Source organism: Dermacentor variabilis, chromosome 11 (assembly GCF_050947875.1).
Source record: "Dermacentor variabilis isolate Ectoservices chromosome 11, ASM5094787v1, whole genome shotgun sequence".
In the NCBI taxonomy this organism is placed as follows: domain Eukaryota; kingdom Metazoa; phylum Arthropoda; class Arachnida; order Ixodida; family Ixodidae; genus Dermacentor; species Dermacentor variabilis.
Window position 1 is genome coordinate 34,853,116 of NC_134578.1, and position 72,089 is coordinate 34,925,204.

The 72,089-nt window shown below is 44.9% G+C and overlaps 1 protein-coding gene across 1 annotated transcript; it reads left to right on the forward strand.

Annotated features, from left to right (window-relative positions):
* Window positions 1-15,520: 15,520 nt before the first annotated feature.
* LOC142563745 (uncharacterized) lies at window positions 15,521-48,643 on the forward strand. Its single transcript, XM_075674345.1, has 5 exons — window positions 15,521-15,736; window positions 17,022-17,178; window positions 36,445-36,561; window positions 42,983-43,119; window positions 46,783-48,643. The coding sequence occupies exons 1-5, from the start codon at window positions 15,521-15,523 to the stop codon at window positions 48,319-48,321; spliced, it is 2,166 nt and encodes a 721-aa protein (XP_075530460.1). The 3' UTR covers window positions 48,322-48,643.
* Window positions 48,644-72,089: the final 23,446 nt, after the last annotated feature.

Below are 72,089 nucleotides of genomic sequence, written 5' to 3' on the forward strand. Positions count from 1 at the left end.
AAAATCTTGCTCTATGAAATCAAAATTTCTCAACGGGTGCGCAGACATCCACGAGACAATGTCCCATAGAGCAGGGTCCCAAAGAGAAGATATTAGTAATGTAAAGATGGAATTCTATATAGTGAAGCGGTGCTTATCAAATTATTTTTTTCGTGATGAGGAAAAGCGGCGACAAAATAGGAAGGCGTCCTCTACAGTCTCATCATCATCAGATATTGAGCAGAGAGGGAAGGCGCCTCTTTTTTATTAAATATTACATTGTGCCTCCTAGCAACTCAAAAGATAAGAGAGAGAACAAAGAGAAATGCAGGAAGGTTGAGTAGCTGGTCATGTCTGGTTTGCTATAGCTAAATCGGATCTCTGGTTGGTCGGTGCAGCTGTCAACGTATGTTGCCCAAACCTTAGGCAGACCAAAGTTTTGCGCACAACATTTCGGTAAAAAAAATAAGTGCGAATTTGCTATCCTGCATTTTTAAAGAGAAAAAAAAGGGGGGATACGCGGCTAAACGAGACAGAGAATACAGCGCCACCGAAGTGAGCTCAACGCATGTGCGAAAGCAAAACATCCGACTCTATGCCGTCTTGTGAAAATGGATGTACGGTCACGGACAGCCTAAGTTGAAACAAAATAACTGCAGACGACAGATACCGGTGGCGCGTCCCAGCCACGAGAACGGAAAGCTTCGATGAGATAAAACATGTTAAACGAAGATAAAAAAGAAAGACACCCTTGAACGCATGTTTTATCTCGTTATCTCGTCACAGTTTCCCGTTCTCGCGGCAGGGCTGCGCCACCAGTATCCCTCGTATGCTGTGATTTTGTCTCAGCTTAGGCTGCCCATGACTGTACAGCGAAGCTAGGGCGGACATGAGCCAAATACCACTACCCCAACTGACGTTAAACGCCGTTACACAAGCATCATTACAACAAGCGACGTACGTAGCACGAGCACGCAAGCGTGTAATAGTGCAGCATGCATAATCATTTTGCAAGGCCATCCGCCAAGCGCAAGTGCCTTATCGTACAAAGTTGATGTTCAAAAGCAAATTCCGCCATAAAATTCATAAAGTGCGACTTATGCACAAGTTACGGACGTCATAGCTTCGAATTGTTATTTGAATATACGAGAAAACATAAATCGGTTACGTGAAAACTGTGAGAAAAAGCCCTTTTGCAGCTGCCGTTTTTTTTGGGGGGGGGGCGAGGAATGACCAGGACATGCCATGATCTGCTGTCATTTGCAGAGGGCAGCTGTTCGGAGGAAGCGCACCGTCTTCAGTGTTGAGCCAATTTTGTGTTGTCTGCATTGTGTACACCGAGTGATTGTAGTTTGAGGAACGTTCCTCTGCTCGAGGAATGCCAGTTACGAAATTGAGCAATATGTTGCGAGAGACGGCGTAGTCCGTTCCAATCTCATCTCGTGATTCATGCCACCACGATATATTGGAGAGTAATCAAGTGTGAATCAAATAAGCGTGAAAAGTAAATTTTTACGTGCTAAGCTGCGAGAGAGGACAACTTTCGTGTTACACAGGCGACATGAAAATGAACCAAGTATCACGAATGAAACAGTATAAAAGGAGGAATAACTAATAGAACAAACCGCTTTACCAGCGGTAATGTTTGGCATCAATAATGGCAATTTGTTGAGCGCAGATTTCAAACGACCCAGTGTGACCAATCCCCTTTGTGAGTAAGAGCGATGCTTTGAGGCAACAACTACATCAATCATACATTTATGGATGGCAGTGAGCGGAACAGTGCACCTGAACGCGAGAGTCGAAGTTCCAAGTGAAACGGTAATGACAATTGTCAATTTTAGGCCAAGTAATGATAACGAAAATTTCGAAGAATTTTTTTCCCCAATACAATCGAATGTTGGCATCACAAGAATAGGCCATCTATTGGTCTCCGTCCAAGTTAATTCTTCGTAATACCTGAGCAAGGAGTCGGTGTTGAGGTTTGGTTTAGTTTGGTTTGATTTCCATTTAAGCATGGGCACGTACACATAACTTCTGCTATGTAAGTGTGACGTTCTTGCAGATATGCTTCTCTTATTTCGGGGAACCTATGCGGAGAGAGATTAAATCGTTCCATTTGTGTAGCGAAAGTTATGGGAAAAGGCGCTTGCAGTAACATTGGCGAGAAATTTGACCGGAGGATGAGCAGACGTTCAAGAACATTTGTTCCATATGTGTTCCACATATTTAAGTGGAATATTAATCCACATATATAAGTGATCGTATTATTCGTGTTGATCATATCGTGTTTCAGGTAAGTAAGTGAGCGTATTTCTGCAAATACGCTCTGCTCAATAAGTAGAATTTATGTGGAAGGAGGATAAGTGTCTACGATTCGTAGTGGGTGACCACTACCATGGTGGCCAGACTGGCCGCTGCCTACCAAGGAGCGCTGCCGCAGAGGTTGTGTTCAAGGTTCCTCTCGTTGCATCGTAAGGCGGAGCAAGAATGCGACAAAACGGACCTCGAAAGAAATAAAAGTTCATCCTGAGAAAACAACCATATTACAGTGCCTAAGAGAGGGCCTCCCGGAGAATGCGACAAACGGAAAAGAATGCAGTCCTATGTAAAAAGGCCCGGATGTGGGAGCCGCCCCGGATGCGGGAGCCGCCGGGGACCTTCTCCGTAGGCGTCGCCGCCGCTGGGAGGCGGCTATCAGAAGTTCAGAGCTGGCAGACCAGCTTTGGGCCGTCCGGCAAGCCGAAGATGCCGCTCGAGTCCAAGAACTTCGAGCCGTCATCTGAGGCCACCACATCAAGAACTGCCGGACTATTCTTTACTAAAGTTTCTTCTTTTTCTTCTTCCATTTTTTCGTTTTCTTTCTTAAAGAAGGAAACCGGCGAGAGAATAAGTAAAAAAAAGCGCAGCTGATGACGCTGACGATGGCATTACGTCATTCGGGGCGAGGAATGTGGTGAAGCTTGGCCTTGCATGAGAGTCCTTAGTAGGGTTTCATTCTGAAGTGAATGGCTTAATGCGAAGAGGTCGTAGTAAGTGAGACGGTCGGGTTCAGTATTTTATTCAGGATGCAAGTAGATCTTCTGCAGAGAAACCGAATCTTGATGATAATGGCAGTTTCTACACACAGACGAACACAGAATACAGATCCAGACAGTGATGAATACTCACGATGTTCGGTATGACTATGAAGATAGTAGTGCTACCTGGGCACAACACATGTCTAGGAAAACAAGCCTATCGCGCTAAGTTAATCGCGAGTCTTTGTAGGCACGTAACTTTCTTGCTTTATTTCGAGTAATGCACCATCGTTCTTCAAATATAGCAAATTGTTTTCTTGGGGCACTAATTGTCATCGCGTAGTTGAAGCAGGCGCGATTCGGCTGGCCGCCGATGCTGGCAAGTACTACACCAGCAGAGTATCTCTACGCGTTGCGAACCTAATGTATGCAATTTCATGCCTTTGACATAATTCAGGGGCATAAAATAACACAGGCAGAAGGTGAGATATTTTCGCCCGAAGGATCTTGTGGCCACGTTTTTCAGTGTTGACCGTTGTGAGGGCACAAAAATCAGAAGATGGAACATCTCCGCTTGAATGAAGCTGTGACACTGAAGTTGGCGCTGCGCCACTAATGGCGATGAACGCGGTGAAGATCACGTTAGAGATATTAACGCAGCTTTGTTTTGATGCGATTGACTTAGTCTGAAGAGCGGTGTCCGTGGTCTTTGGTGATGGTGCTGCTCATGATGATTATGATGTCTTCAATGGTACAAACCCACTGGAGGGGATAGGCCACGAACCGGGTGGTAAAGTGAGTTGGAAAAGAAAACAAATATAAATGAATAATCGAGGATGAAAAAGAAACCGAAATAAATGAAATTAAGCAGCGGGCAATGGGTTAGCCAGACTTGCGTAAATAGGAATGGTAAAATCACCTTGATATTAAATATACGTGAAATAGACGGTAGATGTAAAAATGGGTAAGATAAATTTTGAATAATTACATGAATAATATTGTAACTGTCAACTTGTGCTATGGCTATTTGAATTTCTAAACCGATTATTTATTGAAAGTGAAATAAGACGATCATGGAAAATGGGAAATATTAAAAAAAGCAATCTCTTTGTGTCACAGAGGAAATTATAAATGGCTCAGAAAACGTTCTTGGGGCTCCATCCTAATACCGTTGCTGCAAGCGAAAGTAAAACTACTGTACAAAGGCAGTCCTCCATTTCGAAGCGGAATGTCCACACATCGTTATCGTACAGTAGAAAATGACCGACACCATAGTAAAAAAAAAGATTGATGGATTCCGGCTCATTGCACAAGTTGGATAAAGGGGAGGCCGCCAGACCCCATCTGTGCAAGTAAAAATTTAGTGGTGGAATGCGGCATGGTGGCAGCCTTTGTAATAGATATTTCGAATTGTCGGTTGGGACACCATTCTCGCTTCCAAGAATAATTTATATGCATAAGGTTTGTACATTTTTCCAATGAGGGCCTTTTTTCTGCCTCTAGTCAAACAAAACTGCCTATATCTAACCACAGTGATATGGGCAGTTGCCAGCAGCACAGATATCGCCGAACCATTTCACTGATCTGGAAGTAAAGCGGAATCCGTGGACCTTCCATCTCCTCTTTCGTGAATTTAATTTTCGATTTCGCCAAACAGACAATTCAATGTGCGGCGCACAGGTTCATTGCTGCATTCACAGGGCTGCAATGTTGATGAATGTGCGCTTTCTCTTTTCGTGTCATGAAATCGCGCTCTGCTCTCAGTGGTCGAAGAAAATATTGCGACCTTCTTTTTTCTTCCCCTTCTTGCTGTTTGAGCACGTCATCACCTATTTTGTACGCGGCAAATACCCGCCTTCCCCCCCCCCCCCCTCTTGTGGGTATGTGGCATGTTTGCGTCAAGGGCAAAAGAGCATTGTCCGAAAGTGCACAATAATGAATCAACAAACCATGTACCTTCTGGATACTGCTGTGCTTACAGCATGTGTAAAATCTTCATCTGCATGCACACCTGACCACTTCCTTAGTATCCATTATATAAATGCACCTCTGCCTGTCAAAAGTGGGGCTACACCGAAGCCGGCAACCTATCACTTGCGGATCTATGGTTAGGATCGTATATCCTTATCAGAAATCATCGGATATAACCAACCATGGATGTGTATATAACTGTATGACACGTTTTATGCCACAAGTTCAAATTTTGAACACATAAAAAAAACGCTACTCAATCACCGCTAGGAGGAGGACACAGCCGCTCAAAGACGACGACGCAAAGGCGAGCCACGGCACTATTGATCGTCAACGCAGGGCAGCCTTCAAGGGGGCCGATGCGCAAGTCGAAGACGCCGTGCTCCGGAGAAAGCTAGGTACGGATTACATGTTCCATCCGGCTGCTATTTAGTCAACCACTCAGTCAGCTGTTTAGAGCTTCGTCAGCAAGCATCGGCACGCCTGCTTCCCAGGGTCCCTAGCTAACGTGAAGGTATCTAATAGCCACGTTTACGAAAAAAAATGCAACAAAGGCGGGTCGAGTCGCCTTTTCTGGCCAAAATATGGTGGTTGGGCTTTGCAAACGCTAACGTGTGTGGCTGAACGAGCGTCGAGGTGAGTGCGGTCAACCCGCCTGCAAGAGGCCGGTTGAATCGGACGACACGCTTGGCAACATGCCTGCAAACGTCGTCGGTTCGACGTGCGTTAACTCGGCTTCTGACTCGACCCGCTCACGCCAAGCTCATGTAAGCGAAAATACCGTTTAGCACTCCGGGGCTGCCGCAGCCCCTTCCTCTTGAAGTTGTCAAAATTGGGTAAAGGTAGCAGTTTTGCCAGATAGGGGATGCATTCAAGCGATAGCAAAGTAATCGAAAACTGCACGAAATAACGTCCGTAACTTTACCAGCCGTATAAAGCGAACTAAACATTAGCTTACGTAATAAATTGACAAGTATGGTGTCACGCGCGCACAGAAAGATATTAACAGGCCTCAGTCGATGGCGGGATAAGAGAGCGGCTGAAAGTAGCGAACGCTTCTTGCTGCCTTTCACTTCGACGCCTCTCCAAAACTTGAGATAACGGGACCTCCAATGTTATTCAGCTCGAAAGTGTACGTTCACCTACGCTTTGCCTTTTAAAGGGCACTCGACTAGTGAAGAAGATTACGAGCTGATTTCATTCCTGGAAAGGTCAGTTAAGATGCAATGACTGAGGAAGCCTATGTCCGCCTTCACAATGAAAAGTCTCAATAAACTGGGACATCCTTGACGTCTGCACACAAGCAACGCGCTGTGCAGTTCACAGGTTTGACGACATCGGTTCGCTGTGTGCGGAAATAAGGAGTTACCAGAGCGTGGTGATGCTTACCTCGAGGTTGCGGATTCAATTCTGACCGCGGCGGCCGCATGACACTTGGTGCGTAATCCGAAAACGGTCGTGTTCCGGGAACGTTGTACGCGTTGAAGAACCCTAGATGATGAAAATTGACTGAGCGTGATCGAACAATCGAGATGATACTCTACAAAAAAAATTCACCGACGTTTACGATACTCACTAATGCGAAATTTGAGCGGAGCTATATACGCGTTTTAGGTTCGCGATATATTGAGGCATCGCACCGATCACCGCACCGACTGGCAGATGCGGCCACGCACGGCGCTATGTATATTCTCGCCACACAGTTGCCGGTTCACGGAAACTGCAGCTTTGCACCTGTAATCTTTACCGAGAAACACTCGCGGCGAACTCTGTGCGCGAATGTGATCTTTCTGGTTCTTTTTTTTCTTTCCCCAACACGGCCGCAAGTGCCACTGCAGCGGACGCACGATAGCCGCTAAAGAAAACGACTGGTGACAAAGAGCAGCCAACTAACAATGAGCCAAGTACTCACGACTGTCCCGTGTGCCGAATGGCGTGTTTCCAAACGACTCGACAGCTAATTTGGTACTGTCCGGCGCACACAGCGGTACGAACGACACATATAGACGCCGCTACAATAGAGGACTAGAGCAGCTGGATGCGACCAATGGCTCATAGCCAGCGATCAGCACCAGCAAGATTACCTCACTGCATTTGTCGTGGGCAGCTGCTTTGTGCACAGACTATAACTTTGTGACCCCGACCAAGAGAGAGCGGCCCAGTCGATTCCCTTTCCTTAAAACTCTTCCACAAAATCGGCTAATGAACGATCCCTATATTAATAAACATCCATTGATATATTGCGATAAAAATTATTCGAAAGCCCAAGGCGCCGTCGCCAATGCCCTCGGCCTCAGCGTTGTCGTGCTGTACTGCTATCGAAGGCGCATGCGCCCCTCGTGCGCGCATGGTTAGGAGTCTTTACGAATCCAAAGTGTGTTCGGCTGCAGAAATGGCGAAACGAAGTAGGCGCACCGTCAATTACTCGCTCAATCGGCTCTGAGGTGGATCCACGACAGCCTCCTGCCTTCCGCGGTGGGCGTGAGCGTTGCCCACACGCGTGGTACCTGCACATTAGCGTTCCTGCTGGCATGCTGTGCGCATGCGCTGGTCATCAACTAAACGTTATCTAATACTACACATTTTATGGGATGTATTTCCAGAGCTTCGAGGGAAGCAGGAAATATTGAGAGAAACGAAGAGAACGGTATACGGAGGACGCTGTAGTTGTCCGGGAGTGAAATCAGCTGCAGAAGCAACATCCTACCTTTCGTTCTGTCTTTTATTCTTTCAATATATTTGATTGGAAATGCGTCATATATTCCAACACTAGCCCAGCTATCAGCCATCAGTAATGCTCTTTCACACTTCTGATTAACGCCGACGGTTGCCCGTCCGTTTCATCTGGGGCAGCATCGAGGTGTGATTCGGATCTAGACAGCGTTTTGAGACGCCCGGCAGGTTCCAGGGTGCTGTCTCTTCTGCGCAGCAGCAGTTGCCTTGAGTGCTGTGGTGCGCTAGGCCCCACCTGCTTAATGGTTAAAAGATCGTACGAGAATTCGGCGCGCAACGTTAAACCTTGCTTTGTAAATGTGTCATCCTTCGGGCGAAGTTACCATTTTTGTTATGTGCTACTACACCGAGAGTGTTCTTTAAGGCTATACAGAATGTTTAAAAATACTCTCCGTGATATAATACATTTCTAGCGCTTGAGCTGGATTACTCAAGGAGGCGGACATTACTAGCACGAGCTATGGAAATACGCAAATAATTATTTATCTTTAATTAAATACATTATGGGGCATATCTTAATTTATGAAAAGGTGGCTTCCCAAGGCGCATCCGCTTGCAACTGATTCTCAGGATGGCACCAATTTAAGATATTCAATTCCGAAACAAGCGACGCGAAATACCTTGGCGGTCCAGTTAGTTTCGTGCTTCATATAAAACGGCGTTTTGTCAAAAAAGTAAGTGGAACAACAGTGCATATTTAGCGTAAGTTTGACGGCGCATATCTCGATACCGCTGGTATCCTCAGGATTCATTCGAAGTCGACATGCGTCACAAACCCAAACGGCTGCAGTAGGCAAATTGCAATATGTGCAATATAGCAAAAAACTTAGTTCGCAGAAAATTTTGTATTTGATTACACATTTCGATTTCTAGATGAAGTATTGTGCGCCTTTTCAAGCGAACGTGTTCAAGTATTACAATTGTGGTATGTGCCACAAGTGAGTTTTAAAAATTCGGTATGGTATTATGTACCATCATTCGCATATGCGGCGCTATTGGGGCAACGGGCACGCAACTCTCTTTCTTTCCAGGACCGATGCAATCTCCATGGCATTGGGATTTCTGCTGGTGGCGGCGCTTGTCACCGGATGCCTGCCACAGGTGTCATCGGTAATTTACGTCCCCTGTGAGTTATAATTGATTTCACATTGAAATGTTGCAAGGCGAGAAGAACACCCACAAATTGACAGAAGGAGGTAGGATGAACACTGGACTTGCGACTTAAAGCAATAATGTTGCGACTAAGTTTTCTTTTCCTCTTTGGATCGACATTGTGATGCATGTTCACAAGCGTCTTGAGAAACAAGAAAACACAAGCACACGTTCCTTGATCACCTTAAAAAATTTATCGAGATAGGGAAGCTTGTTCTTGAAAAGTGAATTAGACCGCTGGCTGATAGACAATTGCCCTCGAATGTAAATTCCTGACTGCGGAGTTTTGGGATGAAAGCAATCCTGGTCAGCCAACAAAAACAATAACGCTAATTTGCCTCCGAATTTTGAAACATGCGGGCACTCACACCTTGTTTGGGTGCGCTAAAATGCTCTTTGTATTGATCGAGGTGCCTATTTATCCGGCGCGGCAGTGCGCCGGATCAATGCGCAGGAGCGATTATGTCAGTGGCTCATATCGAACGGAGCGTTACGGTGTGGCCTCCACGGTCATATAGCACTCAGTAAGTTATCTCAGCGGCTCAAGTTTGTTGGCTAGTTAAGGCCGATCCACACGACGGACCAAGTCTGCGGGCCGATCGGTCACGTGATGCGACGTCACGGCCCTCCGCATTCCGGTCCGGCGCAGACCGCCATAGCAGAAGGCAGAGCAGACCAACTAGCTACACTAATGCCTTTCCGCGTTATCATTGTAATTATTCCGGCTCGAGTCCCGCAAAGCCGGGAACTGCTCCACGAGGGGTACAAAATAAGGAACCTGCTCGTCACTCCAAGAGGACATGGTGTTTAAAAAAAATAACCGCTGCACGCACGTGTATGCGGAGTGGCGTAGATGAAGCTACTCTTTTGCTGAGCCGAAAACTAGATTAGGTTTGGTTGAAGACACTCTGTTGCCGGACAACAGTCGTTGGCTACGCCAAAATTGCTGCAGTTTGTATGCGGTCCGCCGCCAAAACTGAAGCGGAAAAGCCTCGGCGATTTGTTGGACCGCGAGGGCCGTGGTCTTGCGCGGGCCAACGGCGGTCCGCACGAACTGGTGACGTCCTATCACGTGATGCGCGGACCGCGATTCAAACGAGCAGTTTGGTCCGTCGTGTGGATCGGCCTTTAGTACTCATTCAAGAGGCGGGAAGTGCCCACTGCTTTCCGGTAGGAAGCTTTTATACGCACACTACGAGCTGAGACGTTCAAACCCGACGGTCTCGAAACGCGCAATGCCGCTGCGGCGGAATTTTTTTTTAAATCTGCTGTACGCTTTCGAATATGTATGTAGGAAACCATTAGCCAGTAAACCCATCATCATTCACTGGTTCCACGTTCAAATGTAGTTAAATTCCACATGCAGTGCAAAGCCTCATATTATACTCATGCATGACCTTGAAGTCGAGAAATAAAAAAACAATGAAATAGAGACGCAATTATCTGTGTATAGGAAAACAAGTTACTAATTCATTTTTTTACAGCGAAGCTGTATGTTGCTAGCTGATTCGTTCGTACGTCTGTCGCCTGTGCGCCGAAAATACCTACGGCGCAACCCTATGCGCATGAGCGAGAAAAATAAACAGGCGCTCGATTGGCTGCGCCAGTAGTGACGTCTTCGCTCTCGGTCGCTCTCTGTCGCATCCGAGCGCGCGCGCAGAAGTTTATCTCCGGCTCCGTAAGGGGTAGGCCACGCGTCAAACGTACTCCTGAGGAGTAAGCAGCTTTCGATGAGCAAAACCACGATCAGAACCGGGAATGAGCTCGCCTACGCCGTGTCTATGCTGCAGGCCGGCCACAAGAACAGTCTTGTGCTTCCGAGCGCAAGAAGCAACTGCGTACCAAGGATCCGGCAACCTACCAAGCCGTCGTTTAATGGAACGTCGGGATTAACCTAGTGATAAACACTGTGGCCGCATGTTTCAGCTTCGCCGGTTAACAATCTGTACGTAGGGCTCGGGTGGTGATTTTTTCTTCTGTTGCCATTCACCAGACACTACAGCAGGAGGCTACAAAGAGAACACCAACGGGTTTCTCAAAGAAACCTTCGCAGTTGAAGAAAAGTGCGTGCTGGTCGGGGATTGAACCCGGGACCGACGCCTTTCCTGGGCGTTCGCTAGCATCCGAGTTAAGAAAAAGGCTAGCAAACCGTCAGAGCGACGCCGAAGTTTCAAGCACGGAGGCACTAAATGCTATTGTCAAGTGGATTACACTTTTTTTCTTTCGTAAGCTTCCTTGATTTCGCGGATTTATGCAGAACTGATTTGCCAGATTATGTGTATTTCGTTCTCAGAAACGCTCGTTGTTACGTCATATAAGAGAATAAACAAGCTGAAAAATTATTCAAGAAGCGAACACGCGTGATGTTTTGGTATTCTTCCAATTTCAGATTTTTAAAATTTTGCATACATATTCTATGAGTAGTTTTTCTCTTTCTTCTCTCTAGGAAAAAAAGTACGTTAATTTTTTCCTACGGTAGTTATATTTGTGCTTCACCTATTTAGTGGGAAAATATTTCAGGAACATGACACAAAGAGAAAGAAATTGAAATTGTTCAATTTTTAGCGGAGTTAAGGACATTATGCAATATGACGGTGCCAGGGTCGAAAGGTTGTGAATGAACACGTGATGATTATTTCGAAGTCGTACAGCTTTCCTATATTTTGCGTGGCAGGGATTGAGAAAGTTGGAGCTTTTTTTTCGTCAAACCTTATTTTGCCCGTTGTAATGGTTAAACAAAGAAATATAACTCTACCAAATAAAACAGAAGCTTATCACAGGTGCCGATGCGCGCTGTTTGAATTTGCAGTGTGTGCTGGGGGCGTGATAATCCTAGGCCAAGCTCCTTGAAATGATCTTCAGCTTCTTTTTCATCTGGCGTACAGGTTTCACTCAAGTTTAGTGACTCTTCGTTTTTATCCATGAGCAATCTACACACACTTGAATGTATTATGGTGTTATATAACATTTTCGTATAAGTAACATTGCCTAACGAATAATTGTGCCAATAAAACAAAAAAGTGTGCAATATGCTAGCAAAAAATGCTTTGGGAAACGGATGGTTGAAAACGAGGCGACCGCTACCAATCTATATTTTACCAACATTGAGCCCTACTGGCGCGAAATCTGTACATCGCAAGATGATCTTTTAGACGAGCCACGGAAAGTTCTTTGCTCATATATTATCCCTTTGATTTGCTGTTCAACACATATTTTTGGTGGAGTAAAATTATCAAGCCACATGCCCAAGTTGTTTGGCACTGATGAGACCCTAAAGTAAAGCGAAGAGCGTTGCTGCTTCCATTGATTTTCTTAATTTGATATTTTTCGCCGAACAATGCTTGTCTTGCCCCATGTTTTACCTAAACGTCTGACAATTGCCTGAAGCTCTGCTGGACTTTAGCATATTTTTTTTCTATTCACTGTGTTTCGCAAATTCTGTGTGACATTTTCTGTAATGTCGTCACTTGACACCGCCAGGGCTGAAATGTTTAACAGGGACCCAGTTTCTTCAACTTGTACGCCCTACAGAATGAAGCCCAACGTTCGAGTTCCCGTAGCTTGCTGACGTACCAAGCACCAGCCAATTCCATAGGCGCCATAACGCAGCGCTCTCAAATGAAACAAAAAAGGTTGCTTTCCTGATTACCAAGTTGTCGCGCTATTTGCTACGTCGGTATACTGAAGCAAGGTTTGGGTACGGGCTAGTTGGTATTCCAAAGTATCAATCGTCACTTACAGCGCATACATTGACGAGGGACAAAAAAGGACGACGAATACAAGCGCTGACTTCCACCTGATTTTTCTTATGAGAAACACACACATATATACTGGGACACCAAGACAAAAGCGCCACCTACAAAGAAACAACCCGGCATGAGTATGCATTCAAATTTCATGACCTAAGAACAACGAGGGCGCATTTGCGACCTCAGAAAAACCAGTTCTTTATCAGTTAATGGAATTGATGGCTTACTAACTGAGTCGCCATCGGCAATCGCTGCTGCTCCGATGATAAGTCTTGTGCATTCATTAGAATGCCTCGCTAAGATAGTGGTCTCTTCGAAAGCGCGATACAGCCGCACTGTGCGCAATGAAACCCTAGAAACCCTTCGAGCCCTTTGCGCACTTTATTGCTGTGTTCTTGTAACCTGACGTTAGGACATCTACCTGTCTGCCTGGTCTCCTGGTCTTATGTAGGGCAGACAGGTAGATGTCTTAACGTCAGGTTACAAGAACACAGCAATAAAGTTCGCAAAGGACGCGAAGGGTTTCTAGGTGTTCATTGTGCACAGTGCGGCTAGATCCCACTTTTCGAAGAAACCACTATCTTAGCGTGGCATTCTAATGACTGCACCAGACTTATAATCGAAGTAGCAGTGATTGCCGATGGTGACTTAGTTAGCCAGCCATCAATTGCATTAACTGACAAAGAGCTGGTTTTGCTGAGGTCGCACATGCGCTCTCGTTGTTCTTAGGTCATGAATTTTGAATGCATACTCATGTCGGGTAGTTGCTTTGGAGGGGGCGCTTTTGTCTTGGTGTCCCAGTATATATATATATATATATATATATATATATATGTATATATATATATATATATATATATATATATATATATATATATATATATATATATATATATATATATATATGATTCTCATAATAAAAATCAGTTGGAAGTCAGCGCTTGTCTTCGTCGTCCTTTTTTTGTCCCTCGTCTATGTATGCGCTGTAAGTGACGATTGATACGTCGGTATAACTGCATTTGATAACGCCACATTAGCAACATTACCCACTAAACAAGCTACTGACGTTTACTAGTGAGTTTCAGCTACCGCTTCCAAAAGCAGTTAATATCACCGCTTACAAAGGTTCTAGCGTAAAACACATATAGCGGACCAGCTCGGGCGTGTTCCGGAGTACGTCTGATATAGTTGTTGAAGTATCGAAACTTTCCATACGGCGGTGCTAACTACATTTGGAATAGGTAGCCAAAACCCATTATACTGACATCTACTACCTTGCTTATTCAGCACTGTTGCTTAACTCTACCGTTACGAACTACAGGTATACAATGCAATAAATAGTGCAATAACTGGGTGGTAAGGAGAACGACAGTTTTTTTAAGAGATAGATCAAATTTGAACGCCCACTGACTGAGCCATAACTTCCTAGCCGCTAGATTGACATCTGAAAATAGGCGCGCAATGCGGATGAAAAAGGAGAAGAAATATAAAGATCCTACACCATACTGCCAGTGTTAGCATAGGGCGTGAAACAGTTTGAACGAGTGAACTGCTCCCCTACGAGCGTTTACGAAATTTTGGTGGCCGCATGCATTTATATTTTTATTTATACAATACTGCGGACTCATGGTCCATGCATGGTGGTCGATACAAATACGAAAGAAGTACAGAAGAAATAACAAAGAAAAATAAGGCAACAATATTACATGCTCAGAAAGGTTACTTCACACTGTGATCACTTGCTTTGATTAGACAGTTCCATTCAGTAATGCTTCTCGGGAAATAAGGAAGCCTAAATAGGTCTGTGCGAGCAAAATATGAGGTTAGTGTTTTCATCGTGGTGTCGGATGGGCCTGCTAGTTAAGGGTGACAAATATGTTGATGCATCTGGCGCTACCTTGCTTTCCAAGAGTTGGAAATTCTAACCTAAATTTTTGCCTTCGTGCCTGCAATAAGGGAACGGCATTTGCGTGCATTAAGTTAGAAGGGGAGGCTAATAATGAAAATTTATTAAAAATAAACCTTACGGCCTTTATCTGAATACTTTCAAGACAATTGTGTTGTGCTTAGTATGAACAGAACAACAATAGTGAAGCATGTAGAGAGATTGCTAGGTCAGGAAACCTAAGCACGTCAAAGGAACATGGGTCGGGGGCTTAGTTACGCTGGAACAAGTGAAAGCTATTTTCTCCTTGCTTCTGCTACGACAACCAGTACTGACGACTCCACTTGCGGTGATAGAGGCTTCCAATCTGCGGTGGACTCTGATCAAAAGAATCAAATTTCCGTCCTTTACCAGATAAAGGTAACTTCATTGCGAGTACTTACCAAGCAGCATTCAATTGCCCCATTGAAGGCGTAAACAAAAGTAAGGTGCGTTGTTTCCCCTTGCTGAATTTAGCGGAGGGCGAGGAGGCACCGCTGCCCGGTTGAACCCTTATTGAAAGAATCCGCACGTAATGCTCGGGGGAAATTGAACATTCTCACTTTCTCGCTTGTAGAATTATCTTTTTTTTCTTTGACTGGCCGCTGTGCGCGCAAAGCAAATTAGCCTACGATACTAGAGCCAAATGTACAACGCTTTTCGTTCATGAGGGCTATTTGCCATGGTATGCAGAGTGATCTTCGTACGTATACGTAAGTTCTTTTCCCTATTGATATGTCAAAATTGGCTGGAATTTGCTCTTACGACTAATTCTATTGTGAGAGGTCGTTGTGAATGCGGGCCCTGTAGCCGAATTCACAAACCTTTTTGGTTTTCTTTTATTCCTTCGCGTTCCTGCTTTCGCTAGTAGTATGCCTAAGCATACTACTTACTGACGGCTGCTGTTACGAAAAGATGTAGTATAAGAACGTTTTCGTGTATACGGGCCCTGTTTTGATAATACCGTTTGATACTTGCCCTCAACAGATATCATGGAAGATGCCTGCGATGGCCTGCCACGCACGGTCCAGCTTCCACCAACCGGTCCCGGCTCGGCCATCATCATGCGTTCCCATCAGGGGGCGCACTACAAGTCTGGGCTCACGTGCAACTTCATCGTCAAGACGTCGAACGACTACCGCATCGTGGTCGTCTTCGAGACGATCCAGTTCCCGGGGACCACTCGGAACTGCTCCGATTCCTTGCTGGTAAATTGAACGCATGCTTTTAGCGCACAATCGTTTGGTGACTAAGATTTCATTCTTAGTGACATTTCGGAGAGTTATATTGCGCAGAAAAGGTTCCCGCAAGCACATTTTCGCTGCATCATTGGTCTCAAAACATTTGCTCGGGGATGTTGATATCAGATCCGGATTTGCGGTCACTACCTACCCTAAGTAGACGTATCCCCTTACCACTTCCAGTGCCTCGCTACCTATCGTACCTACCTATCGGATCCGGATCATGAGACTGAAATAATCAGAAGAATAAGAATGGGCTGGGGTGCGTTTGGCAGACATTCTCAAATCATGAACAGCAGGTTGCCATTATACTTAAAGAGAAAAGTTCGTAACAGCTGTGTCTTACCAGTACTCACCTACGGGGCAGAAACCTGGAGGTTTACGAAAAGGGTTCTACTTAAATTGAAGACGACATAACGAACTATGGAAAGAAGAATGATGGGTGTAACGTTAAGGGGGGGATAAGAAGACAGCAGATTCGGTGAGGGAACAAACGCGAGTTAATGACATCCTAATAGAAATCAATAAAATGAAATGGGCATGGGCAGGCATGTAAGGAGGGAAGATAACCGATGGTCATTAAGGGTTGCGGACTGGATTCCAAGAGAAGGGAAGCGTAGCAGGGGGCGGCAGAAAGTTAGGTGGACGGACGGATGAGAATAAGAAGTTTGCAGGGACAACATGGCCACAATTAGCACATGACCGGGTTAGGTGGAGAAGTATGGGAGAGGCCTTTGCCCTGCAGTGGGCGGAGCCAGGCTGATGATGAAAAGCCATGTACAGCTAGCGTTGTTGATTCGGAAACACGAATATCAAGCCTAAGGAATTTGAAAGTTCATATCACAACCCGAGGTGAGCATTAGAGATGAAAAAATAAAGAAAATTAAGTGAGCAATATCTCAAGTTATATCTCAGAAGCGAGCTGATTTCTAAGTCGCTTTCGCGCAGCAGACAAGTGACGGCGCGTATATATTGATCAAATTTAAGCTGTCCCTAATGTCGAACTCGAATGTATTCTTGACTAAAGAAAGAAAAAAAAAACATGCGGCAATAGGTAGTGTTTTCTTCTCAAGATATCACGTGCATTCAGTCATACATTTTGTAACGAGGAAGCATGAAAGGGTTGGGAGCGCATAAAAGGGAACACCGTTGTTCACCAAAACGAAACAAACCGGCCCGATGAAATGAAAGAGGAAAAACAGAAAACAAGTCACTTTATGAGTACGTAACATTTGTTTCCTTCTCATTACAGCTGTCGAACGCCGAACAAGTCGACGGGCCAATATGTACTTCGGATGTGAAGGAGGTGATCAGCAAAGGAAACGTCATTAATGTCACCTGGAGCACGGGAGGCGGAGAGCCCGCGTCCAACAACGATGGTTTCGAAGCCATCGTCACCGCCTACAAACGTAAGCTTCAGCATGACCAAGGAAGGACCCTTTCGGACTAAAAATACCAGTCAGTGAAGTTGACCGCAGAGAAGTGCATTTCTTAAAGGAAAAGAGGTGGATGGAAGGAGAAAAGAGGGGGGGGGGGTGTAGCTTAATGTTTTGCCGTTCATCGAACCAGTGTGTTAGACACCGGAGTTTTGTTCACGCAAAGATCACGATTCCTTGGCGTTCCTTAGCCATAGCATGCGAACAGTCCACTCCGCAAACCTTTTTGCAGCTCGGAGTTTCGAGTAATGGAGAGATGACACATGATAAAATTTGACTGAAAACGCAAAGGCCCGATAGCCGTTCATCCTGACGACGAGCTCAGGTCTCTAAACATGCGAAAATCGGAAGGAGAGGTACTGACGTTTTTTGTTTACAACCCTTCCCTGGTAAGATGTTATTACCGATGAGAATTCGATTTGACGGGTCGGTTTTGACGCACCGATGCTGCACACAGTACAAGAGTAGATCCTGTAGTGCGAAGGAGGGCGGCTCATTTTGCCCCGATAGAAACTCGGGCGCCATGGCACGGTGTCGATCGAACCCTCGACCAGGTGCTCAGAACCATTACGCCTTCAGCCAATGAACCTTTGCGACGATGACAGATATTTGCGTTAATAATGATAAATGATTATCCCAAAAGTGCGATAAGAAGCGCTTGGGCTTCTTAGAATATAACAGCAACATGTACCGATAAGATCGGATAACACGACCAGAATGTCCAGAAGTGACGAAATTGAACTTGAAGCTGCGTAGAAATTACGCTGCGGGCACAACCTAAACACTGGACATACCTGTCACCCATGCGATAAAATATAAGAAATGAAAAGTAAGACCTTGTATGTAAAATCATCAGCCTTGAGCTGCCTTGCTAGAATAAGTAATGCTAGATGCGGGTGTCCCATCTGTCTATACCAGCATGTGGCGAAATGTATTTTGGGAGTTTCAGGGAAAGCATCAAGCATTCCCAGATTTCGGAGAAATGTTTTGCGTCAGAAGTGCCGCACACCTTCACCCCTACCCTCTCCCCTTCCACCAGCACGCCGGTGGCTTGAGCCATATTTTGCAGGAAGAATGAAACCCCGTGGTTGTGGGAGGACGGATACTTGGGCGAGTTGGTAGGTTACCCTATACTTCACTGCAGAGTGGAAAGATACGGCCGGAGACGAAAAGATACGACGAGCGCTGACTTCCAACTGCAAGATTTATTCTAAAAGTACTTTTACTCGAGCCGTCATCATACGTGACATTAAGGTTTCTTTTCTTTTCCCTTTCTTTCATTTTTTCGCTCTTTTACGTTGGTGTTGGTGCTGCTCTTAATGCCGCCTTTTGTAGTGTGACTGCAATACCGTTGGTAGACAGGATGTGTTCGGAAATAAGACTCATCTCCTGTCGACTAGAACCGTAGTTTGGCGGCGCCGGCAGGCAGAACGGCAGGCAGAAGTTATGCGTGGCTGTCACGACGGGTGCTGGCTTAGACGTTAGGGGAAGAAAAGGAAAGTCGATTACTAAACAAACGATCTTTCATTACTTCGGTCGGAGTTCCAAATGGAGCCACCGTCAAGCAACGAAATTTCTACGCATGCGGCAACTGTTGATGCTACATTTTACACGGAAGCACTCAAACACTTGAGAGAGAGAATTCTCCGCGCACGCAGTGACATGGCCACTACCTACTTGAATCGTCCATCGCGAAGTAACTGGGAGATAAGGGCGCAGTTCGAGATGCTAAGACGCTAAGTTCGAGATGCTTCGAGATGCTAATCGTTATCATAGCGTAACTGTATAGTTGACTGGTCGCTTTAGAATCGATAAAAAAGAAGAAAAAGAATACTGCTAACGTCGCCGTCGCCTCGACATAGTCACCGCATGCGATAAAAGGGTACAAAATGATAACTGATTCTACAGATGTGGTTTGGCCAAAAAACGCGTTGTGGTAGCGGTTAGGCTGGCGTTATACGAACGCTTGAAAGGGCCGGATGTGCCGAGAGTAGTTCCTTCAACGGCACTCAAGAAACGCAAGCTCGCTGAAATGGAGGAAGCGAGGAAGGAACGTTGAAGGACAACAGGATTATCGTAGTCGGCAGAAGCAACAACGAGAACAGCGACAGGCACGAGCAGATTCACCAGCAAGAAGAGGAAAGGATGTGTTGAGAAGCGGACCGGGAAACGACGTTACAGGGCGATGGCTCGATAATAAAAAGTGCTACGAAATTCGGAGAATTGTCTACTAATGCTGAGCGTTCTCTGCCTTAGGAAAACGCGATGAGTAGTCATGCGTAGGCTAGCGACATAAGGAAGCAAAAGCGAAGTAACAGCCGAGACATAGAATGCTTGCGCTTAGTCGACAACTCTCAGAACTTCTGTGGCATTTTGAGTATGCCACGCAAGATAGAATTCAGTTTGTTCTGCCAACTAAGCGAACTGTGACCACAGAAAGTTATTCCGCATCAGAGAACACGGTAACGTGAGGCATGAACTAATATTTTGCGAACAGATGAAGGCATATACTTGTCTAACACTCTAAAGTAAAATTAGTGCTGCTTGAAGTGTAGGACAAACATGCGCCGAGTATGAATTCCCCGAGAGATCCCTAGAAAATAAACCCAAGTATTTTGTTGTCGAGGTGAATTGCACAGAGGAGCTGGAACAAGAAGAGCAAGTGGAAGAATGCAGGAATGCGGGTAATTTAAGTTTACCCTTTTTAAAGAGTTGTGAAAGCACAATAGCTGCGTCTTGGAGACGTTCACATTTATTACAATTGCTTCAAGCAAGTTCACCATGTGAATGGGTGCCTTTCTCATGACACAAATAGCGCCGGAAATTTCTTTTTTGCTCCCCCGGATCAAACGCTGCTTGAAAAAGCACCATCGTGACACAGTCACCAAGTACAAAGCATCCGTGGCGCAGCTGGCTTTAAAGGCTAGACAACAATGGAAGCAGAATAAGAACGCAGGAGCAGTATTCAATGTGGACGCGAAGCTCAAAATGCCCTGCTGAAAGGTTTCGTATGTTGCATATTGTTTAGCATAGGCAATTTGTGCAAGAAAACAAGACAAATCAGTACAACTCAGAGACCATTTTGAACATTACATTGCAAACTATCTCCAATCTTTCTTCAAGTTATCTAGGTAGCAAATACGTGACATATTCGTCCCGCATATCATGTGAAATACACGCAGAACTGCATGAAAGTAGTTCATTCATGTTTTCACCTCCAGCTTCCAAAGCGCTGTAACTTCTTTAAGATAGGCTATTGTGTCGTCAGAGACGACGAAAAGCTGCCATGAAGTGCATTTCGAATAGCGCGAAATTATATGAAAATTTAGCATGGAACCTCAACATGGAACACCAATGCCTTGGTGTTTATACAAAGTTTTCACCATGTGAAAGCTAAGGAGATGGTCACATTGTCACCCTATAGGTAAATGCTGCTTCTGGCATCTAATAGTGGCAGTTAAGCAAAAAAAATGGGATTTGGGTTTTCGCATTTACAGCCTGGTGCCCAAAGCATGGCGTATGTGACGTGTTTCCGGCTCCGCAATTGCTTCCGGCGCTTGCAGTTAGCAAAAACATGCCCTCCAAGATCGGTTTATGGTACTCGGAGACAATTGCTGACCAGTTATAGGAACCGACTTCAATAACGACTATGTAGCATAGTTCCCTTCGAGTCTCGGGGGGATATCAATCGTAATTGCTCGGTATTGTGCGGCATGCGCTCAGAAAATGCTTATATCTCGGTATTGTGCGGCATGCGCTCAGAAAATGCTTATATCTCGGTATTGTGCGGCATGCGCTCAGAAAATGCTTATATACGGAACGTGAGCGAACGTGAAAAGCAATACGATATGCTTCCGAAGCAACGAGACAGCATTTTCTCGAGACTGCACAGCACCCAGCACTGTCCGCAAGCAGCAATCCTTGTATCCGCGTATTCAAGAAGGTAATCTCGTTTGTACACGCCGGGCTGGTTCGCCTTGTCAGCATTTCACCGTCGGTGCATACCGTCTTCACAAAAGAGCCTTTTGAACCACCAGAACCGACAATTTTTTTCAAGATTTTCACAAAATTACAAACTCCAATTTTTCATCTAAGCTATATTATTTTACGTTTGGTTTCCCCTTTTGCTTTTCAGTTCACCAGCGCTTCGTTTTTTTCTTTTCGCCCAGCATCAGAACCCAAATCACAATAACTTTCTCTTCTCTTGAAATGTCCTTTCGTTTGTGCTGACGTGAACACGCCCGTATATATCCGATCGTTAGAGTCCCTCGTTTCAAAGCATCATGTCGATTCAGATTCTAGTAGGAATCTGGTCGTTCGATTGCGACTAATCTCCGCTTGTGCCTCGCTTTTTTTGTGTGTGGAAACGCTGCTAGCGGGTTTATTCCCAACGTACCGGATCAATAGCTACCCGACCAGCTTCCCCGTTTGTTGAAGAATGCTTCTTGTCGACTGTACGTTACCCCCCGGAAAAGCAGTTTTCCTTGTCAAGCATCGTTTTCAAACCGATGCTTGTAGTATAGTGCCTAACGAGGCCGCCTATTGACATGTTGTCTTGTTGCAATCAAGGAGGAAGCAAAATTGGTAAACCTCCTTCGTAACAACAAAGAAGCTGCGAATTCTTTCAATTACACCAACGATAAATAAAAAGAGCGGTCAATTTATATTTTAACGAGCGTGCAAGAGGGCACTACGCAATGTACGACAACATAATTGGAACACCCATATCTTGTAATCAACACTTGCGAAACATCTGTGGGTGTCCCCAACTACTCACGTTCACGTGAGATGAATGCACGTAAATGAAATGAAAAGATTACTTGTGTTTACCAAAGAACGCATGGGAAAGGAGGGCAGCTAAGATGCAGAAACGATCGTGTACAGAGACTTCGGTGCAAGTTTCAATGCGGGTGTTCCGAAATAACACGATAGATTTCCAGTATAACGCGCGTCTCAAAAGGCCTTGACGCGTTTAAGCCCGTCAAATAGAAATATTACATTTTGCGGCAGTACGCGTTCACACTTTTTAGCTTATAGAGAACTTATCGGAGCACGCTAAAGGCTGGTACGGGCTGCGGGGGTTGGCCCGTTGACGTGACGCCTGTGTCAGGTTCTATATACGAGACCTGCGCACGCCAGCCAATCGTCCTATTCCCGTGGTATAACACGTGAATAGGACGATTTTCTGAACTGCAACAAGAACGCTCGCCTGCTTAACTCCGTGCTTCAACTCTATGTTTGCTTGAACCTGATAATCAACGCATTACCCGATCCAAGTGAGCATTCGAACGCATGCGACCACGGCCGGTCTGGTGCCCGCGCCTGCCCAGACGCCAGATGTGCGCCATCGACTGCCCATGTTGCGGCATGCACAGCGGTGCTATGTGTCTGTAGAACGGGGAAGCGCTTGCGCCGATATAAACGCTGGCTGGAGGGCATAGTGGATGCGCAACGTTCCCTACACGATATGACTGGTGCTGTTCGCTAGCCTGTGAGATATGGCGCTGCGGCCGGTGTGGGAAACTGGTGCGTCCCTGGCCCGGGGTATCGAACTGAAACTGAAAAAAAAACTGAATAGCCCCGTATTTTTGCTAGAACCGGACTTGAAGCGGAACGTTATGATTTCTTCCCTATTTACCTTTCTTTTTTTGTTGTTTTACTCCGGAGTGCAGCCGAAAGAAGAAAGATAAGTCTTCGGCTTACACTGGTGACCTTTTTAGCAGCTTTGTATGCATGCACTATCTAGATTTGGGGCTCTACTATGCAACCTCATTTGTAAATGCACACGACCGTCCCGTTATTTGAAAAGTAGCAGCACCGTCAGTACGGTTTCCAGCGTATCGCAACGGGGAGCAGATTAGGCGCTGCGTTATTGCGACGGTATTTGCCTCGCATCGGACGCGCAGACTCGACAAACTGCGATGCGTGAAAAGTACCTGAGGCAGTGGAGCACATATGCTTGTCCCTTGTCCCCAGTATGACTGTGAAGGGCAGGCATTGATCTCTTGGTTAGCGCCAAATAACAACAACCCATTCAGTGAAATAGGTGGGGCGGGGCCCTTGGCAGGACATATCAACTAAGCGAGCGATCAAGGCTCTTTTAAAATTTTTAGTTAACACAGCGCTGGATCAAGGCTGTGAACGGATGCTCCGAACACTGCTTTTCCTCGGCATTACTCTTCAGTCTCCTTTCTTTCTTCTCTTCCACTTGCCCATGAATAGAGTAGGGGGCGAGATGACTCTGCGTTTCTCTCTCTCTCTCTCTCGCTCTTTCTCCACAAAGCCTCGTTTCACATAGAGCCACAGCATTAGTGTTGGATCCGCATATTTATTTTGTAACTACGTGCGGCATGAAGAACATGCGTATTCTTTTAGTGCAGGTCAGCCGCAGTGTCAAGATTTTCTACGAAATAAATTTCTATGTTTTCATGTAGTCGTTCTTCGGTTTTGCAAAATGAACTTCAACCGGTTCAAAGCGGTTTGAACCGTCTTTTTTTTCTGGCAGGCGAGTTGACCTTGAACTGAACCGTTTTCCGTAAACCAGAACGAAAAAAAAAAAGAAACATTGCGGTTAGGCACTGTGCGCGTGCCTATAGACACAAGGACCAAGGGTACGACGCTAAGCAGACGAGCACAACGTGGGACACATAAGAGATAGACGCGGGTCAATATGCACGGGAGACACAGTGGCGTCCGTATACGTCGTTTGTGTCTTGCTTGGTCCTCGTCTGTGTAGCGCCGCACCTTTTGTCCTTAAGGAAGCTTTAGCTCGGGTGCTCCTATCTAAATACATGTAAAAGGAGAATTCGTTTTTCTCGGCCACCACTCCAGCAAGTTTGAAGAGGTTTGTCCATGTTAAAGGAAAAACTTAAATTCTAGTGACTGTTGGTTTTAAATTTTTCGTCTAGGTGATCAATTTTTTATTAAAGGTTGTCAAAAATCGCAAATTTTCAGAAAACAAAAATATAAAGTTTCAGATACCGTAACTCAACAATGAAAAAAATATCACAATTCTGTGAGTTGCACTTAATAGTACATCTAAAGCGGACAAAATTGATATGTTACACATGAATCTCACAAAATTTAGTAATATGGAAATACAGCTTTTGCAGAACCCTAGTACACAACGTAACGAACTCGCGTAAGATACAACTTGACATATCAAATTTGTCCGCTTTGAATGTTCCAATATATGCCTTTCACAGAACCGCGATATCTATGCTTGATGCAAAGCTATAATTTGTAAACTTTGTGCTTCTATTTTTTCCGAACTTCCAAATTTCTGAAATATTACGCATCTAACAGTCACTAGAATTTAACTTTATCTCTCAAATGCAACAAACTTAATTAACATTGATCTAAGGGTTATCCTAGAAAAGCGTTTCTGCGTTTTTCATGTATTTGAACAGGCCGCGTCGGAGTCGGGCCCGAGCTAAGGCTCCCTCCTAAGTCATGAACCAACTGTCTCAGCAACAAGCCTTGTTAAATCCTATAGCCACATTGCGCTGCAAATTTCGGCAGCGATAGCGAATTCAGAACACAGAGCCTCTAGCGAGATGTAGGATCAAAACGGGTGGAACTTGGGGCGCTATAACGTAAAACTATTCCAAAATTTTCTATTCCAATTCTGTAATCAGCCCACCGCGATTGGTCAAACAATTTTTTTGGACCACCCCCACTTCACCTGTATGTCACGCAACGTCACGAAAACCGCGATAGCTCCCCACCTGATATGACGTGCACACACTGATTATGCATAATTTGAACGAACAATACAAAAATAGTTATTTCTGATTCGACGCCTCTTTGACATTAGCCCTTGGCTATAGGTCCAAAGTTTTCGGGCTGAAACCACTGCACCTGCTTTTCACGCGACGTCACAAAACCGCAAAAACTTGCCGCGTCAAAATGACGCGTACACGTTAAAGGTACATTAATAGGCCGAACAAAGCTGAATTTTCTTCTGAATAGCAGCAGGCTGCCCCGTTCCGGAAGGAATAAAAGATGGCTCCGGCACTGGCTACTGGCCGATCGCTCCGGCGCTGGCTACTCGCCCCTGCCGAAGACCATGGATTTATTTGCGTCTAATAAATCTTTTTGCGTGGCCGTGTAATGTTTTCGAGAACTTTCGACACGTTTACGACCTTGTTCTGCCAACTATTCTTTGCTGAGGATCCGTTTGAGCGTCATTCTTAAGCTTCCGTTGCATGCCGCCGCGATTGTCGACGAGCCACCGCAAGCTAAGTAAGAGAAAGCAGACCAATCGCAGACGCCGGCACCACTCTCTTCATCCGGTTATTGATATTCAGTGTAGTGGCTCGGCCCCATCGAATGCCTCTCCACTTGAGCATGCTCCTCGCCTCTTGTGAGCCAATTAGGTAAGACAAGCCGCTCAGTGCAGGCAATGTTATTAGTTTTTGAAACAAACAAAAGAGACCTCCTGTGGACGATGGAGTATTTGATTGGTTTGTTCAGACAACCCTGCGGTTGACCGCCCGATGCTTACGTCGGCGGTTTCGCGAATTCGACGTCAGGAGATTGGAATAAAAACATATTGGAATAGTTTTACGTTATACGGCCTTTGATGCATGCACGCCATCGCACCTACGATAGCTTTTCAAAACAAGAGTTGAGAAAATGCCACATTTCTTGTTTTTTCTTCCTTATCCTCATGATGCAAGTCACGTCATCAACCTCACCCTCATGTTGAAAATTTTGTGAACCCTACCTCGCGCACATTTCGACCTCGAAAAAAAAAACTACCCTCCTCTGAGTGGCTGCTCTTTGCTACAATTTCAAGCAAGCCATTAATTAAGTCGTCCCGTGAGATTAGTCTACAAACACGATTGCCTGCCGTGATTGCAATTCTCGAAGCGTGTCGCTGTTGTTTTCTTACAGGGGCACTGACTCAACGTAAAGGTCGAGCCACTCCTCAAAGTTCGCGAAGCGACCCCCGCACCTGCGGCTTTGTTTTTTTTTAAATTTTGCTACTAGCAGAAAAGGCCCTTTTTTTAGCGTGAGAGCCAGACGGTGAAACAAGGCGCATCCCTGTATTTTCGCAAACGATAGGGTGAGCTGCCTATGTTAATTTTAAGCTTCGTACAAGCGAACTCCCCGAATTCTTCGGGACGTGCACCCTTGAGAAGTCAGGTACTTTAATCTCCAGGTGCATTGGAGGATAAGCTTAGTGTACTACACCCACGCGTGGGGGAATTTACTGAGGATAAGGATCCCACGCTCGAAGTAAGCAGTACGCCGAAACAACAGGCTCGTCCGCGAAGCGAGTCTGCTGTACTGCTTCGATAAGGATGTGCTAACTACTAGTTCTATGCAGTAGTATTTGCCGTCAAAAGATACGGTAGAAAACAAAACAAAACACTGTTTCTCTGTGACAATATTGAAGGAAGAGAAATACGCTCTGCATTTAGAGGTTTCGCCTTTGTAACCGTTCTTCACAATTTCGCGGTACCGTGGCCATCGCTTCGTTAGGGCCTTGCGCACTATCGCATTTTTCATCCGTGCAGACGTCTGCGAGCGGGGTGCGGGCTCGAAAATTCGGGGATTCAAATAAAGATATCATGCGCATCAGCGGCTCGAACTCGCTATCTGTTGCAGACAGCGCTTCTCGCTTTTGCTCGCGCATTAAGGCATAATCCAAGAGCATTTCACGAGATTCTCTCAACGCACACGTGGGTGAAGAACAGGGAAACAAGGTGGACGGGCGACCGGGAAAAAGCGCCCGACATATCTTCAATTGCTCGCTAGCGACGTCTTTTCTTATGCAAAAAGCTTTGCCACAGCGGCCAGGATTCCAACGCGGGGAGCTTGTTTGAAGTCGTCTTTGAATACTACTCAGCTTACTGTTATACTAATCAACTACTCCGCTGCCCTTATTCGCGAGAATGAGAGCAACAGCGCACCGTTATAGATGTTAAACTAAAACACTCTGTGTTGCATGTTTTTTTATTGCAAATGAAGTCCCTCGACCTAGTCACTCTGAGCTCGCCAACCATAAAGCAATACGTTTTTGTTTGTGCTATAGTCGAGCTTTACTTATATTACCGTGATGTTTTTTTTATGTAGCCTTCACTAGACTAGCAAACGCTGTCAATGCTTGTAGGACATCGAACCTCAAGTTCTTGTCCGTGCCTAATCATAACAAGAAAAGGCAAATTGGAGAATGTTTATTTTGGAAATGGAGTGTACTGATCTGTGGCAATAATTTGGGGAAACAAATCTCGGAGCAATGCAAAAGAAGTCGCCGTCACTGTTCCCGCTATATCGCTGCTCACCTCATATCGCTGCTCACCTCAGTTCACCTACAGCTAATATCAACAGTCATGTATGAAAGAGCAAAGTTACAAGTGGGCTTTGGCGTAGTTCTAAGCTCTATAGTGGCTTCGTGCCAGTGCGGTTCAAAACTTCAGTAGCTCAAGCCCATTCAGAATGCGATCTAAGTGACTTCCCTGCTGTTTAGCATTATGAATCGCGGTCTTCCTCATTTAGCCTCACAACGTGACTGTCACCGTCCGTCGCCCTCACCATACAACATCCACGCTCACTCACCTTTACCAATATTCCATAGCTGATCCCCACGTCAGCCGCCTCTCACCACATAGGAGTGAAGCAGATTAGGATGAGGACGCTCTCGTGAGGATGTCCACATCTGGTCACAAGGCGAGAGTGTCCGAGGTATACTGAAATATCAGAGTGCAAAAGCAGCACTTGCCTGAGTATGTTCGCGATCGATATCAGACCGAATCACAAGTTTTCCCGAGGTTCAGCTTGGCATAGCTTGATGCACAATGCTCATACGAGCGGTGAAGCATGACTTAACAAGCGATGCGGTCGGGATAGTTGGAGTGGTTCTATGGTAACAGGCAGCTCGAAACTGGTAGGGACATACAGTACAAACATAGCAAAAGCTGTTTTCATCCCGTGACCCTGTCACTTTAGCACCACCTGTTACCATTGAAAATGCGTTTTTCTTTAAATTCGGAATGTCGTTTCATTTTTCCTCCCCCCCCTATGTCGCTGGTCTATGCCGGCGACATAGGGGGGGAGGTTGCATAAAAGGTAATACCGTAGCGCCCTCTGAACAGTGCGAGGTGCCCTTGCCAATAACAGCACGGTTTTTTTGTAGTTCTGTTCTCTTCGGTTACACATTAGTTCCTGTGCAGAGATTGAGGCATAGAGTACCTCGGTTACACCACTTCGCTTTCCCATACAACAAAAACAAAATATATTTTAACGCAATAGCGTTAAGCACCCCATGTCACAGAAAATCCGGTGACGGCGCCGGCGGAGCTGTGCGTGAGAGAAAATTTCCGTATATATTTTGGTATATGTGTACGCCACGCCTCGCTGCATGTCATGCGGTATATGCGGGTTATATTGCCACATCATTCTATCACTAAATTTACTCGTATCTTGTCTTACATCCTCGACGAAGTTATTCCTCAGAATTTTGAAAATGACTATCCACAAACAAATGTAATGAAACAAAACACCGATACCGCGTGCCTTTTACATTAAACGTTCTCAGAAAGAGCGAAACAATAACACAAACCTGAAAATGATGTAATTTTTTCGCGCTGCTCTGCAGCTACCTCCGGGATCGGCGCACGCAAGGGGCGGCGTTTCTACGAGAAAGCTCGCCTTCGAGCATAGCGTTCGCCGATCAGCGTTTTCCGGTAAACATTACGGTTAGATAAGCTGCAGTTGCCGGGAAGCGTGAGAAGCAGTCAGGGATCTTTCAATGCTATCGCGCTGCACTCCTAAAGGCCATGTTTAAGCGCTCTCCAATTTTCAAACGCATGAATAAAGAAAAATGTCAATGAAACTAATCGATTCATTAAAACTTCTTTCTGGGCGAGTTGGTGCATACTTGACATGAAAACTGTTTACAGCGCAAACACATGCAACCACAAAGTATAAGGGACAGGACACAAGCGCTGTGTGCGTGTCCTGTCCCTTATACTTTGTGGTTGCATGTGTTTGCGCTGTAAACAGTTTTCATGTCAAGAAACTAATCGAGACAACAATGCCTTAAGAGAGATTTCGCTTGACGTCTGGCCCTGCCTCCAGCCGAATGCTATATGCATTTTGTAGCCTTGCCTACTGGTGCGGATAGCCTCCTGAGATTTTCCTTTCAATTTATCCAACTCTGGCTATAACTAACCCGTACCTTCGCGGTCAACCTTGCGGGAGCTCAGAAATGCTTTCATCTTCCGAACGGCGTCGACTGTGTCCACAACTGACGGATGTTTGCAATCGCTTTCTCGCCTCTTCTTCCCTGAAGACCTTTCCAAACTTTCCGCGAAACGTCAACAAGGTCACCTATGGTACAGACACTTGAATAAGAACTTTCAAGATATCCTGCTTTTCATTCTTTTTATATCTCTTTCTGGTTTGCCCTTTTCCCTCCCTCCGTGAGCCTCAACTCGTGTTTGCAGCCACAAAGCGTGCGCCGCTAGCCGGCCCGAAAGTGGGCAGGAGTTCAAGGGAGATTTTAATATGCTGACCATCACGTGCTGTCCACGAGAATGCAGCGTTGGCATGCCTGAAAGCGAGGCCAAGTTCAAGCGAGATTTTAATAAGCCGACCGTCACGAGATGTTCACGTGGTCGAGCTCCACCTCCACACCCTCTCTGTCCGGCCTGCACTCGCAGCCTTCATTGTCTTACGCTGACGTCATCGCCTGTTGCGTGTGTTCTTCTTAGGACCGCTGCTCTTGAAGATCGGGCTATCCGGCACGTACGCGTATCTGCCGATCACTCGGATTCGTGGGAGTCTAATCGGCGGAATCTCGTTTAGGCAGCGAAACCGGAAGTGCATTGTTAGCGGGGGCCCAGCGGCGGGGTCTATTGTGCCGTAGACTGATTGCGGATGAAGTGTGGGACCGATTATTATTCCGAACCTGTTGGGAGGAAAATGCGACTCCTTAGCCGAGCATTTATTAAATCGGTGGAACTACACTGAACATGTGATTGAAATTTGAAAACCGGTCAAAAGCTTAACCTCCGCAAACAGGGAAACGAGGGCACGTGGCTGAAAGGAATAGCGGAAGTGTTTTATTATGGTAAACAACGAATGTAGTGCGAACGCTAAGTGTGGACTTCATTGTTTTCCCATGCGCATAATCGTCATCGCCTTTCGTCTTCGTCTTTCTCTTTCGCTCACACGCGCACGTTCAAAATAAGGCGTTCGGTTGGCCGTTGTCTCAAGTGGTAGAGGTGCTGGGTACCTGCGGCAGTTCTTTAGTTCTACTTTTGCTCCTTCGACGTGTTGTGCTTATGTACGTTTTGGGTTTTGCTGATTTCAACGTTTCAAACACACACCAACTTAGTCAACTATAGACCTTGTTGTTAAGTCTAGCGCAGACGAGCTGATCCAAATAGCTCGGGGCGTATGTGAAGGCCTGTTTTTTTTCTGAATTAATGTGTTCGAAGTTGGAACTTTATCTGTGTTCTTTTAGCTGTCGATGTGGCTCTGTCGATATGGCGTTTTGCTGCTGAGGTCGTGGTTTCGATTGCCTGCCAGGGCAGCTGCATGCAGATGGGGGCACAATGCAGAAACCGTCATTTTCTTAGAATTAGGTGGCACGTTCAAGAACCCCTGATTGTCTAAATTACTCTGGAGGCTCCTATTACGGTGTCACTCACAAGTTGCTGTGCTGTTTTGTACGTTAAGCTTCCTCATAATTTAGTAAGCCTGGACGAAATACGAATAGGCCTGTCGAGGTCCCGGCTTCCTTATAGAACCGCTGTCATGGTGGCAGTAGCAAACAGATATAAAATGAAATAAAACTTTAGTTCGAAAAGATTTACAAAAAAATTGCTTTTCGCTGATAGCGCCTTTCCACCTTTGCAGGTGAATTTCTGGAAGTTGTAGAACTTATCTACATGGAAACTGGCACTGCTCGGTCCGATAACTAAGAAGTTTACGATTTAGCTTTTTATTATTTACTTTAGGGCACTTATTTCCATTGTTACGTAGAAACTGCAAAGTACGAAAGTCATCTCTACTTAGCAAAAAGCCTAAGGCTAACACCACTTTTGAGATACCTTTCTAAGTATTATAAGCCAACAAAGACACCAAGGACAACACAGGGGGAATTACTTGTACTTATTAATTGAATTAAGGAAATGATAAATTATTGGAAATGCTAGTGGATAAAAAAAACAACTAGCCCGAGGTGGGGCATGAACCCCCGTCTTCGCATTACGTGTGCAGTGCTCTTACCAATTGAGTTACCGCTGCACCATTCTGCAGACGTAACTCACCTCTGCACCATTTTTCCTGTCCAGTTCTAGGGGTATTTATGGTTAACTGCTAGAATTAAACTTGGCAGCGTTACCCAGCGCCACACCACACGGCCTTGACGGCGGATACGGAACATGCTTTTTTTGCCGTAGGCGTCACGTGTATGTGATTATTCTTGATCATTTTGGGTGACTGCAGCTGGTCTATAAACCCATACATCCGACCTGAAGGTATCAATGCTGCCGGGTTCGAGGCCTCGCTATGTAATGAACGAGAGAAAAGGAAACCCAGGGCCCCATTTTTATTAGTCATATAAGTAATTTACCCCATGTTGTCCTTGGTGCTTCGTTTGTTGGCTTCTTATGCTATGACTGATAAAAATCGGGCCCTCGATGTCCTTGTATGTATGTATGTATGTATGTATGTATGTATGTATGTATGTATGTATGTATGTATGTATGTATGTATGTATGTATGTATGTATGTATGTATGTATGTATGTATGTATGTATGTATGTATGTATGTATGTATGTATGTATGTATGTATGTATGTATGTATGTATGTATGTATGTATGTATGTATGTATGTATGTATGTATGTATGTATGTATGTATGTATGTATGTATGTATGTATGTATGTATGTATGTATGTATGCATGCATGTATGTATGTATGTATGTATGTATGTATGTATGTATGTATGCATGTATGCATGTATGCATGTATGTGATATTTCTAGGAAGACTCGGTACAATTTTTGGCCATTTGTTGTGGTGCGGAAGGGTTACTCCTTCCTACACAAGTACGTATGTAGAGCCAAAAATACAGTACCTAATAAACATCCTAATCCAATAATTCCGAACCACTTTAAGAGTTGCTTAATGACATCGGTAGTATGTATATATTTATGAGAAGTTATTAAAAATAAATACAATAAAAATATTGCTTTAATAAAGGAATGCGAATGAGGGGTTTTGCGCATTCGCTAACCGTTTCGTCTTGGAATGAAGTGTTGCAAAAATATGAGGAAGTAAACTGACTGTTCTACAAATAACGCTCGTCCTTGTTCGGGTTCCTCGAGCATTTGCATGCACCACACTAAAATATGGATGCTAGGCTGTGCTGTGCTATCAAAGACAGAAGCACTATGAAGAAGCGGTTCTTTTATGCATAAAACTCTAGTACTTACGCCCGCCGGACATTCGCACAAAGCATCGGAAATGCAATGCTGTTGTGTTTCTTTCTTTCTTCCACTCATTCGCTTGGTTAAGAATTGACCATTGCGTGCTTTTTGGCACAGCCGAAGGATTTAGGCATTTGAAGTGGTAGAGCACAACGAAGGTATTGCTCCTTGCTAAATTTTTTGCATTTAGTTTTGCTTCCCTTTGTTCGTCAATCACTGCAGATACAGCGTAGGTCGTTTCGCATGTGGTGATTTCCACCGCTGCGGTGGGATGGTGGCTTTCTTTTGGACACTTATGTACATGTATGTATGTCACCAGAACCCGATCCTAATTACTTCACTTTTTTCAAGGATCCGCTAACTAATTATTATGATGAAAATAGCGACTTACTTAAATATTTGTTTTAATCATTTCTGTTTCGCGGACGGGTATAGTCTTCATGACCAAAATTATACCTTCGCTGTGAACTGGTGATGATTACACATCTATCTACCTTTTTGCTGCACGTTTTTGACAGTAGATGGCCTCTGTGTAGTCTTTCTTCTTATTTTCGGTGGCGCAAACGGTATAAACCGGAATAAGGTGCTTCAGAAAGGCTGGGAAACGTTTCGGTAGGACGACCTAGTTTCGTCAAAGGCGGCCTTGTCATCCTCGGCATGCTAGCTTTAAAGGGTTAGTGCAGTGACGTCACGTGGGGTTGTTGTCGGCGGCGGTTGGTTGTAAAGGGAGAGACTTCAGAAAGAATGAGCGCTGTCGCCTGATGCCTGTAAGCGTGGTTCCCAAGACGAGAGGACGAGAGCGGGAGAGTGGGAATTCGGGAAGAAAAGAACAGAAAGAAAAGGAGAAAACCACCAAGGGCAAAAAAGAACAAGAAAAGAAAAAGAATGGCTAGGTAGGATGTTGGGGAAGCGAGAGGTTAGGGAGCATTCAGGGGTGTCACTGGCGGCTTGTCTTTGTGGCTTTAGAAGAGCCGGTCAAACCGTCAGTGTGCGAGTACCAAAAAAAAAAAGACACCAAAAACATCAGTTGAAATAATGACTTGAGCAGCGTAGCAGCAATGCGTCGGGTAATTTTGAAGGAGTTTCGGGTGATATAAGCTTCCACGGAAAACGTGGCCTTCCAGCGCGGAATATTTATGGGGAGACTTGGCACAACTTTTGGCCATTTCAAGTGGTGTGGAAGGGGTTGGGGGGGGGGGGGCGTCTTCCTGCACGACTTTTTTACTATTATTTAGGACTGCTGCTTTATATTTCTGTCCGAGTTTGCGAATCAAAAGTCGCTGCTTTCAACGGGAAAACAACCAGCCACTTTCTAAAACGTTATGAAGTCTCTAGATTGTGCGTTGCCTAAAAAATAGCTTTAATGCGCCGGATAGTGTCTTTGCAAGTAGCGAGAAACGGATACGCATATGTCCAAGTTGGAAATGAAGTATAAGTGATGCGTTGAAGTTAGCCTAAGTTTTTTTTTTTTGAAGAACTGCGCTGGGAAATATACGTGGCCATATCCAACACTAAAACATGTCATTCAAAAATGTCTAAATCTACATTAAGGAAGAGTTGTTAGGGGGACTAAAATTTTGCTAAACTTAGCGACTTTGTCAAGAACGAGCCAACTCCACCATTCTGGTTCAAAAATCGCGTGACTAGCGCGCATAAAAAATTCACCGGCGATTACAAATACTTCCTAATTCGAAATTTGAGCTCAGCTCTATACGTGTTTTCATTTGCGCGATATACTTGCTGCGGCGCGGGCAGCCTGTCTCGTACGGCACATAGCAAACTCAGCGAAGTGTGGCGCGACTGCCTCGGTAATCGGGAGATCGCGAGAGGCAGCGCATGGGTGACCCGTGAGCGCGATTCGCAGCAGCCGCCGCAGACAGACCTCCGCTCACGCAGCTCTTTGTTTCCATAGAGAGGGCGCGCACTACTCTGGCGCCATCTCGTGGTCATCGTCGCCGCAGTGTGCATGTGGCCCGCCACTACGCTTTTCTTCTTACGGTTTCGCCATGCCCTCCCCCTTCTCCGCTTCCCTCGTCGCGCTCTCTTCGCTCTAGGCACTTTTTAAAGCGAAGCTTTATTTGCCCCCTTCCTTCGACTTTCTCACTGCTACTTCTGTCTGGCACACCGCGTCGGAAACTGTTCAGAGCCGGTTCAGAGCGTGTTTATACGGGACAGGAGCGTGGCAGAAAAGGAAAGGCGATGCGATGAACTCGTTTGGACCTTTGTGCCGCATCGAATATGCACAATGCCCCCTGGAGCTCCCTGGGAGTCGGCATAGTAGCCTCTTGACAGCTGTAATTATCCGTGACCCTCCGCAAAAGCATTGTAGAAATTTCAACGCTTTCCTTTCTACTAACGCGCAAGTCCAGGGGGAAGCTAGATAGAATGTTAGAGAGAAGGGGGGAGAGGAACAAGAGAATGCGTAGAACAGAAGCTGTCGTGACACGAGTGAATAACAGCCTTGGAACTCCGCTCCGAGTTACCAATACGAAGGGGGGAGGGTGAATAGCAAAAATGCGAGCTAAGAAGGCAAGGAAACGCTGCTACTATAGACAGAGCAGCGGTTGCAGGCAAAGGGGATAAATAAAGCTCAAGGTATGGTACAGTACATTTCTGTTATTTCTGAAAAACAACCACCATGCAAATATGCCAAGTGGAAATCTTAGGCAGGGCGTGCGGAAGCAGAGCCGCAATAAAGTTTACCGTACGGTCTAGGCGACACTACGGAAGTGGTCATACGTCAAACCAACACTTCTGTGGCCGCCGCAGTAGCTTTGCTGCTATGTAATTGCTCGAGGTCGCGGATAATTGCTCGAGGTCCCGACCGTGGCAGCCGCCTTTCGAGGGGTCGAAATCAAAAAAGAGAGCACTCGTGCACTCAGATTTAGGGACACGTTAAAGAGAGCAACGGTGTCAAAATTAATTCGGAGTTCGCCACTACGGCGTGCCTCATAATCCGATTAGTAATATCACGAGAAGCCAACAAACACTGACACCAAGGACAACATAGGAGAAATTACTTGTGCTTAATAAATGAAATAAAGGAACGATAAATTATTGGAAATTAAAGTGGATGAAAAAACAACTTGCCGCAGGTGCGAACCGAACCCACAACCTTCGCATTTCGCGTGCGATGCTCTACCAGCTGAGCTACCGCGGCGCTGTTTCCCCATCCACTTTCTTGGTTTTCCACCTGCGGCAAATTGTTTTTAATCCACTTTAATTTCCATTAATTTATCGTTTCGTTATTTCATTTATTAAGCCCAAGTAATTTCCCCTATATCGTCCTTGGTGTCAGTGTTGGTTGGCTTCTCGTGATATGACTAATAAAAATCGGGCCCCTCGGTTAACCCCCTTTCTTCTCGCTCATAATCCGATTGTGGTTTTGGCACGCACATCGGCGTGATTCGAATAAAGCTTATGACTTGTGCGACGCTGCCATGTGCCATGTGAGACAATGAATGTGCTCAGCCACTGGGAGGTTAAGTATGGCGCACAGCAACGCCTCAAGCAAGCAGCTTTCACTGTGTGTTCTGTTCACTACGCAGACAAAGAGCAGCGGTGCATGCAAGGTAACGTTTAACTTCGCTTAGGAAGCTAAACGTTACCGAACGTTTAAAGTGAAACTTTCGTTTTGCATTAAACGTTGAGGAAATTAAACAATTAAACCGCGCTCGCTCCCCCGGTTGCGCTGGTGTTCTCGGCAGGAACGGGCGCCCAACAGCCGCGCTCTAAATACGGTCGCAGGCACAGAGACTCTCTCATGTTTTGCTTCTCTTCTCGGCACAGCCGGAACAGCGTTCTGCACTTTCAGCCAGTTCAAGTGCGCCAACCACCGCTGCGTCGCCGACAACTTCGCCTGCGACGGCCACAACAACTGCGGCGATAACAGCGACGAGAAATGCGGTGAGTGAAAAGCTCTCGCACGAGTTTCTACGTTTACGCGTGCAACTCCCCTTTTGCGTGTCGCGCCTGTCCCGCGTGCCACGTCTCGAGTGGCGAAGTTTAGAAGAGCGCGCAGGTGCGTGTGTTTTGCAACTCGTGCTTTGGTGTTGCACGGCAACGAAGCTTTCGCGTGTGTCCGCGGGCTCCTCGAGGCTGGATCGCGAGTTCGCCTAGCGTAAAAGCCGGAGAAAAAAACAAAATTTGACTGTGCCTCGTGTTTGGTGTGTGGAATCGTCCACTCGAGCAAATTCTCGCCAGGGGTTTTCTTCAAACAACCGTACATATAGAGGGTGTGCAAACTGAAAGTGTTATGTCTTGCATATATATATATATATATATATATATATATATATATATATATATATATATATATATATATATATATATATATATATATATATATATATATATATATGCAGTGCTTCTTATTAGTTAACTGCGTCAATTCTTAGAAAAAAGTTGCCTGCGCGGGTTGCACGATTCTAACTCTTGATGTTGGAAAATAACAGCGCAAAACGGACAAGGACTTCGGCAAAGAAGAACGAGACGCAACTTTCGTCGTGTTCTTTGCGTAAGAGATTGTCCGCTTAGCCCTCTTATGTTTCCCACCAAGGCCCACTTACTGTTGCGAGCGTGGAAGGGGTCCGCCGATACACGCGAAAATTGCCGCGCCACTTGCCGGTCGAAGCACTTCGCGTCTGTTCGCGGGCTTCTTTCACGCTCGAGGAAAACACTTCTATGTAGCACGTATTGAGAAACAAAGCTGTATCGAGAGTTCTTCAAGTTGCTATGCACTTTTTTCATTGACACTTGAATTAAATCTAGTTATGTAATTTCGCGGAATGCTCAAAAAATAATCTGAGTATCTTCAAGGATCAGCAAACAATGTTAACTTGGTTCTGTCCAGCTACGTGGCATTTGCGTATTTTTAAACCTTGCGGCCTGATAGTTGGGTCACCCTGTATAAAAAACGGTTATGAGGCCTGTGGCGTTCGAGAATATGGTTCTCTTCCGAAACGGGTAATATTTTTGTATGCTAATTATCCGGCTAATAAAAGACGATAAACTATCTCTGAGAATTTTTGAGTTCGTGGCATGGATTTTACTGAAAAAAAGAATGTTAATGCATCTTAAAACAAAATACACGATTGCTTCCATCGCACTACGTGCGGCGTAATTAGTTTTTTTCCGTGGTTTACTCAGGTATTTAGAAATCTGGACCTGTGAACCATAAAAAGATATCGCAGCTGCATAAACGGCATCCGCTAGAGCATCTTAAACGGCCAATTTTGTTAAATGAATTGTCAGCCTGCGTGAAACTTCTGCAATATTGAGGAGTTTTTTTGCAAAAGTCTTATTCACAAGTTAGTGATACACGCAACAGCGGTGTTTAGCATATAAATTATGTTTATTTGAGATGTCGCATTATATGCAGCTTAAAACACTGTGACAGCCCTTTTGAATTTTCTGTATTGAATTGATAGTCGAGTTTCTTACTTTATATTGCCCCTTTAAGAACTTTGCTTGGAAGTGTAACGGCCTAAATAAAAAAAAACAAATTTGCGGGCTACAGTCACTATAGTTTACCTCTTCCCTTTAAATGGTGCCGTGGCTGCTGGAAAAGAATGGTTTCACCGTTCCCATGTGTTTCATATTGGTGCTCCCGAACTAGTATTTTCCCCTCAAACCTCAAGATGTCATTTTTGCAAAAGCGTGTAGCTTTTTGAATGCGTTATCGTTAACTCCTTAAACAGCTATTTTGCCGTACATGATGCACGCCAAACAGCTATTTTGCCATACATGATGCACGCCAAACAACTTCAGCGTCCTCTTACTTGTGCCGTAAGAGAAAGAAGTGGGTACTTTTCAGTAACCGTGTCGTTGGCGGCAAGTATGCAGGCCACAGCAGATATTATGTTACACGGCCCCAAAGGAAAACTTTTTAGTTGAGGTTGCTCGATTGATCTTCTGATTGATTGATTTCCCTGAAAAACGTTTCTCCGTTTTACATGTATTCGAATAGGTGGCCGAAGCCGATCAATGAGTTAGCGGTAAGAGGGAAAACAGGAATTCCAGATCAACCTACAGAACAGGTATTCAGCTTTAACTCAGGAAGGGGACCTTATTGTTGAAGCAATGACCGACAGTCTTGTGGGCATCATTAAGGAGTGTGCAATAGAACTCGGTGCTAACTCCGTTAGGCAGGATGCCAGTAAGCTATCGCAGGAAACGAAAGATGTCATCAAGAAACGCCAATGTATGAAAGCCTCTAACTCTACAGCTAGAATAGAACTGGCAGAACTTACGACGTTAATCAACAAGCTTAAGACAGCTGACATAAGGAAGTATAATGTGGGTAGAATTGAACATGCTCTCATGAACGGAGGAAGCCTAAAAGCAGTGAAGAAGAAACTAGGAATTGGCAAGAATCAGATGTATGCGTTAAGAGACAAAGCCGGCAGTATCATTACTAATATGGATGAGACAGTTCAAGTGGCTGAGGAGTTGTATAGAGATTTATACAGCACCAGTGGCACCCCTGACGATAACGGAAGAGAGAATAGTCTGGAGGAATGCGAAATCCCACAAGTAACGCAGGAAGAAGTAAAGAAAGCCTTGGGAGCTATGCAAAGGGGGAAGGCAGCTGGGGAGGATCAGGTAACCGCAGATTTGTTGAAGGATGGTCGGCAGATTGTTCTAAAGAAACTGGCCACCCTGTATACGAAATGCCTCATGACCTCGAGCGTACCGGAATCTTGGAAGCACGCTAACATAATCCTAGTCCATAAGAAAGGGGACGCCAAAAACTTGAAAAATTATAGAGCGATCAGCTTACTGTCAATTGCCTACAAACTATTTACTAAGGTAATCGCAAATAGAATCAGGAACACCTTAGACTCCTGTCAAGCAAAGGACCAGGCAGATTCCGTAAAGGCTACTCAACAATAGACCATATTCACACTATCTATCAGGTGATAGAGAAATGTGCGGAATATAACCAACCCTTATAGATAGCTTTCATTGATTACGAGAAAGCGTTTGACTCTGTCGAAATCTCAGCAGTCGTGGAGGCATTATGGAATCAGGGTGTAGACGAGCCATATGTAAAAATAATGAAAGATATCTACAGCGGCTCCACAGCCACCGTAGTCCTCCATAAAAAAAGCAACAAAATCCCAATAAAGAAAGGCGTCAGGCAGGGAGAGACGATCTCTCCAATGTTATTCACAGCGTGTTTACAGGAGGTATTCAGAGACCTGGACTGGGAAAAATTGGGGATAAGACTTAATGGAGACTACCTTAGTAACTTGCGATTCCCTGATGATATTGCCTTGCTTAGTAACTCAGGGGACCAATTGCAATGCATGCTCGCTGACCTGGAGTCTCGGAAGAGAACAGCAATTTACAATAGGTAGCGAGGCACTGGAAGTGGCAAGAGAATACATCTACTTAGGGCAGGTAGTGACCGCGGATCCGGATCATGAGACGGAAATAATTTGAAGAGATAAGAATGGGCTGGGGTGCGTTTGGCAGGCATTCTGATATAATGAACAACAGGCTGCCATTATCCCACAAGAGAAAAGTGTATAATAGCTGTGTCTTACCAGTACTCGCCTACGCGGCAGAAACCTGGAGGCTTACGAAGAGGGTTCTACTTAAATTGAGGACGACGCAAACAGCTATGGAAAGAAGAATGATGGGTGTAACGTTAAGGGATAAGACAAGAGCAGATTGGGTGAGGGAATAAATGCGAGTTAATGACATCTTAGTTAAATTCAAGAAAAAGAAATGGGCATTGGCGGGACATGTAATGAGGAGGGAAGATAACCGATGGTCATTAAGGGTTACGGACTGGATTCAAAGGGAAGGGAAGCGTAGCAGGGGGCGGCAGAAAGTTAGGTGGGCGGATGAGATTGAGAAGTGTGCAGAGACGACATGGCCACAATTAGTACATGACCGGGGTAGTTGCAGAAGTATCGGGGAGGCCTTTGCCCTGCAGTGGCCGTAACCAGGCTCATGTTGATGATGATGATGATGAATAGGCGGCATCGGAGTTGGGCCCGAACCAAAGCTTCATCTTAACTGGTAGGCTAAGTTATTTCAACTGCAATTAAGAGAATCAAATTATGAATGACCACAGCACACTGAAGCTTGTGCATTACCTTATTGTTACGTCTTTGATATGGAAAGTCTGATCAAGACTACTGATGCCCTTATCAACATGAAGAGACAGCATTGATTTGTGCAATGTAGGAAAAAAATAAATAGAGGATTTTTGACAACCTTCGTTGCACTACTGAAGCTTCAAGTTTCACAGAAATATAGTTAAAATTGATAATGTCACACTGATGTCATTGGCTTGGTTGATTCGGCATATAACTCTGCAGGCTGATATCTGTGCAACCGTTTTGATGCGGTTGAATAAATCTATCTTCCGCACTATTTTTACCAATTGTTTACGTTCTCTTCCTTTCGTAAATTATCAGAATTTCTTATCAATTACGCATGATTTCCGCGTCACTAATGTGGTAAGCTTTCAGTTATGAAATACCTAGACGAACCGTTTAGCCTTGGTATCATTTTCTCATCTCCGCTTATGTTTTACCCCCAAACGTATACAAATCGACGTTTAACTGTATAGTCTATGCCACCAAAAATCATTTATAGTCTCACCTTTGTACTGGTATAGGCGAAGGGAACGCGGACGGCATGAACTTGGCTACGACAGTTCAAGCCTTTGCCTGACGCTCGCCCTTGACGCTTGTGTCTCACGCTTATGGTACAACGCATAAATTTTAGCGTATGTGTGAACAACGTGAGACAGAAAGCACACATTTCATGCTTATACTTCGTGCTGATGTTAGGCGCTTGTTTTTCATGCTGCTGGTGGAAGGCATACGGTTTCGCAGTGTTTCTGTAACGCTGAGTACAGACGCCATACATTTCTCGCCTTTGTATGGCGTTTATATATAAAGGACAAGTTTTGTTGATTTCAAATTATAAGATGGCCCGTTGAGCGAGAAATCTGGCGTCTGTAGCAGTGAAACGACACCTAAATTACCATTGGCTGCGATTACACGTCACGTGTGTTCCTCGATCGAGCAGGTTGGGTGAAAGGGTAAACCAGCTGCCGTGCTGGCGCGCCAGATGTTGCGTGAGGAGAGAGGTCATTGCCACGACGCCACGTCACCCTCTTTCTAACTCTAGGAGGGCAGTGTTATGCGCACGTTCCTTGACTGCGAGAGCTCTCGCCTACGTGCTAACATCCCCTCGGTAATTGTCGTAAATAAATTGATGTACGAAAAACAGAATAAAGTCGAAAGGAAAAACGTTCACGGTTTCGAATATACGACCCTACTACGCTCAGAAGCCGAGTGTCTTAGCCACTTTGCAAAACCAGCGCCTTCCCGTTAGCGGGCCTGTGCACTCTGCTTTACGACATCATGCTATACGGGCCAAAATTTCCATTGCCAAGGCCGGCGTAAAGAAAGCAGTGAGGTACAAATCACGCGGCTTACTTGAGAGCGGCCCCGTTAGATTATATGGGAGTCGGGCAAGGTAGCATCATGTTTCGGATCGAAGTGTACCGGCCTTGTGCTATCTAGGAGGCGTTGGCCAAGCGTCTAAAATTAACCATATTTACCCCTATTGCCAATATATTACCCAAATTACTTATATTTTTGTGTGCCCTATATCTCGATTTTAACAATGCGTGGAATGGTAGCAAAATTGATAATGCTACACTGATGTCGTTGGCTTTGCCGTTTAGGCCTGTGATTCAGAAGGCTGATATCTATAGAGACGTTCTTGCATGGGGTACAATAGATCTATTCCAACTTCATCAGTAAGCTTATTATTGTTTTTCGTATATTGTGGAAACTGATATTTGTCATTGCTTACATATTTCTATATGCTTGTCTTGCTTATTGTTGTAGGCAATAATAATTATTTTGTATGTGCATTATTAAAACATATCTACCGCAAATATGTAACCGATTTAGCTTGACCGCGCTATTCTCGCTGTGGGCCATATTTAGGGGGTACGGGCCCAGTTACGCCTCTTGAAGGCTTTTTGTCCACGCTCCTAAACATTCGGTGATGTCTGAATAAAGTTTGGTTGTTTGTTTGCTTGCTTGTTGGTCTCAACGCGTTCGCTTGCCCGCGATGGGTTTGTAACTCGAAGTTCTTAACTCATAGCTTAGGGGGGTTATTCAATGGGAAATTAATGGTTTCGCATTCACAAATGTTAAGAAGTTCTTAGGTGTCCTCGTATTTTTTTTTTACAGTAGGCAAAGTGAGCGCCACCCGCACATTTCTCGCGCGTGCGTTTCGCGCTAATGTCGGAGAACACGCGTTTCACGCGTACGTTTCACACCTGCAGACTTCGGGACGAGCTTCTGGCGTTCCTTTGGCTCGATATCGGTAATGATGATGGCCATACTGGTCATGGGCGTTTGCATGGTCATGCCGTTGGTGGCGCGCTCCTGCTTTGGTTCGCCGCAGTCACAGCAGCAACAGGTGAGTGAGCGTTCTGATGGTTAATTCAGAAAATCTAAATTGAAGGATGTCTGTTAAAGACTGCGGAAACCACAACGCCAATATCTTTTTCATTTGTTTCGTGCCAACGGTACCGTACGCCAACATGGCGAACAGTGCAGGCGACGTGGTAAGAGGTGTACTACTTTCCTGAGTGTCTGATGTCAGTCACAGTGACACCTGGAATTTAGTCTGCTGGCTGTTACTTCGGATTGGCTCACCGCAATTTCCTAACAAGGCTAGTTGGTTTTTGTTCAACATGGTGAAAGAGTGAGCGACGTGGCAAGAGAGAATGGAGCAGCATAAAGGCACTGGTGTTTTCACGTCGTTTGCATGGCTAGCGTTAGAGAGCAGACGACGGGACAATAGATAACCAATGAAGATAAGAGAAACACAAATAGGATAGATCCGATGCCTGTCTGGCGTTGTTTGACCGTTAACTTTCACTACGACGGAACAACACACACACACACACACACACACACACACACACACACATATATATATATATATATATCAACACAAAAACAAACAGTATCACAGGTGCGTCGTCACTCTTGTGCGACAACCTGCTTTGTTCGTTCTGTTGCACAAGAACACCTTAGCCATGCTGCTTTAAACTCGGAGGTGAACTAACACAATGAACTAGCAGGTAGCTGAAATTTTTCTACGACTGCCCCAAGAAATTCAAGGAAGTATATTTTGGTTGTCACAAGCTGAACTCATGTGAGATTTCAGTCTCTCCTGCTGAAAATGACAGCTCAACGAAACGGTCGTGACAAGAGTTGTAAATCATCAATCGCTCATATAAATGCCCCTGACGACTCGCATACATGACTTGTGCAGTGCAGTTTAATGATTTGTATCTAAAATTACTTCTGATGCAACCCGCAAATGCATGAGCGTGTTTCTTTATATTTGAACAAATAAAAGCCAAATCGCCACAAAAAAAAAAGAACGATAATGTCGAAACCGCTTTAGTTCCGTTGGGTAAATCTCACCTCGTCTAATTTTGTTACACAATCGAGCTATAAGTTTTCTGGCAACACTGCAGAAAGTGTACCAAAGCGCATGGCAGAAAACATTCTTCGATTCTACTCGTTAATAAACTGCAAACGCGAAAATTCTTTTTTTAAGTAAATAAATATTTGCTAGCAATCAAGTGATATGAAAAGCGTTGGTGCATCAAAACTTGATTCACCTAACAAAACTTTGAGGTTGCGAAAGAAGGAAAATTAAATTGCGCCTTTGTATAGATCTTAATTTAGTAGAGCAGGTTAAAGCACTAAACAGAGGCAAACTGCTGTCATACTTCTGTGTGCTAAGGAGGAGAACAAGGATGCACTCTGCCGTACGTAAGGAATAGGTTTAATCGTCAGTTCAATTAAGCGGGAACTGCAAGGTGAAACATCAATGACACGCAGTGCTATAAATAGTTGTTTACATCCTATGCAAGGCACCTTGTAATAACGTTCTTTCTGAAAGGGGGCTAATAGTTCCTATAGTTTAATTCAACAATGCAGCCTACAGTTTCTTATATCAGAATAAACTCTCTAAATAGATATTGAATGACAATAAGATAAAATAAGCTTCTGCTATAAGGTGTAAAAGCAGCATCTTTATCTAGAATAGAGATGATGTAGCTGTGAAAATGACCTGAACATAAGGCAATATATATATATATATATACATATATATATATATATATATATATATATATATATATATATATATATATATATATATATATATATTATACATTGCGAGATAGTTGCTTCGGATAGTCATGAGTCACAGAGCTTTAAAGGGGAACCGAAATAAAGGATTAAATCAGCTTGAAATGAGATTAGAGAAACAAAATGACCAAAGAGCCACATTCTTCGTGCAGAGCTGTCATAAAGCGAAAAATTGACGCACAAATAGGGAATAATGCCAACCTTTTCTTTTTGCCAAGGCCGCCACTTAGGAGGGCTTGTTCATTGGCCTCACTTGATCGGCCTCTTTAACCTGGCGGATGCAATGCACACATAGAAAAAAAAACAATGCTAAAAGAACGGAGAGGAAGCGTCGCGGGACAATATTGGAGCCTAGTCGTTAAATATACCGACAAGAAATCGATGGGATAAGCGCTAAAGCACGTCACGGCAACCGATATTTTCTGGTTCTCTCCCCCCCCCCTCCCCGCCGCTGTATTGGAATGGTCTTCTGCTTTTCCATGGTACTATTAAGTTGTAACGCGCGCCTAATTGTGCGGGCGCTCCTGAGAGTGTGTTGACTTTATGACGCCAACCGTGCTTCTAGACATCATGGCCTCCGAAATCGGGTGTTGCGAAAGCAGAGCTCGCTGAGTGAACTCTGAGATGGCGCTTTAGCTAACAAGGCCGAAAAGTGAAGACGTCAAAGGCAGTGAGCGGAAAATCGATTGGCATCTGCTGGAGAAAGTGGCCGCAAATCCGACGGCCAGTAGCACTCAAAACTGCCCCGAGCAAAAGCACACATGGTGTGCTGTTGTTAGGATTTAATGTGCGGCGTGCACATTTCCCAAGATTCCAAAGTGTTTCCGTGATAAAGCTAATACAATGCCAACGTTCTTTGGTAGAACTGAGACTGCCAGTATCACAAATAATAATAATAATAATAATAATAATAATAATAATAATAATAATAATAATAATAATAATAATAAAGTCGGGAGAGACGTCAGAGAGAGTTGCATTGCGGAGCGTGAATGCCTAACGTGATGCTCCTTCCTGTTCTTTTTTCCTGCTTGATGAACTGTCCACACTTTTGCCTGTCCTAGTAAATGAGGGACTTCGCACCTGCGCACACCGTGCTTGTGTTTCCACAGATCATACGAAGAACGGCTAAAATGCGTCTATGTTGTAAGATGTCCATTTATTGTTTCCTTTCTGTGTACCGCTTCCTAGTTTCGGTGTAGGCAGCAGAAAGGCTCCAGCCAGCTCCCTCTGGCTACCACTTTTTGATGGGTTGATCCAGTCGCTAGTTCTGTGGAAGAAAAATAAAAAAGGGATAGTACTAATCGCATCATTACAAAGAAAGTCGAATAAAGTGTCTGTTGCGAATACAACTCACCATGTAGGGTGTGACTCCCTCAGGAAACTGCCGCTTCCGAGAAAAAAAAAACGATGCAAAGTACTGCAGGTTATGTTTGAACCGAACTCATTGATCATTTCTGTGACCAAACGTTCTGACTCAATATTGGCGATTATATATTCCAATGAGAGGAAATAATGTTACCCATTGCTTGTTATGGTAAAGCTAAAAATATTGATTCCTATGGTGTGCTATGTACAGATATTTGTTCAACCACGTACATTCCGCAGGGCATGTCCTACAACTATTGCCCTCCGATAGTCAGACATGCGCGCCCGAACGAATCCCAACACTGAACTAATTCTCAAAGTTGTATATGTCCTTCAATTTACGGACATGATTATCAAGCCAAACGGAGCGCTGAAGCCTTTCTGAGCCGGTCGGTAGCCGCATCCCCGAGAACGCCACGCATCGCTTCAAGAAGTGGCATTTGCGCTGACTGCAGTTAACATTCTCACTTGCCACTTCTTCTTCTTGCATCGTTTTTTTCAACTCTTGCTGAAGCGGCAGTTTCCACCGTTTGTCTTTCAGCCAGCCTGCATCGTTCAACAAGCCGATGGGACGTATCGGGCGGTGAACGCGAACGCCGTACCCCCAACTCCTTATCCCCGCATGGGCGCCGCACCGGAGGGCTCGCAGCTGCAGCCTCAAACGATGAGCCAGTTCGCGGGCGCCACGGGTATACCCGTCAACTTGGAAACCGGTCGCTTGATGCGATTTCAAGCACCGCCTGAAGACCTGGCCAACGTCGACTATCCGCGCACCGTTGTGAGCCCTGTGAACCCGATCGTCATGAGCTTGACGGAGGCCTCGGTGCCTTCGCTTCCGGATGCGTTTGGCGAATCACAGCCTGCCTTAACCAGTGCCAGACCTCACCAGCATGCGGCTCCGCCGTCGGGATTTGCCGACCTCCAACAGCCGTTCCGCGCCGCCAACGCGCAGATCCCTCAAAGACAGAGGACGCCCTTGTTCCAGCACAGCCATCCGCCACTGAGCCTCTACGACCAGCCGGACCCTTTGCGCCCTTTCCAGGTCTTCGGCATGGGTGGTGGGCCTTTCGGACCAGTGCCTTTCGGTGGTGGCCCCATAACCCTAGGCGGACCAATGGGCATGCCATTCGGTGGCCCCATGGGCCCATTTCCTCCTAGGATGCCGGCGCTAATCATCATCGAAACCGGGGACGATGACGACTCGCAGTTCCAGGAGCCGCTAAACCTTCGCGGCGGCCTGCTACCGTCGAGCACGAGCTCTTCCAACCAGGACGCTGTGTTCCCGACACTGCTGCTTCAGCAAAGACAGCAGGAAATGCAGCGGCAGCAGCAGCAGCGGGCTGATGAAGAGGAAGAACAGCGGCCAGCAGCCAGGCGGCGCCCAAAGCACCGTCACGGAACCGGTGGGGGCGCCACGCACCTTTCCGCTCGCACTGGTGGCACCGAGTTTCAGGACGCCAACCACGAAAGCAAGGAGGACAACAACGAAGCCAAGAGACAGCAACGCCAGGCAGGCAAAGCTTCGCCGCGAGTTCCGCCAGCGACGGGAGCCATCGCGCAACCTGCGCCACCAGCGAAAACTTCAAACAAGAAGGACACTGAGAAGGACGCCGTCGGGGAAGCCGAAAAGACGGTGATGCGCATCGACCGCATCGAGACCCTCACTTCTGCGGCAGTCGCTCTGCAAAAGATGGGGCTGTTCGGGCGGCCCATTAGCGCTCCTTCGGGCAACGACTGCATCGGGCCAGACTCCATGGTCATCAGGCGCGCCAAGTCTCAGTGGGACGCCCCGCTCGACTCGAACCACGAGCAGAACAAGATCATCTACGACTTGCCCTCAATTTCGACGTACGAGTACGCCAGCGTGTGGTCCAACACGTCCTCCACGTACAGCGAGACGACGATGACGACCACGGAGACTGACGGGAGCCGGGGCACGCAGCAACAGACGACGGGTGACGACAGCGACGTCAACTACTTGAGGCCCACGGTTTCGCTTGAGAACATCACGGTCCTCGACAAGGCTCAGCAGCGTGACAAAGAACTAAGGGACCGGCGAGCAACAAAGAAACGGGAATAGTTGCTTCGTGCACCTTAACCGCCCTTGCATTGAGCATGCTTTCGAACCTTTCTTAACAATACTATGCTTCAAATCATTGCTCAGACCCACAGCTATTAGCTGAGAAGGCGGCACGCGAGATTTAGCACAAGCTCCCGCGTTAATGCCAGCTACGACAGCTACGAGCTTTCTGACATACGCGGTGGCCGAAAGCGAGTTGTCACCCTGACCACGTCGATGTGCAGGCCTCTGCGCCGGATATTGCTTGAATAAATAAAATGTTGGAGCGTTCGTGCTCACGCACAAGCTATTGCAACTGAAAGAACGCACGTAACCGGCAATAAATTTTAGGCGCATAATCATGAAACATGCGGTTGTGGCTTTACTGATCCGAAAACCAAAAACAAAACATCACTGTCCCGTGAACCATATCTGCAGTGCAGTACGCAGTTGTTAACGTGTCTATGGCGTACGCGCGCCATGAAATGCAAATTTGTACAGTAAAGATTTTGTTGCGCCCCTCGTGCTAGGCTATGTAAATAAACATTTTATGATTTTTATTTATTTATACATACGATGAACCATGTACAGGCCGGTCCAAAAAAAGTTGACATCAGCAAACTGGGATACGCACTTCAACCAACCGACGACGCTAAATTCGAGCCATAAGTGACAGGAAAAAAATAAATATTTAAACTTATTGGTGCGTTCAAAAAAGCCGGCAGATTCTACGCCTTGTTGGATCGATGTTATGCGAAGCAGTGTGCGGAGCGCCTATCAAGTTAAAGAAACGACCATGAGAGTACCAAGACCTAGGCGCTGTTTCATCGCCTACATAACACGCATGTTGTCGCGTTCATGTCATGGCCTATAATTTATGTTTATCATACGCCCTTGTCATACCACGCCAATTTTGCTACGTACCAAGTTAACGAAACGACCATGAAAGCACCAAGATGTAGGCGGCTAGATAGATACTGTCAAAGTGGCAAATGTTCACGAAGAAATGCTTCGCATTTAATATGAGGTCAGCTAGTAATGTTGATGGTGTCCGATGTGTGTAGATAATAAATATTCGTGGCAAAAAGGTTAAATAATAACTTATTACTGACAAGAAAAGACAGGAAGTGAAGAAAGGCGTAAGTTGTTTTTATACGCAAAGCGCACAACGGTTTATCTTTTGACACCATGAGGTCGGATGATGAACGAATCTCCGAAAATGTAGAATACAAAAATTGGAAGGTGTACTGTTTAAGTTCTTTTTTTACCCTAAGTTTGGTATAGAGACCCAGGCTATACAACATATTCAAATTTGCTATCATTTTGGACGTAAGGGTATGGCTGGTACGTTATAGCCGAATGTTTGCTGAACAAGAGCTGGGACATGTGAGGTTCAGAAGGTAATAATTTAGGACACTTAGGAAGACTGAAGTTACTGGTCTGGATTTTCTGGCCGCACAACTGGCATTGCCCTAGAATACTCACAGGCACACGTTGTGTGCAAGAAAGAGTACCACAGTAACAAGGCCTTTCGACATTTCATGTGCCAAGCTACGGAGACGATCGATGACATTAATTACCATCACTCTGGAAGACACAATTTGAAAGTCGAGTTACGAAACTGGTTAGGAGACCGTCTCCATTACTGCAACTCTCCTACACTTACGTCTGCGCCAGGCCAGCATGAGCGATGAGCTGTAATTGAGCCTCTCTAGAAAAGTATAACAACGCTGCTTTATTCCAGAGAATTAACTGAACCCATATCAGCATGTTAAGTAAAGGCCCAAACTTGCAAAGTAAGAATGTAGCGAAAGCTTGCTGGCGTTTTTTGCTGATATAGATTGTAGGAAACACTTTGTAGCGTAGCCCTGGTAGAGAACCGAGTCGTGTGCACTAACTTCGCACGGCATTGAAAATTAGTCATGGCCTTCCTACAGAACAGCAATAAATAGTTGTAAGCAACAAAATAAAACAGTTTCCCCAAAGCATTTATTCGGCATGACTGTTAAATCCCGGTATAAAGATTATGCGGTTTCCTCAATGTAGCAAAATGCCCCTGAGAAAGTGATCCGAGACGTATACTGCACTCACATAGGCACTCATTTACGGAGTATTCTAAGTTGAGGAGAATATTCTTGATAAACCTCATTTTGAGTTTAGAGAAAAGATCGCACGCCTGCCTGAGAGTCATTTTCTTGCCGCACTGTAAATATGGCTCTTTTAATATGTCACGTGCATGAAGCCTTGAAGCGGTCATGCACATTTTCTTCAGCCAGACTTCTAGGTTAGCATACCAAGAAAAGTTGTTGTTATAAAATAAATTCATCGGGTTTTGGATAGCGCCTGCGAGGGAAAACATTCACAACGAACAAGTTGGTTATCGGATGGCAGAACCGGTTTCCGGCGCCTTTTAAAGGTCGCTTCGTCAGCAAAGCGGCAATAAAAGTTTCTCGAAATTTGAGCACTTTCCCACCGGATGCGAGGCTGCACTGACCTGGAGTGCTTGTTATGTAAACCTCTGCTTTTACATAAGGAGATATCTATCTGTTCCTGTAGACATTTAAACCATTCTTGTGCTCGCGACTGATTTGCGTTGGCGTATTTTTCTTTGATGCGTTCCCTATGTGCATTCCTACCATTCTGAAGTTTAATACGTAGGTGCTCTCGAAAAAGTTTTCTGGGGCCGATTTTCTACAGGTTTGGCATTCTGAATTTAATCATACTACTATTTCAATAAACAATGGTCGCCTGAGTCGTCAAGCGTGAGATGTTCGGCGTTAGAAACTTTACGAAGATGAACAATGAGAAATCATGCCGATGACTACGAGTTGACAGCATGTCGTCTTGCCTAGCCTCAAGCCCCTGAGAACAATTCTTTTTTTGCGGGAAGTTCCAATTTTGTGGTCAGTAACACGTGTGACCAGGGACAAGTTCTTGCGGTATTATTACAACACCATGCCAGGTAGCGGCCTTGTCTTCATGTTTCCTTTCAGTGCATGTTCTTTTTTTCTTGTGCTCATTTCCTTCATCAGAAACGCGATTACTGACTTACCCAACAATCGTTCCTTGTACGGGTGACAGTTTAGTAATAGAATCAGGACGGGGCCGTGTGAAGCAACATTCATGCGAAGATTCTTAGGAGCGCTGCTCTGATTCAACACATTGCTTTAGGCAAAAGGTAGGGGGCGCGTGGGCCCAGTCTCATTGCTGAGACATCGCTTTCCCGCGGCTGTCGAAACAAGACTTTCATAACTACCGAAATGGCACTTCTTTCGGCAGTTATGTTTTGATGTACCAACCACGTTTACGCACGTTGGGCAACATCGTACCCTAGTTTGAGCTAGCAGAAAAGTCCCCAACTGCTCTCGCTAGAAAAGGAAAACAGAAACAAATAGGCATTCACGGTGTAAAACAGCCTTGAGAGCGCTCCACATACATGTTTTAGCTTCAGTTTTATTACCTTAAAGACCCATTTCTGGGGGGCATTACATAAGGGGTGGCTTTTTTATTTATACAACAAAAAAGCAAGGAAGATTTACATTTAAGATGATCACTAACGCAACCTTGAAAAGTACATGTTGAAGCGATGATGGCGATGTCCCAGGGAAGGCCGTTGCAGTCTGTAGCTGCTCTATAAAAGAACGAGGCGTAAAAAGCAGTAGTACGCGATGATAGGCGGGCAACCTTAAATGGATGACTGGTGCATTGAGATACGCGTGTTGCAGCTGTTATATAAGGTGGGCGATTTAGGGAAGAATGAAATATTTTATGATATGCGGCGACGCATTGAAAGATGATGTAATTCGAATTTAGCATTCAAAGATGAAAGGCTGATATACGAGTATCAAGAGTGAATGAGCAATGCATTTATTAAATACGCTTGGTGCGGGCTCCACACAGTAGATGAATATTCCAATTTTGGTCTGATGAGTGACTTTACGCGAGAAGTTTTACATTTCGAAGGGGGGAGGGGGGCAAGGCGGAGATGGCGCTTTAGAATACCGATCATTTTATTTGATGCTGAGATGATGGTACTAATGTGGGCACGCCTTGATAAATCATAAGACAAGGTTACTCCTAGTTATTTATACCATGGTGCTAATTCCATTTCGGTGTTAGCGATGGAATACTGGAAGCGGCGTGGACTGTGGCAACGAGAACAAGGACATAAGTTTGCATTTAGCAGAATTGAAGGACGTAAGCCAGTTGTCACAACAATTAAGTACGCTGTTAATATTTTCCTGAAGAGTAATTTGATCATGAACGTTACTAATAGTGTGGTAAAGGACACAGCCGTCGGCGTACATTTGAGTACTGCAGGAAACATGCTCAGGTAAATCGCTAACATATATTAGGAATGAAAGAGGACCGAGGACAATTCCTTGCGGCACGCCTGATGTCAACGGAAGGATTTTAGAGGGGTGGCTATCAACAAAGACTGATTGAGAACGATTCGTTAGAAATTGTTCAATCCATTAAAGAATGTTAGGATGTAGGTTGAGCTGTGAAAGCTTCAGTAAAAGCGGCGGTGTGGAGCTTTATGGAAAGCTTTCGCGTAATCTAGAAAGATGGCATCAATCTGCATGTTACGGTCAAAGTTAGTGTGTACGTCGTGAAGGAAAAGCACTAATTGCGTTTCGCAGGAGAGGCCCTTAAGAAAGGCGCGTTGTGAAGGACGGAAGAAATTTGCATGAGTCCAAAAAGTTCAAAATTTGTGAATATATGACCCGTTCCATAATTTTACAGGACACACTAGTTAATGAAATGGGGCGATAACTTAAGGGTGAGTTTCTGTTACCTGTTTTGTACACCGGAATGACCTTCCGCATTTTCCAGTCATCTGGAATGATTCCTGTGGAGAGTGACTGTGCAAAAATCAAAGATAAATATGCGGCACAAATTGGTTTTACATTTCGCGGAAGTTTTGAATTAATCAGGTCCAAACCAGTTGATGATGACACTTTAATATTATCAATAATGGATGCAATGCCTTCTTTGAAAAATGTTATAGATGGCATGGATGCTTCTATGTTAAAAGATGATAACTATGATGGCATGTCAAGCTCTCTTGTAAAGACGGATGCGAATGCGTTCTTATATATGAGTATGCTTAGGATATAATACATGGCAGAATTGCCTGGGATTGCTGATTGGTTTTGTTAAGTCACTGTTATAAAATGATGCTTGGCGTTCCGAACTGCAAGTAAGTATGATTTTTCACCATCGAGGTATTTTTCCCAAGCGATCTGAGGGTCGCTGCGTTTGGCTAAACGGAACAACCGTTTCTTTTTGTTTTCTTAGATGTGTAATAAACCATGGCTTATTGCGATTACTATAAAAAGTGACCTTCGCAATAAACATGCTAGTGGGCGTATTTAATCTGTTCTTGAATGTGAACGAGTTTTCATGTATAGGGCGAGTGTGAAATATTGATCCGTACTCGGAAAAAAACTGTTAAGATTTTCTGTTATTGTGTCTTAGTTCCCCTTATTGTAAAGACGTATTGTTGTCGCAAATGTTTCCTTTTAAGTGGAATTAAATGAGAACAGAGCATGTATGATTTTATGGTCGCTGATTCCTGGAAAGTAATTGATGGATGATAGGTTCTCAGGGCTATTAGTTATTATCAGATCTAGGGTGTTTGCGGTTTCTTGCGGAACGCGGGTTAGTGCTGAGACTAACTGACAGATTAAAATTTAAACATACATCAATCAAATTCTTGGCCTCCGCGTGACAGGTTATTGAAGAAGTACCTAGATTCTGCCATTCAATATCCGGATAGTGATAAAGTGACCGAAGGGAAGAATGCGCGCATTTGGGTAACTGGCAACAAGTTGTGTTATGCTATTGTTCAGATGCCGACAAAAATAAGGATAATTCTGTGGTGGCTCGTAAAAAACGCCAAGCACTGTTAGGGGGGCAGCATGCCATATACGCCATATTGATTAGATTTCTGATGTGACGTGTACAACAGGACATGATATACCTAGGTTAACTGCGATAAGAACACCGCCTACCCCCCGCCCCCCTGCGAGCTTTCTCGATCGTTACGTTACACATGAAACTCGAGTAAGTTGGTAAAGATTTCAGCGGCTGAAACATTAGTGTTCAACAAAGTTTCAGTTGCTATCAATATGTTTCTCTCGGGCGATGAAACTACGTTCGATATGAGTTCACGCTTTCAAAGAAAACTGACTGCATAAGTAGACAGTCATTTTTATTTGTTATTTGTTTTTGTTTTCAGTTCTGCCAAGTAAGAAGCTTCACTAAACGTGGTATTATGTAAGCTGGACGACAGAATGAGAGCTCTGTCAGAGTGCTGGATGAGGAAATGGTAATACGTACAAAATAAAAAAAAAAGCTTAACGCAAGCGTGTACAGATACGCCAGTTTCCCTGTATACAGTTGCCATTATATACATTGCGAAGTGTTTGGCAAAATCGTGATTTAGCCTCTCTTTGTGTTCTTGTCATCGCTAACTTGCCCTTTGTTACACCTTAAGCATCGCGTCTAGCCATGTTTCACCAACTGATCCCCGTAAAAACATTACCATTGGCCAATTTCATCAAAGTTCAGTCCTAGTACTTTCATATAACTCTTCGTATTCGGTCTCTGCAATGAGGATATTTCTGGTCTTCTTAAAACTGCTCGTGGCCAGTTGGCTACCCGGCTTCCTTTTTAACAATCAGTTTGGATAAATTAACCTAAACGAAAAAAGAAAAAAAAAGCTGACAATACGGGACGTTTCCTGCAGAGCCGACCGAACACACCCCTGCGGCCCGAACGTGCTGACGAAGAGAATCCTTCGAGCAGTAGCACCGGTGAGAAGTGCACAGAAACGACAACGACGGAGCCTACAGCCAGTGATAGCCAATACGGAGCCGACAGAAAGGCCGGCAGATGTGACGATTCCGCCAAAAGCCCCGCGAGCAGTCCAGCCTCGAGCCCGAACCGAGAAGCCAAAGTCAACGCTACCAAGCCCACCGAACGGACGCTGCACCCTGGTCTTCAGCGTGGTGGTCGCCGAAGACGCCGCCGTCAAATTCCCCTTCGCAGTAGCAGTCGCCAGCGGCTATTTTCTCCGGCAATGCTGGGTGAACCGTTATCGAGTTCTACCTACCGTTGCATACTCTTGCCACCCGGCAAGACGGTGTCTTCGGAGATTTCTCAGAGGAGCCCACTGTATCACGTGTATGGCGCGGCGACCGCCTCCGCTTCGACGACGGGGCCGTCGAAGCGGGCGTCCGATTTGCCGTGGCCGAAGAAACCGATGTCCCGTGGTGCGAACGTGCCGAACAAGGGGTCGGTGTCGCCGCGTTCCCCGGCTCCCGAAGCGACAACGACCACCACGCCGTCGTCTTTGCGCAAGTTGACCAGCGGGAAGGCTGCTGAGAGGCCTGCCACCCCGGCGTTGTACGTTCTTCGATCACGGTCCAGCCTCAGTCAGGACAACAACGTGGAATGTGGTGAGTGTTCGGGAAAATGTCTCACTGTCTACTTAAATAGTCAATGAATCGCTGCAGCATAGCGTGAGCAGAAATTTTGTTACCGAAGTTTCCAAGGTTTTTAAAACGAAGCATTTTTTTAGCCAACCCCCCTGCGCCTCTCTTGCTGACCTCGGCTGCCTCCTGCTGCGACTGCTCGAGCGTTCTCGCCGAATAGCTCAACATGGTAGGCTGAAGCCCCGGAAACTTCGTTAAGTAGCGACGCGCTTTGAAGAATGCCGCCTTTTCCTCGCGCGCCTTTCCCGAAGCCGACGCCGCGTTCGTATTGGCCTGCTGGCATCGCGTGGGCCTTGAGTCAACTTCGTTTGTTATCAATCACCCCCCACCACCATTTATGCTTGAAAAGTTTCAGCCGACTGGCGAGGAGCACATGTTTGCGCTGTTGCTCTTCCGTGTTGTGTTCGTCCGCGAACACCTCGAACTAAGTTTTGAGCAAGTACAACGTCGCTTCACGGCATTTGCCACCGCAATGACCGGCTGTGCCTTCGGATGTCAAAATAGTTTCAGCGAAGGCAAAAATCTCTTCGCTATACCGGCCAGAAAGAGCGAAGGGCTCAGAAGAAAGACATGCATTCATCCAATTGGGAGGGAGAACTTTAGACCAACATCCTCCACATGACTATGCAAGGTAAGTTGCGAGTTTCTCATAGTATAGCATGTCTAAGGCTTGCGTAAATTGTTGCATGCCGTAACGTAGTAGATATTGCACAGTACACAGAGCGCGTCGTCATTTATCTGCGCGTTTCAATACGATTACTACACACTAAACATTTTCACACCCTTAAGGGTGTCAGTAGCACTGTTTTTCGTATTTGCACCCACAAGTACACCCTCTTAAGGCCCACCTTCTTAAGGAACCCTATCGTAGGGGCGTATATTCCACACACAAGGTGTGAGTTCGCTCAAAGAAGGTGTTAAATCGACTGCTGGAGGGTGTATAAGTATGTACACCCAATTACAGGGTGTACAAGAATGTATCAATCTGAGCATAAAACGTGTATACGTCCCCGCATTGAGCATTGTGTCTATGTACTGTATATTTTTTCAAAGATACTGATGTTACCGGTATGATGGCCACACCAGAGTATACCACCCAGGAAAAGTACACGCATTCTCTTGGACTTTCATTGATTATCATTACATTTAATGCTCACAGTGATCCTACTACGCAATTAGATAATTCTAAGACAAACTGCACCACCAGAATGAAGGCATGTAAGCGAATTGCACAATATCGCAGGAATTTTTCTGTTTCCTAGCTAACTCAAACAACCTCTTTCGACACATTGCTGAAGAAACAGGGACGAGCTGTTATACAAGCCTCTGCCGTACAATAGCATCGACGCACAATTTGCTTCGCGAAACCTTAATAAAGACATCTATAGCGGCGAGGTGACGCTGGGAGTTTTCAAGTTCCTCCAGCATATCCACTTAGCCCGCCCAAGTGCTTCAGGGCTTTACTAAGCTACTCATATCCTCTCTGCACATTCTAAAACACGGCTGGTCAGTCTCAGCGTATACAGGGTGTCCCAACTGGCATCAATCAAGATTTAAAAATATTCGAATGCCACGTGGCTGGACAGGACCAAAGTAATGATGTTTGCCGTCGCTTGGGGATAATCATATAATATTTTGCGTTCCGCAAAATTACGTAATTATCCTTAAATAATTGATCAACTTCTCTAATATTATATTTAGATTAGAAGTGGCAGTGAAAATATTGTACAGCTGCATGAAAAACTTACTATACAGCTTTCTGTTGCTCAATATGTACAACATAAGTGTTTTTCCAAGCGTTAAAGAAGCCCGCGAATACACGCAAAATTGCCGCCCCACTTACCGCTGGAGGCACTTTGCGTCTCTTCGCGGCCTTCTTTCACGCTTGGGAAGGCACTTTTATGTAGCACGTATTGAGCAACAGAAAGCTGTATTGGGAGTTTTTCATGTTACTGTACAATTTTCTCATTGACACATTTAACCTACTTAAGCAAGGTGGCGTTACTTTCAAAAATTACGTTCGAAAATTATTAAAATTGGGAAGGATGGTATAATTAGGCGACTTCCTGGAAATTGTGTAAGCACGCTGACCTTTCTTTTTAAACGATTTTATGTAGTGATTAGACACGCAAGCACAGAATTAGACTAATTTACTTGCCAACCAACGATGTCCGACGACTGATCCTAAAGACTTACCTGAAGCCCATTATCGAAATACCTCATGGATGGTTCTATGAATGCAAAGAACGTGATGCCGCTTATTGCTTGAGCGTAATGAGTGCCAGACTATAGAATTATGGAAACCGAAACAGAGCACAACTGTCACTCCTTTGGCAGACCCGCATGAGTGACGTCAATGTTGGCGCCTAACCGTCGCACGAGCAATACGTGAGCGACCTTCTTGAGCCACAATCTTGCTGACACTACACGCTGGGCCTTCGCACACTCTTAGACAAAGGTGCACCCTTTGCGGTGTATGTCGGCCATACAACGATGATCGTCATCTCCCTCATTTGCTTGCGTTTCGTTCCTTGAAAACGCTGCGCCCGCTGCTTTCCTGTCAGGAAAACTATGTAATGCTCATAACACGCTTGCCGTTCGTTACAGCGAATTACCGGGCTCGCGGCGTCAAAGAAACGAAATGCGGACAAGGCAGATGACGTTTATCGTTGTGCGGCCCAAAGGGTGTAATTTTGTTTTACACTCTAAGAAGAGTTTACACCCTTTGGCATGCCCCTTCTGCCACACAACGATAATCGTCATCTGCCTTGATGCGTTTCCTTTCTTGAAAACGCCGCGCCCGCTACTTTCCTGTCGGGAATGCTATCATGGTGATAACGCGCATGCCGTTCGTTACTGGAAAGTACCGGGCTCGCAGCGTTAAAGAAAGGAAACGCTTCAAGGCAGATGACGATTATCGTTGTGTGGCAGAAGGGGCACGCCAAAGGATGCAAACTGTTCTTAGAGTGTAGAGTGCATGGCCTCCTCGTTTTGGATGCAGCGGCTAATTTGATCACACCTGTAGGAGAGCGCCGATCGTCTCGCTCACGGTCACGATTTGTTCGCTGTATCCACAGTGATGAGGCACAGGCAGCGTCCAAAAAAATAAGGAAAGAAAGGCTCGGCACGAAATGTATTCGCAACTCCCAGATCACCGGCACAGCTAGAGACCACAGCGATGTGGTAGCAAGAAGGCGTCCACGGAAGCATGCAAACCTGTGAGAATAAACGGGTAGCGGCAGATACTTTTTCACAGTCGCACTGAGTTCGGCGCAGGGCGATTTGCGCGGCTGCTCCCTCCGGAACGAAAAGCGGCCGGACGTGACGTGAAGACTCTGTACCGTTGCCTGGACAACCCGCCGCGCTGCAGGGCGGGAAGGCGGAAGGTGCTTCGTCACCTTTATTCGCTGCTCTGGGACAGTGGCTCTCGCTTCAAAAGAGGCATTGTCTCGTTTTTGTCTTTGTTCGCGCCTGGCGCTTTGAGAAATAAGTATAAAGCTGTGATTGGTATTGCGCGCGGCGTAAACAGAAATGTGGCCCGTGCGTTCTGTATTTACCGTGCCCCAATTCAACGCAAAGCCTTGGTACGCACTGGAAGATGGACCCATGGAGACTGATATGTGCAGTTGCAACGTGTCCAGTGTTGGCGGTCAGTAGTACGGTCACCATGGGTAGTTTCAGGCAAGTGCCCGTCTATTTGGTCTTTGTTTACTTGATTGCGTGTTGTTGTTGACTGCTGAAGTATCTCTCTATGATCACATTGCATACTTCACTAGTGCAATCGCCTAAGCACTTGCGTTCGTAGTACGGCAAGATTGCTGCCTCGATCGCTCATCCCCATAGCAAATGGCTCTGTCAGAAGTGGTCCGCCCATGTAGGGCGCGGTGCGTCTGCATACCTGTAATTCCGCGTTGTTTCTGAGCGCTAGAAGTTACAGAAATGTGGTCTCCTTGGCATTTCAGGTCAACTTGTAACACGGTCGTTCGTACTTTAGCGAAATGTGTCCGACCATCTTTTGTGTCGCGTAGAAAAAGTGACTACCGGCTTCGCCTTTCGAAAGCACCGGCGCGATATTTGCTTTTCCTGGCGCGGTCGCCTACTGCTGTGCTTGCTTGACGGGTAACGCTGAGCCCGCTGAGCTTAGTGTCGCAAGTTGGCGGCGCCGTACTCCCCCATAGAGTTTAATAAAATAGTTACTAGAGGGAAGAATGGCGTTGCAGTCGTTGTAGCGCCACGGGAATGATGGAAAGTACATGGATTTGTCTGATCTTCGTGCTTGTGGATTCAGACATCTTTGTGGCTTTGTATAATACGCTATATAAATCTTATTGTCGTAAATTTCAAGGCAATCTATATTTTTGGAAGTGCCGAACACGCCGCTAACACGCACAATCGCTATTAATTGCAACGAGTGAGCTTGTCCAGGGGACCAAATCGAAAGGCGCGAAGCGTCTCAAGGCACTGTCATGCCCGCGATATATTTGTACGAGCGTTTCATTCGCTTGAATACCGCAGTAGTTGCTCAGTGGCTATGGTGTTGGGCTGCTGAGCACGAGGTCGCGGGATCGAATCCCGGCCACGGCGGCCGCATTTCGATGGGGGCGAAATGCGAAAACACCCGTGTGCTTAGATTTAGGTGCACGTTAAAGAACCCCAGGTGGTCAAAATTTCCGTAGTCCTCCACTACGGCGTGCCTCATAATCAGAAAGTGGTTTTGGCAAGTAAAACCCCAAATATTATTATTATTATTCGCTTGACGATACATGCATCTGTGGCTTACTGGCAATAAAAGAAAGAAAGCATCTGTGGCATAATGGTTTCAAGATCAGGCTTCTGGGCTAGAGTTCCTGTGTTCGACTCCTGCCATCGGACAATTTTGATGATGTTTATTTAATTATGTATAACGCAGTACACTGTTGGAAATGACGAGTTCGCAAAGTCACAAAGCCGTTTGAGTCCAAAAGGACGAAGTTTAAGCAAACCCATGTAATTACCAGAAATCCCCATGCTGGTACAACCGCTCCCATTGCAGCTCCCGTAGACACTAGCGCCAGAGATCCCTCTAGTAATTGTGTGAAGCCCTATGCGCTTTCCCTCCTCTACTTTCTGCATTGGATTGGCGCGGCTCGCTACGTGCTTGCGCTCGCATTTCCGAGCACAGACTGGCGTGCCCTTGTGTTCTGCACTCGGCTTTCAACAGGTCGCTTGCTGCTCGCGAGACTGGCTTTCTGCCGCGCGCTTACCGTGCATGTAAGAGCGCAGGCATGCCGTAAAAAATACAAGCAAAGGGACAAGAAACTACGCTTTATTTTCCTTAGCGCTGAGTGATGGATACTAACAAACGCAGAAAAGAGCCTTTGAAGCGCGCGTGGCCCTTAAGTGACTGCCGCCACAGCCACGTCAGGTGCGACTCCAGCAGCAGTGCAGTTGTGGTGCACTTTTTGCTAATAACTTTCTATTTAAAGAAAACATTAAATTATGGCATTTTACGTGCCAAAACCACGAACTGATCATGAGGCACCCAGTGGAGACTTCAGAAGTTTGGACAACCTGGGGTTCTTTGATGTGCACCTAAATATAAGTACACAGGTACTTTCGCATTTTTTTGGGCATCTCTATCCGTATTCTAAAACACAAACATTTAATCTCGAGGTGAGCGGGAAGTCCGGATAAAGTATTATAGATAGTTGCGCCAAACGACTGGTGTGCCTTACGGCATGAAAGTGTGGAATAATTAACTTCAGGAACAATTTAATCTGTCCGTTGCAGCGTTGCTGTCTCACTATCTCATCACAATCACAAATCTAATCTAAACTCTTACAGGTATAACTGTCGAATATCATTGTGTAATCAGGACTTCTCGTAGATATGCTCGTGAAAATTAATTTATTTAGTTACCTCACAGGCTCCTGAAGAAGTATCTCGTGAGGGGAGGATATAGACAATTTGCAAAAAGAAAGGAGTGCAAAGAATATATACATTGTTAGCGAGTAAACATGAAAGAACAAATATTTAAGAATATGAATAACGTGATAATTGAAGCAAAACGACTGCGTGAAGTAGCAAGAAAGGAGTACCAAGAAATCATACAAATGGTAGCTGGAGAAGATAACAGAAGTTTCTAACAATGTTTACGCAATACAAAACAAACAAACAAAACAAACTATACAACTTCGCTATAAGTGTTAGGTGCGCAGTGAGGTTGGGTTGTGATGAATTTTGTAAATAATATGCATAAGCGTGCTTTGAAGGATACAAGTTCAATATTGTCAACTATGTCGTTTGGTAGGTTATTCCGATGCTTAATGGACCTTAATCGAACTCGCAAAGCCATCTGAATACCAATAGAACACTGACTTTTTCTAAAGGCGTGTCACATCTGACTGACTACTTCATTTTAAGGCTCTTTCTATATAAGAGATACACTATATAGGCCAAACATTGAAATCTTCCTTACCTCAGTAAAGAAGCCTTCATTGCGGTGAGGCTACCTTATGTCACTCTGAAAGCTTCCTTACTGAGGGGCCCTCGGTGAAGGCTTCCTTGGCGCTTCCTCAGCATAAGGTTGCTCCGAAGCTACCTCCATGCTTCCTTACGCCGCTCCTGGCACTGAACGAGCGCTTCACCTCACTGCTTAACCACGTGACGTTTGCTTGCGCATGGGCGCTGTCGCCCACCTGCGGAGAAGCGCGAGCACGGTACGTCTTGCCAGGCATGTTCGTTTCAGTCACGCGTGCGGCATGAAAGCGTTGCTAGGCGTTGCTAGGCGCTGCACGACACCGGCGTGCCAGCGTTGCTGGACCACATCAAGTTTTGCACTGTAATGCGCTACTTTTTTTAAGTTTAGTAAACAAAACTAGAAGAAAGCGTCCACGCTTCTCTATATTAGCTATTCAATTTAAAGACTGTGCGATGATACAACATTTTTTAATTGAATAATGGTGTTCGCGTAAAGCTTTTAAGAGATAATCTCGAACCCAGGCATGCGGCAACCGCTCCTTACCTGAGGACGGGTGAAGGGAGTTTTCAGAGTACGCTTGCTTCCTCCATCGGTCCTTCGCTGCCAGGAGGCCTCACGTAAGGTTAGGAAGCGCTCGAAGGAAAGGAACATTTCATTGTTTGGGCCTAAATCTTTTTCTCGGCAGGAGCAAGCACAGCACATATTTCGTATTTTGAAAAAAAATGACGGCCGCTTTTTGGGTACGTGTACCGAAATGTTGCACCTGCGTAGGTTTCTTACGTACTCAGAAAACACTTACTGACTAGTCGCTTTATCTCAATTTTTATGCGTTATACACGGCCGTTGGTTTTCTCCCCCGGTACGCTCGGTAAAATATGCAGGGCACGGTGTTTACGTTTATTCGACGTACGAAACAATGTTCGGAGTGATGAGCGATATATGTTTACTCTGTGTAGTTTCATTACAGCCTTTGTAGAAAGTTACTCATTGAAGCGTTCCAGGTTGTCATGCTGCCGCTAATCTAGCTGTTTCTTATACTCCTAAAAAGAACGCACCAGATATGGATGTGAATTTCCGTGAAAATAGGAAAATTGTAGGCGCAATTTGTTGCGAAACTTTGACTTTCCTGCTTTATATGCAAGTATCGCAGATAATTACTAAACCCTCGTTTTTTCATCTAGTTTCGTTAACTACCTTCAGTCACGAATTAAGATCGACTGTCGATAAATGTGTGAAATTTTTAAATTTCACACTTTATCCCAAGCTGCTGGAGACTCCATATAGAAAGCAAGTCAAGGTGGGAGAATGACTGTGCATTTTACAGTGACCCATCATAATTACATAGTAATTAAATATTCGTGATACAATCAGTCGTGCTACGTTTCTCCATTAAATATTTTGAATCACCCGCTCGTGTTACATGCGCGGGTTAATTATTGGCCACAAGCATTATAACAAGGCAAGATAATATTTCGCGATTACTACCGAAACGCGACACTTGAAACGTCCTGTCCAAGGCGGTAGTGCCTTCATGAAAGCGGTCACATGAAGCGATACATTTCATTCTAAAGTGAAAGGGGCGTAGTTTAAGAATGCAGAATATTCAATTTACTAAGATCCTAATGTTCCTTGTCTATTCCTTGCAATGACTGCACAGTAACGGCAAAAATAAGTCGCGTTCACAAACGTGCACACCGTGACTGAAGAGGATATTACGAGACTGGTAGTTTGTTTCTCCGGTGTCCACGGTGAGCTAAACAAGGCACCCTGTTTATATCTAAGGAAAGTTAGGTGCATGGTATGGATAAGGTGCCGGCAATGTTCCCAATGAGCGGGCGAAGTGTCCATTTTCCAGTAGAATACGTGTGCAAGTGGTAGCGCTTTGGAGCGGTGTAAGACTTAGACGGTTGTGCTGGCATCATTACAATTCAGGTCAAATATTGCGAACGCAAAGGGATCAATATGCCAAGTTTATGTGCAATGGTAAATACGTGTCGATCAAATACAGCGTTAAAATCTTTTAAGCAAGTGTTTGAAAGTATCAAGCTACTGCTATCAGCCAGGTTTCCCAATGTCCTAAGAGAACTCTGCGTTTCAGATATTTTATGCTTTGAAGGAATACGCAGCATATTAATTGCAATGCGTCCTGTAGTTTTAACCTTTCTGGCTTATTGAGAAGCGTTCCGAATAATTATTCAACCCTCATCATTTTTCTGCTTACTTTTTCATGCGTGATATATTAGTTTCTCCTGTTGTCCTCACTGAACTAAAGGAGACACCTTCGTTTTGTCTGGTCACTGTAAGGACAAGTTAATGGGTGATGTGGAGGTCAAATTCAAAATAGATGGGTTATTGGGGCTTTCGCAATAAATTACGTATGAAAGCACTCTAGAGTGTTATGAGCCTATCTAACGAGCGGGGGAGAATTGAGCCCGCTGCCCTGGCAGAACAATAAATGCCGCCAAGAGCAAATTTAGCGAAAATTGGTGGTACACTTTGGAAACTGTTTGTGCGAAGTTAAATGCAGTTGGATCAAAAACAGCCTTTGTAAACAATTTCTTATTCAAGTGTTAGTGCGTATTCAGCTATGCTTCCTAGTGTATCGACATAGCAGTCTGTTTACAACACGTTTTTATTTTGAGCAAAGGGGAGGGCGAAATGGTAACTGCTAAGTGCGACAACACTTTCACATTCCTGGTCCAGTTAGAAGCGTTACAAATAATTAATGAGCCGTAGTTTTTCTTTCCCTATTTTCAGTCGTCACAACACGTTCCGCCTTAGTTTCAGCGATGTCCTCGGTGAACTAAACAAGACATTTCGTGTATATTTGTCGAAAATGAAGTGTACGTTATGGGCAACATGTAGGTAAACTGCAAAGATAGGGGACTGATTATGACATTTGTAGTAAATTACGCATGTAAACTACCGGAGTTTTATGAATGTGTTTTGCGAACAAATAATTTATCCCGTTACCCTGGAAGAGCTGTCAACTCAACAGATATTAAATCTAGAGAAAATTGAAGGGGGGTGGGGGTGTTATAAAGCAATAAAGCATTACATACCCCCCTCAGCAGTGGTAGTGGTTGTTTTCAACAGATTCGCTGGATATCTACTGTCGCAGGGCGCAGATGGCGAGTCGCAGGCCAGTCAATTTTTTTTATGTGTGTCAATATATCAACGCCGACAATACTATTACCTAAACTATCGATGCATTTATGCTGTAGACTTGAACAGCAAGTACAAATATTTGTTCAAATCAAATCCTTTGTAGCAAATGGGCTTTTTTTATGTGCGATGTACTGCTGCTGCTGGGTGGGATCCGGGACCACTGTGGGGCACTCATTGCCTTTTGTCCCTGTATTATCTTGAGATTTTACATAGTTGCAAGGGACAAATGCAAATTCAGATCAATTTGCGGGCCCCCGTGGTTCACCATGTGTGTATGATTAATAGGTCCTTGTCTGCCAAATATAAATATGACTGACAGAAGCATTTGCAGGCAATTTCACTTACAGTAATAGTAATTCCCAATATATATATATATATATATATACACAGAGGCAGCGAGAGATGACGTCTGCGGTTTGCCCCCTCCCCCCCCCCACCCGCTTTATAAATATCTGGTACGCCACTGAGCGCGCACATATCAGTGCTTACACGGTAAGCGCAAGGTAAGAAGCAAGTCCGCGCCAGCCGGTGCCGTTTAGCGAGAGCAGCGAGTGACCTCTTGAAAGCTCAGTGCAGAAAGCGGGCGCACGCCAATCTGCGCTTGGAAATGCGACCGCAATCCCGTAGCGAGCCGCGCCAATCCGATGCAGGAGACAGAAGAGGAGCGGGCGCGCGGCGCCGCCAGCTTGTGACACTAAGCTGAGTGTTTGCTTGACGGACGCCTCTCTTCAGCCTGTTTTGGGCTAGCTTTCTGCGAGTGCGTGTTTTGTGAACGCTTTGTATGTGTGTACGCGCGCGCGTGCGTGCGTGCGTGCATGCGTACGTGTTTTCTCAGCGCTTTGCGTGGGCGTGTGTTTGTAAGTGGGTGTCTGTGTGTGCGTGCACATGTTAGCGTATGTGCTTGTCGGCGTGCACGTATGCGTTTGCTTGTTTGTGTTTATAAATGCGCGTGTGCGCACTTGCGTGCCTGCGTCTTAGTGGCTGAGTGTGTCTGCGTGTGCGTGAAAGTGTGTTTTGTGCGTGTGTGTGTGCATTGCATACGCTCGGTAGCCTACGCGCAATAAACCTCTTCAAACTTGGTGCAACGGCTGCCTCTCCACACACCTTGCACACCGAGTTCGGAGTCGAGCCACTCTGGAAGATTGCAATTGTATGCACCGCTTCTCGGAAGGACCCGTGGGATGGCGTCAGTTGTAAGCTTCCTACTTTTTCCCTCTTCTGCCCTGATCAATCCACTTGCTTGATTGCTATTGTGAAATAGTCATTTCATGAACAGCATAAAAAATGAATAACAGCTCTGGTACACTAACTTCAATTTTAGAACCTTGGGTTTCCCATTAGCCCACATTTCCGTTGAAGTGGACAACTCCTGTGGTAGCGGTGGCAGGCGATATGGGATAGCATTCTTGTCCCGTGCATAGGGGGCCCGTGGTGGTGAAAATTAACCTGGAATCACTCTCTACGGCGTGCCTCACAATCAAATCGTTGATTTGGCACGTAAAACCCCAAAATTCAAGTAGACAACCGATTAAATTGTGAATAGCATGTTATTGGGGATGTTCCTGTATATACCGATAGGTTTCAGGAGCTTTTAACAAATTGGAAATATTAAAATATTAAGTGCTAAGCCTTAGGTATCTCTCGGCGATTTGAGTGCCTTTCGAAAGTACTGTCATATGGCCCTATTAAAATTCGTAAAAATGAAATTTACAAGGCATGCCCTGGCTCTCGAGAATGTGCGGGAGCTGGAGGATTAGATTGAGAAGGTTGCAGTTAGTCACACAAAGTTTTTTTATGCTTTCGTTACAGGAGTGTTAAAGTGTAAAAAGGGCATGTTTATGAAGTGTTTGAAGCAAGTCATGTGATACTGGTATACGTGCGTGTACGTGTGTGTGTGCATGAGAGAGAGCGAGATTTCGCTCCTCGAAAACCCAGGACTTGCTTAAAGTGACCTTCTGAACAACACTTTACAATGCGGCGAAATTGTTTTAAATAATGGATGCTAGCGCATTTCACTCAAAATTGCCACTAAATTGCCACTGAATGTTTTTTACTCACTGGTACTTTTTGTACAGAATTGGCAATACAACACAATAATCAAATTTGTTTGATTGACAGTACTTATAGCCAGCGTAGCAGTGCAAGTCACTAGTGTGAATGAGCACAAGTTTGCAGTTCGGCAGTTAGACAATTAATCACATTCAATTTAGCTTCTTAAGAAATACTTGCAGTCACTTTCATAGCTGGTAGTAAACTTAAGGGAGCACTGTAAGAAATCTTAAACTATGCAAATCACGCTGGCACAGCACTGGCAACAGTGTATGATCTACCAAACATACAGCTGTGTGGAAATTTCAATGCAGTTAACTTTGACTACAATATCTGTGGTATGAGGCTTGTTTTTTTTCTTCAATAAGCTACACAGAGTTCATATTTTGCGTTTTTCTCTTGAAAACCAAAGCGAGCCTTACTTCCAGTGATCTTATCTTTCGTTCTGGTAGCATTTGTTTATCTGGAATTTAAAGTGTCATTTATCGCAGGTCACCCGGATGACAGTGTAGTCGCACAATATGCAGCCCTTGTGCTCTCTCTTAGAAAGCCATCAGGGGCACGCCACCTATGTTTGCCTTCAAACAGTTGGTTGATGTCATGTTCAATGCAGTTGTAAAAACAATATTGTAAGTAGATATAGGCGTGTAGTCTAATATACTGAACGAAGTTTAAATTTAAAACTGTAAGGCACCTTTGGCGGCCTTAGGTTGATATTCTGTGCAGCTTTGTGCAGTTTTCAGATATTGCCGCTGGTACAGCGCACACTGCGGGTGTGACCCTGAGCCAATGTACGCACTTGCAATTTCATGACGGCCTTTCGCAATAAGGATTTTCTTTTGTTCAAGAATATTCAGATATTGGGGCATTGTAGCTATATATTTTGTAATTTGCATTCAGTGATAATTTAACACGAGCCTCCTCTTACCGATTTATTTCTGGTAAAGAAATCTTTGTTTAACCGATGCAATGAGCTTCTTATTTGCTCATTGCATGAAGCACCTCCACCACTAATTCTCATGAAATTTTCACAACCTTAAAATTTGAGCTGTTATTGTCTTGAGTACAATAGCAAGATCAAAAAGCGCCTGATTGCAATCTAGACTGCAAGGGAATACAAGAAATTGGAAGAAGCCACAACCTCTCATGGCAGTTAAAGACTCGGCAGGAGTCCACGTGCCTGTTTCATTTACTCAGCTGCCCATGAAAATGGCAAAAATGTTTCATTTAACACAGTTTTGCAGCCCATGGCAGGTATAACACTGTCTGCTAAGCACAACCTTTTGTCTTTTGCATCATTAAAACTTGTCTCCTGCTCTTAAAGATGAATGTTTCAGAATGTTTAACCTACACGGAGTATTGGATGGGTCAAGGCAGTTTTCAGACAACGTGAATACCTTGAACCTAGCCATTACAGGAGAGGAAAGAAAAGATGCACCGGAGCACTTTTAACCTAGATGCCATGCTTTTAGACATTCTCCAGGTGGTAAAATGTACCTTTATGAGACGTAGTGACCTTGAATCAGAGTGGGTGGGGCTGGGAGCAGATTTGCAGCCATTGTGACTAAAGCTTGTAATGGCAACAGAGAATGGGAAACAGTTGTGGCACTGCGGTAACAGTGAATAGGTCACCACTTATATAAAATCTCCCACAGTGACGGGAAAATGCAAGATATGTTGCGGAGTAAACATGGTGGTTTTAGAAGACAGCAGGAAATTTCAAGCTCTAGTGTGGGGCAGCTACCATATTGGACACCGACATAAGCTGACTAGGAGGGACGTCACTGTTTTGAACATGAAGTAGAAATTCGGAGCGTGAGGAAGGACTGTGACTTTAAATAATGTAATACTATTTGTCAGCGTATTGCCAAGCTAACACATTGGAACAAGGGAAATGTGCTGTGAGGAAAATAGTTGACAGAACGTGCAAAATTTTCTAGGGAAATGTACCGATATACTGATCCTCAAGCATTAAGAAATACTGATCCTCAAGCATTAAAGAAATACACAAAATAAATAAATTTATAAAGCATACAGAAAGGGCCTTATAGATTGCAGTGGAGAGCTGCAGATTTTTGGGCTGGATGCTAGTATTTGAGGGCAGGTGAGAATGCAGGGGAGGATGGGTTTCTTCATTTTGATTTGTTGTGCACTCTCTCAATACAATAGGGCTCTTCGTCACGTAGTGTGGAAACGGTGCTTTGAAACCAACCATTTTTTCATGTCTTGTGCATAGCAGTCTTATTGATTCTTGTCCCATGAAGTCTTCTGCTGCAGTGCTTCTGAAGTGTAATGGAAACCAATATTGCAGATTTTAGGTCACTGTTTTAGGTCACATTCATGCTCCCGGAGGAATACCCGTTGTTGAGATATATATTTGGTAGTTTCTTTATATTTTGTGCTTTTATTTTTCCTTGTTGAATAGGCCACTGTATATTTATTTATTTTGTTGCTCTATATATGCCATTTGTATTCACAAACTTATTGGTCTAGTTTTTGCGGTAAATTGCAGTTTCTAAATTTGAAAACTAGAAATTCCCCCACCTCGCCTTTGTTATGCCGAATTACGTAAACTTGCTTTGTGCTCAGTCGCATTAAGATCGTTGTTTTCAGAGGCTTGTTGGCTATAAAATTTTCTATAGTATACAGGATCATAATGAATTGTACAGAGGGAACTCATGATTCAGTTGTCATTTTGCTATTGCAGGAAGCAAAATTGCAGCATACCAATGGACGGAAATTATTGGTCAAGATGCTCAGACAATGGAGTACCTGTTCCTTGTGATGAGCCGTGAACAATATTCTCGCTTTTATAAAAGCGAAAGGTCATTTGCTGCATAAATTACGTTATTACAGATGAAACGTATACGCTTTTTCTAATTTTGAATCAATATACATTCTTGAATATGTTTATACTGTTTGATACTATCATTTCTTGCTGGAGAATATGAAGCATGAGGTTTAACTTGCACTTATGCATGAAGGCCGGTGAAAAATGTGAATTCACACTTTCGAAGCTTCGCTGAATAATCAGAGTATGGCTGATTTAATAAACGATATTTGCTCATTTATGCTATATTCTTATGCTATAAGGCCGAATCTTGCATTACCGCACCGAGTACAAATAATTCTGAAATTGCCAATGCACCTTAAATCGCTTCATCCACCTGTTGTGGCCAGCAGCATTCATTATTGAACAGTGGTTTTTTTCATAACGCCCCATTTATACTGCACTTTGCACCCATGCAGTAATAAATGTGAAATATTTAGGCTTTTCTTATGCCGTAGGAAAAGAACATAGCTTCAAGCAACATATTTTATAAGAGACCATGAAGTGCCTTCGCCTTACAAAAAGTTAAGGAAACTGGAATTGTAATTCAAAAATCTGCTGCACGGCACGTATAGCTCAGAGAACTCGCTTATTCACACAAGAAAAAAAAAATTCTACATCATTTTCTTGGTCAAGTGATCTTGTTGAATAGCTAAAAATTCACAATGATGCTCCTGGCACAAACCTAATTTAAAGCAAGTTCACGTCTGGAAAATATTCTTTCAGTCTATCGAAAATGCTGGCCAGTCAAGCTTTACTTAGACTTCCTAATGAACTTCTCGCAATGCTTTGCCATGAATTGGTGTACAAAAATAACTGGTGTGTTTCTTGTCGTGTGCTTGCTCAGCATTTCATGTACTTGCCTAATTGACCTTTTCAATATCCTATTTCTTTCGAAGCCATCAAAACATGTATTGTACTTGCAGTTCAATACTGCAAATTTATTCCTTTCAATGGCACAAAACACTTAAGGCAAATTCGGGCTCTTTTAGTCTTACCATATAGCTTCTCCTTATGTAAGAACAGATTTCCTCAGTTATATTTTAGCACGCTTTTGTAAGAAACGTAAACTTTCTTGTACTTACAAATGTCTTTGGTGATTGCGCATGTTTATTTTATTGTAATTTATATATATCTTGCACTGGTGTATTCCAGCATGGAAAAAATATATTTACGTTTTCCTTGAAAATTCAGTCTGATATGGGGGGGGGGGGGTCTTGCCGGTCTGTATTGACTATTATGTGGATCTGGAAACAGTGATAACCATTGCTCTAGGTATACATGCTCAGACGTATAGAACTTGTTGGGTTGTATTTGTGCAGTAAATAGAGATTTGGCGGTATACACCCTGAATTACTATGTTTAATGTGATCCATTCGTATAGATGTTGTGTATGCCCATCGAAGCTTCAAGCTCGGCTACCGGATGCCGTGTGTCGTAGCTGAACTTGAACCTTGTGGCACACACGAGCCTGCCTTCCGTACACACTGTAGAAATAAAAGAATGTGCACCCTTCTAACACCCATGAATATAGGTGTTAATGGGGATTAGCACCCTAAAACCCTACGTTTTCGCTGGACACCCTTCTAGGGTGCTATAACAGCCCCTCAGACCCGCCGTGGTTGCTCAGTGGCTATGGTGTTGGGCTTTTGAGTGCGAGGTCAAAGGATTGAATCCCGGCCATGGCGGCCTCATTTCGATGGGGACGAAATGGAAAAACACCCGTGTACTTAGATGTAAGTGCACGTTAAAGAACCTCAGGTGGTAGAAATTTCCAGAG

Coding starts and splice junctions, on each gene's coding strand:
- LOC142563745 (XM_075674345.1), top strand. CDS start 15,521: ATGGAAGATGCCTGCGATGGCCTGCCACGCACGGTCCAGCTTCCACCA. Junction 15,737..17,021: donor ACTGCTCCGATTCCTTGCTG/GTAAATTGAACG, acceptor TTCTCATTACAG/CTGTCGAACGCCGAACAAGT. Junction 17,179..36,444: donor CATCGTCACCGCCTACAAAC/GTAAGCTTCAGC, acceptor TTCTCGGCACAG/CCGGAACAGCGTTCTGCACT.